This window comes from Schistocerca nitens, chromosome 7 (assembly GCF_023898315.1).
Source record: "Schistocerca nitens isolate TAMUIC-IGC-003100 chromosome 7, iqSchNite1.1, whole genome shotgun sequence".
NCBI classification, from domain to species: domain Eukaryota; kingdom Metazoa; phylum Arthropoda; class Insecta; order Orthoptera; family Acrididae; genus Schistocerca; species Schistocerca nitens.
Genome location: NC_064620.1, coordinates 481837028 through 481909116, shown reverse-complemented (window position 1 = coordinate 481909116; position 72089 = coordinate 481837028).

The following is a 72089-nucleotide window of genomic DNA, read 5'->3' as shown; positions in this document are numbered from 1 at the left end:
ACTGCGTCCGTCGGAAGTCTACACAGGTTGACGACCTTGCTACTGACGGTGCTGTGTCCTCGGATGCCCTGACACTTGACGACGCGACGCGTTTCCCCACCTCATCTCCAGTCAGCGACCACCTCTGGACATCGACCTTCCTCCGCCTCACTTTCTGTGTCTGATGGTACCTGTGGGCGTACCTCTCATAATGTTCCACTGAACCAGCCTGGAAACACGTCTGTCTCCTGGGCGGACAACGTCGATGCTGAAGATGGATATTCTGGAGGTGTACAGAACGATGGACCCCACTTGGTAGGGTCTGCACCCTTCCCACCACAGTGATGTGCCGTCCCGTGGGGGCCTAACAGGGAGTTCCCTGTGATTTCCCCGTGCTTGAATCGCCTGTCTTCCTTTCGGTGGCAGCCTTCCAGACTTATCGCATAGCCACGTTCAATGTTAACAATATTCACGTACACCACAAACTGGATTCACTTCATGACATGCTGTATGCTGTGGACGTTGTCGTAGCCTTCCCTCAACTTTCTGTGCTCCCCATGGTTTTACAGGACAGGTTTCTCATTCCTCCCCTACCGGTAATGGTATCCTCGCTGACGCAGTTACCTATCTCCCTGATGTCAGACGTATGGCTCTCACGTTTAGTGGCTTCAGGATCGTCAGTGTCTATGCACCATCTGGTTCGGGTAGCCGCTGTGAACGTTCCCAGACAGTCACGCCTCTCTTCCTGGGTCGGCAGGATGCATTGATCATGGGTGGCGATTTCAAATGCACCCAGACACCCGAAGACCAACTACCACGCCACCCTTCGTGCGCGGCGCTAGCAGCAATTCCCCAGCACCAAAGACTAGCGTATTCTTGGGAGCATGTTCATGGCGATAGTCTGGGGTGTACGCATTTCACTAGCCATTCCTCCAGCCGACTCTATCGTTTTACTCTCCGCCATATCGTCAGTGGAGCTCAGGCTGCTGAAGTCTGGCCCAGTGCATTCTCTGACCATGATGCATATATCTGCACCTTCAATCTCTGCCGCCAAAGGGTGCGGCGCGGCCGTGGACCATGAAAACTGAATACGATCCACCTTGCTTCACCCGACTGCAGGCAGCTCATCGAGACCACGTGGCCAGTTTGTCGTCGGCGTCGTGATGCCTATCATTCTGCCCTGTCTTTGTGGGTGCTCTGCAAAGCCTGTTCTCTGCTAGGCCTTGATTGGTTACGGAAGGGAGGTTGCGGCATGGCGGCGACAGATTCAGGAATTATATTCAACCATTCTCCGGGAATATACTATGATGCCGTATTCGCCAGAGCGTCAGGCGATGACGAATCGTGACAAGGTAGAGCTCACGGTCCTCTCTCGCTGTCACCTTGAAGGAACCATGGTCAGGCCGGGTACACACGACAGGTCAGTGCAAAAGTTTGCATCTATGTATCATCTCATAGCAGAACGACACCACCATCGGAGGAATTTTATCAATATTTTTTATGACTGATGATGGGCAGCGTTTTGATACCCAATGGGATATCGGGTCTGCCCTCTACACACATTATGTTACACTGTACTCTGAACAACGTCTCCGCCCTGCCAAAATTACGGTGGTCTCCAGACTCTGCTTTGACTCGGTACCTGGCGGTGCGATGATGGATCTGATTGCTAACGTCACGAAGTTTATGACGCTCTCCAAGCGGGTTCTGTGAACAGGACGCCTTGGCCCTGATGGCCTCCCACTGGAGTTTTATCGGACATTTCGTCCCCTTCGCTAGTGTGGACAGAAATTTGTCAAGACCTTATGTCACCTTTCGTGCCGATTCCAGACGGTTTTCTCGATGGTTTCCTCATTTTCATCCACAAGCCTCGGGGTACATCACGGATATGCGATTACCGCTCCTTGACGTTACTCTACAGCTGCTCGGCTCAAACTTCTTTGGAAGGTGCCAATAATATCCGCACTACCCTCTGCCACTATCGGGACATAATCGCTCTCGCTCACGCTCGTTGTATGCCTGGACTTCTCGCAGCTCTTGACTTCAGTCAGGCGTTCGGTCGAGTCGATCACGACTTCCTGGAAGGGGTGCTCCACAATATGGGCTACCCTGATACTACCGTCGATGTCGTAATGCATCTCCTACGTGGAGCTACGTCTCGTGTCTTACTCCTCCCATCTCGATCCGTCGATCACTGCGTCAAGGCTGCCCCCTCTCTGCACTGTCGTATACATTCGCCATTGAACCGTTGCTATGCGGACTCCGTCAACGCCTCTCTGTGATGTCTCTCGGTGGCCATGTATTCAGCTGCACTGCTTATGCAGACGATATCGTCATCGTTCTTCGCAGGGGTGCTGAGGTCAGGGAGTCACTGGCATAGTCACCACCTACGGCGAAGCTTCTGGTAGCTGCCTTAACGTCCGCAAATCCAGCGCTACGGCTATAGGTGCGGGACCTCTTGCGGACAGTGCCGCTCCTTTGCGTCTAGGTGATACTCTCCGGATTCGATTGCTCGAGTGATCTGCGACGGACAATTGCCCTCAATTGCCGAAGTCTACTTTCCCAACTAGGAGCTGGGCTCTTAGATCACCGTTTACGAGCACTCGATTTTCTGCAATTGCACACAATATGTAAATGCATATTTAGCGCCACGTATACCCCACGTGGCACAGACACGTCTCATTCCGCCAACTATTGCCCGCCGCATGCTAGTGGCATTGGGTTCGTTTGTTTGCCACGGCTTGCTATTGAAGATAAGTTACGAAACCCCCACTCTCCCGCGGTGCAGGGCTATTTAGGTCTGTATCATGTGCTTGGCAGAGCGGTAGCCCTTTTCATTGGCTCTCACATGACGTTGCGGTGCCGTAGTCCTACGTGCCTTACCAGCCTACTGCTGGAGGCCCTTGCACCACACTCTCTTTTTCAGCACCTATCTAACTTTCTGAAGTCCTGCCGCCATTCTTTTACTTCCGCCGGCTTTCCTTTAACTGTGCTACGTCCGTACTGTCATACTGCCGGCGCTATTGACATCCACGAAGGCGATCTATGGTTTCCTTCAGCAGCAAAGGTCGCCGAATGTGGCTGAAGGGAAGCTTACCCACTTCGACTGGCGTGGCGTTTGGCGATCGGTATGCGCTCCTTACCTTGACACTGACTGTATGGTACCTTACTGTCAATGGGAAGCAAGCATGCCGGTCACGCCTTCACAGTATTCACTTCGCAGACACTACGTTGTGTTATGTTATGGACAAAGACGAGGAACGCCTGGTGTCCAGATCGGCGAGAGTAGTCTGGTTCTTGGTGAGACAGATGTTGTCCCTAATTACCCGTACGGCTGCTCATCAGATACCTACTCAAATGCTCCTCTTTCCGGACGCAAGATACTTCCCACAAGCGAAAACAAACTCTGTGACGTGGATTTGTGGGCACGCAGCACTCTACTTGTTTGCTGATGGCGAGTAAAGTATACTTGACTTTTGGCATTTATTAATGAACGCCATTGTACAATTGTCCGCAATCCAAAATACAGACAATTTTCCTACAGTGTCCTCTGCAGTGTCTTCCTTAACCCACCCCAGAGCTGGGGTGTTCCTGTCGTGAAGAACAGAGCCCCGTCTCTTCCACACTTAGAACCGATTTATTCACTAGTGAAGGAAATGTTCATCTCGGAAAAACTATACGTATGATAGTCTCAATTAGTCTGACGTCTTGCTGCGCCCTCCTCCTCGCGTTGTTTTTTTTTTATTTTTTTATTTTATTATTTTTTTAGTTACGTGTTCCATTGATCAATGGCACGGAATACCGTTATGATGTGGAACGTGTCAAATGCACAAGAAATTCGCACAGGAAACAAGTTTTTTTTTTCTTTTTCTTTTTGTTTACATTATAGTCCTATACCTAAATATTTCTATTATATATCCCATTCCCTTAAATGGCACAAAATACGTATATTATATCTCCAGATTTATTTACTCATATTCAGGAATTCATCTATGGTATAGAAGGGTTTGTCAAGGAGGTATGATTTCAATTTGTTTTTGAAACTATTACTGCTGTCTGTCAGACATTTTATTTCATCTGGTAATTTATCAAAAAGTTTTATACCTGCATATTTTACCCCTTTCTGTGCCAAAGATAGGCGTGATGCCCGTTTCCTGATATTCTCGATGGTATTAATGACAAAAATAAATAAATAAATAAAAAAGAAAGAAAAGAAAAATAAATAAATAAACGATGTTCATTGTATGTCTATTCCACGTTTCCTATGGTTTCCTCGATTCCTGAAGGGTGGGAAAATGGCCAGGCTTCGGGTTGCGACCCCTGCGCACTTTGCCCCCACACCTACCTTTGGGCGCCGAGGAAGTTTCCTCCAAAAAAGTCCTGGCTGTAGCACAAATTTTAATTCATTGCATCATCGACTGTCCTTATCCAAGATAAAGTTGGGAGTCATGTATCTCCAGGATAATGTGATTCCATAGTATCAATTTTAAATTTCTGTTATTTATCGTGTAATCAAAATTTAACGGATTTTATTTATTACTGATGTGGGAGCCGTTACTGAGCCGTGGCGGCTCATATCGATAGTGCCACTCTGGTGGTTTATCTTTCCTGCCACAGTCAGGGCGGTAAGCAGCGCCCTCTGGGGCCTGCGCGAGGAGTAACGAGGCGAGGTCCTGTGGGTGTGTGCTCCGGGACGTGGTGGAAGACGGTTGTTGGGATGACGCAGCGAGTGTGGGACCGGACCTATCGCGTGGAGATATACAAGTTTGCTCTGAACGGAAGGCGCTGTAGCAAGCAGCGGGAAGCGGGTGTCCTGTAATTTGTGTGAAGGAGTAACGATTTTTGCATTGGATGTCCCAGTGGTTCCCGAGAGTTGCGGTGGCTGCTTTCGGAGAGTAGAATTGGTAAGAGCTTGTGTTACGCTCTTTTCCGTACGATGTTGCTGCCTGCCGTTATAAACGGGTGAAAATCAGGCGCTTGTATTGACTATACGGGAACTGGTGATGTAAAATTACATATGTGATTGAGTCTCACTTGTACTGTGACAATTTAGAGGCGAAAACTGTGGTGGTTTCATTTGGTCTGGTTCTTTGCTGTGCAACTAAGGGAGTCAGTTATTTGGTGTAACTGAGGGAGCACCATTATGTTGGTCTAAGTGATACGTTCTCCAAGTTTTGTCTATGGCTTTGCGAATCGAAATCGTGGGGGAGTACACGTGTGAGTGATTTGCTATTGTATTGATGGTTATGTTGTAAAGACTGTTCTCTGGTGTGTTAAATCACGCTCTGATTTGTAGCCAATCTAAGCAGAAGTTACCATTGCTACTCGCTTATGTGTTACTCTCCTTATGATTGGCGTTGTTTGTCTTTTGATTGTGAGTGTGCTCACGTTAAAAAAAATTAAGGCTACTATTCATAAGCGTTGTCTAGTAAGGAAGTTGCTTAAGCTTTTATCATATGCTGGTCTGCTTGCCTATCACATTGGCTTTCTATGCAGTAACTGAAGGAATGTGTATGGTGGTTCAAGATTGTAGGCTGACTAGTATTTGAACTGGTGTTGAGGTTAAGGGTGAGAACAGCATCCCGCAAACCCGCACGCTGCGCGTGGTTAAATGTTCCGCTATTGGGGAGCCAGCTCTATGTTCTTGGATTTTGTAAGGATACGTGATGAGTGCATCGCTGTAGTTTTTCGCGTGCTGAATTGCGGGGTGTCGGTGCCGTCCTAGGGCAAGACTTGTGATGTACGTATGTTATGTTGAAAGGGAATTAACTGTACCAAACTTAAGAGAACTCTTAGTTTGTTTTAGGTGTGTACATGGAATGATGTTGATATTTTGTCGAGTGCGGCAATAACTTTCTGTGTGGGGAGATCCTCTGATGGACTTGTATTGTACTGTTGTAGTACAGTCCATCTGAAACGTGCTGCTTAAAACTTGGGACTGCAGCTCTCTGATGTTATATATTACTGTTTAATCTTAAATGTCTTGGATGTAATATGGTTGTTCAGGATTATGTAATTAATTTTGATCGCTGGTTCCTTAAAGGAAGCATTTCGTTTTAAAATCTGTGCTCGGTCAGAGCCTATTTAAATATGATTTTAACTCATCACTCAAATTTTCTAGTCTTGCTTTCTTAAAAGGCTTTCAGTTAAATGATTGCTATTCGGCTGTTTAAATGTTAGAGTGACTTAAAGGAAAAGAAAATTATTTTGTAATTTGTACTGATTGTTCCTTTTGGGTAATACCTGACATATATGTTCAATAAATGAGTGTCTAGTCAATGGTGATGCACTGTTCTATTGCTAGCCTACCCCTTCCACTCCACTGCCTATTGAGCTGCTTTGTGTCGAAATTGTGTTCAGAACACCCTCTGACCTGACACCTCAGTTACACTTTTCATTGTTTAGGTTGAAATGCCGCTTTTGGAGCCATACAGTCTCCCTAAATAATTATACTATTCGTTTTGATCTACCATCTGAGAGCGGAACAGCTGTCAACATTTTTACCAGTGTCCCAGACTAGCACCACTAATGACTAAGGGGTATTCCTTACGCGAGGTCCTCTCTTCTTGCTGAATCCAGCTACCGCCTGAGAGCGGAACTGGAGATCGGCCGGCAACCGCCGCATCGTCCGGGAATTACTTAATCGCGGCAAAGAATCACTTTTCTCGGAAGGAGCGCGGTAGCGGGCGCCGCATCGTAATACGGCCATTATGCGGCTGCGGGCGCCGTAATAACATCTGTGGAAAAGGGCGCGCGCGGCGGACGGGCGGCCGAAAAAAGGGAAACAACGCGGCGCACCGTAAGTAGCGGTAGCTCGCGTCGGGGCCATTGCCACTGTCGCGGGCGCACTAATTTACATAGGAGCGGGCGGCCGGGCACTGTGCGCCGGCCATTAGGACGGTTTTTAGGGAGCGCGTTAAAAGCCCGCACCGTATCATCAGCTGAGGCAGACGGTCGCCCTCTAATGGCGGACCGCGGGCCTCGGGCAGGTCTTTTTCTGCGGACGGATACCCACTCGCTGCGAGCCGACGCCGGTTCTGCAGAGCTTAACCTCTCCTGGCGGTGTGGACGCCAAGCATCAGCGTACTTGCAGGCTACTTAAATACCGTGAAGGAAGGAACAGCACTGTAGCGATTCTACACTGATGTGACAGAAGTCGCGGCGTACCTCCTGATATCCTGTTGGACTTCCTTTCGCCTTAGTGCAACAGCTACACGTGACATGGACTCGACAATTCTTTGGAATGAAACTTCCTGGCAGATTAAAACTGTGTTCCCGACCGAGACTCGAGCTCGGGACCTTTGCCTTTTGCGGGCAAGTGCTCTACCATCTGAGCTACGGAAGCACGACTCACACCCGGTACTCACAGCTTTACTTCTGCCAGTATCTTGTCTCCTACCTTCCGAACTTTACAGAATCTCTCCTGCGAACCAAGCAGAACTAGCACTCCTGAAAGAAAGGAAACATCCCCCAGGCTGTGGCTAAGCCATGTCTCCGCAATATCCTTTCTTTCAGGAGTGCTAGTTCTGTTTGGTTCGCAGGAGAGCTTCTGTAAAGTTTGGAAGGTAGGAGACAAGATACTGGCAGAAGTAAAGCTGTGAGTACCGGGCGTGAGTCGTGCTTCGGTAGCTCAGATGGTAGAGCACTTGCCCGCGAAAGGCAAAGGTCCCGAGTTCGAGTCTCGGTCGGGCACACAGTTTTAATCTGCCAGGAAGTTTCATATCAGCGCACACTAAGCTGCAGAGTGAAAATCTCACTCTGGAAACATCCCCCAGGCTGTGGCTAAGTCATGTCTCCGCAATATCCTTCCTTTCAGGAGTGTTAGTTCTGCTTGGTTCGCAGGAGAGCTTCTGTAAAGTTTGGAAGGTAGGAGACAAGATACTGGCAGAAGTAATGCTGTGAGTACCGGGCGTGAGTCGTGCTTCGGTAGCTCAGATGGTAGAGCACTTGCCTGCGAAAGGCAAAGGTCCCGAGTTCGAGTCTCGGTCGGGCACACAGTTTTAATCTGCCAGGAAGTTTCACATCAGCGCACACTCCGCTGCAGAGTGAAAACATCATTCTAATTCTTTGGAAGTTCCCTGCAAAAATATTGAGCCATGGTGCCTCTACAGTCGTCCAAAACTGCTGATGTGCTGCTGGTGCAGGATTTTGTGCACGAACTGACCTCTCGATTGTTCGATGGGATTCATTTCGGGCAATTTCGTTGGTCAAATCTGAGCCGTGGTAAAATTTGCTGTTTTGAAGAGCGCGCCGCAGCGCTTAGTGTGAAGCAGTCGCCCTCCGTTTCTTGCGGTGGCGCAGCTGTGGCAATCGCAACTTTGGTGTCTCCCTCTGGTGGAAAAGGGGAAAGGCTACCTGTTCACGTGCATTTAAGGGGCGCTATCAGCTCGCCAGTGGTTGGTCAGTCGGAGTGAGGTTGGGCCAGTCTCGCGTCACCTGTTGCTGGTCTGTCTCTCGGTACTTTGTCTGTCGTCGGAGTGCTAGTACGTCTGTCGTTAGAATCAACCTTTAAAGCCGGCTAAATGGGAGTCTTTCAACTACGCCAGTAAGAGAACTCAGCGAGTGGTCGCCTGGTCGGGGCTGAGGTCCTGCATCTGAGTCTGCGCATTAGGCCTCCAGTCTGCTCGAGTTGCTCGGGCAACCGTCATTGGCGGTTGGATCGGGCGGTTGGTCGGTCGCGCACGGAGACACGAGATGACTTGTCCGTCTTGAGCGTCGGCGCATGTGAGATCCCCACGTGAGTCCAGTAGGCAGCGCCGTGTAGAAAGGGGTAGTGGCTTCGCGGTTCACACGAGAGGAACAGGAGCGAAACCACGATATCGGGCTGGCCGGGGCGAGTTGCGACGCCGTGAGACGAGAGATCGGCGCGCCTTCCTGCGTCCGTTGAAGCGGCTGGCAGCGGACGGTTCGGGAGAGCGTTTGGGGTGCTTATCCAGGTCTTCGCCAGAAATCGCAGTTTATTAGAAGTTAAGTGATTGGAGATGTTTCATTTACTCGTTAAATTCTACTTGTTTTCTTGGTAAGGTCACCAGCCGCTTTGTTTTGGGGTCGTCCCACCATTCTTCTCCGTTTGCCCACCCGCGGGAAGGTGGTTATTTGTGAATTGGGTCGTCCGCTTCTCCGTTGTCGAGTAGGGCGGGTTAGAGCAACCTGCGCTTCGGGTTGTTCAGTAATCCCCCTGTCAATCTGCCATACGTTAATGTCATGTTTGTCGGATTCGGTGTTATCAAATTTATTGCTTAAGGTGTAAAGGCCGAATTCCTGAAATATGTTTTTATCTTGCCTATCATCTTGAGAGGCGGTATGTGGGTAATGTAGAGCATTTTTGTAAATTTTTTGTAAGACTGCATTTCACGGATTTTTATTTAAATGTTCATTTTAGTATAAACTTGCCACCCTTCCACCGCAAGAGTTTTCCTTTAAAAACAAGTTGCACTTTCGGTGGCAAGTAATTTTTTTAAGGTGAGTGTTTTGTACCATTTCCATCCCTCCTACGGGGTGCATAGTTTATGTTTTTGTGTGAACTGTTAAAACTTTTAGTTTAAAGTAATCTGGTGTGTTGCAGATTTGCACCTGTGTAGTCTTTCAGAGGTTGTTGTGAGCAGTCGTGACTACGGCCGTGTTAAAAGGGAGCGGCAAGGTTCTCAGCCCGAAATTTAATATTGTAAGAAAAAAATTGTTATTTCTGCGTGGGAATTAATTGTAACTTTGAAACGTCCCCTTTGAACAATTACACATGACTGTGCTTAAACTGACACACAATATTTTTAGCGCAACGCAATCTGTCTTTCAAAAATCCCTACAAAAGAATGGCCCTGACTAACATTAACCTATACCTTTCACAAATCACTTACCTCACAAAAATCTTCGTTACTCGAACTACTGCACTACTGCGAGCGCCACTACTGCCAGCTAAATAAAAGATTCAAACTACTGAAGGCACTAACTACTGATAGGCATAGTTAGCAAATGAAAGATTTTGATAGAGAACAAACAATGTATTTCCCTTAATAGTGTTCAAAAATCATAATATTTATATCAGTCCAAAATATCCAATATTACAAATTTACTGTCTCTGTCCAGATCATCCGTTCTCAAAACTCCGCCATCTCACTCCCCACATCCACCACTGCTGGCGGCTCGCCTCCAACTGCGCAACGCTACGCGCTGTTAACAGTCAACTGCCCAACACTAAATGGCAGACAACAATGCAGACTAGCCACAGACTGCACACAGCACAGCCAGTGATTTTCATACAGAGCGCTACGTGGCGTAACCAATAAGAAAACCTAAACAGCCTACTTACATAGCCCCCATGCTCCCCACAAAAAGTTTACAAATTGTTTTGGGCACTGGCCAATACATATTTGATAAAATTTTTTTCACAATTACAATAACAGAGAAATCATATGCACACACTTATTGATACAATGTTGGTCAAAATCTAACATTTTCTCACAGTCCATAAAGACAGTCCTGATCATTCATCACAGTAAAATTGCAGTTTTTTTTTCTCAAAGTCTGAGCATTAAAGAAAATGCACACAGAAGTTTGGATTTCCATGCAGTGCTGAAGAAGTAGTGTTGTCCTTCCAACGGAAAGACAGTGCTGACTCTTGACATGCAGACAGGTAATGGGCCACAACAGAGCAAACCCACAGCAGAGTCAGTCGAAGTTTGAAGAATTTTGGTAGGTAGGTCGTCACAGAGTAGACCCACTGTAGTCCTGGTAGAGATTATGGTATTGGTGGGCCACCAGAGGTGCAGACCCACTGCAGTCCTTGTAGAAATAATGGTATTGGTGGGCCATCAAAGATGCAGACCCACTGTAGTCCTTGTAGAGACGACCAGCAGCCATCTGTTGCGACTGTGCAGGGGCACAATCACCATCGAAGAGTCTTGCAGAGAATATAGCAAGTCCATAAACCACCACTTGTGCACTCACAAAGTTTTTGGAATTGTCCTTAGAACAAGCAATGCTGTTAATCAGTCCCTTGCTGAATTATTAACACACGTGCAAACACTGCTTCTCACATATTGTCCATATACTATGACCAACAGAAACGTGTACAGTGAAATGTAACTTACAAGTTACTTAATTTGATGAACTGTTGTCAGTTACAATCTTATAACATAAGAATACAATAACAAAGGTACAAAATACATCATTAAAGAACATAATAGTACAGATAAAATTTGTAGTTACACAGGCTTTACAAAAGAATAGAAATAAACTTATACATCAGTGTTACAGGAATTATGACGTAAGTAAATATATAAAATAATGAGAATAGTTTTCGAAACATTAATTTCCCATATGAGCATTGAAACAAAACAGAATAAATAATGACTAAACATCTTTACAAAGTAAATAACATATTACCAGAAAAATTCTACAACATAACTCTTATTAGATAAACACATAGAGACAGGAAAAACACAAATTCACACAGTGTAATAACACAAAAATGCAGGACAGGGTTTGTTTTCAGTGTGACATTTGGTACTGCAGTCCAACACAAAACTTCATTCTGCAGATCTTTCCTCTTATTTCAACATTTGTTTCAACCAAAAAAATCCTATCCAAGCATGCTTTCTGTATTCTGTTCACATCCTCTTTCAAAAATAGTTTTTCTCCACTGTACACTACTTTTTTGGCCAAACCATTTTCTTATAGCTTCTCAATGCATTTCTTCCAATTCATCATAATTCATTCTCTTATATAGTCTACCCCCTCTTAAGCTAAATTAAATCTACTGAGCTCAGATGCTAAACTAAGGGACGAGGCAATACAGCAGCACAAAATAATTAATAAAAACAGCAATGAAAAAAAATGGAAATTGTCAAAGCAAGCAGCAAAAAAATATAAATTAGCAAAGCAATTGCAATGTTACAACTAATATAAGGCAATGTGCAGCAAACAAGAAAAATAAATCAGTAGTAAAACTGGCTTAACAGAGTAATACAAAGTGAAATTCAGTAGCACTATGCCTAGCAAACAGCAGCAGCAAATGCCATAACTTATACCTAAATATGACAAAGCTCAAGCAGAAAGAATATTACAGAAAAGATGGCCATGTCTAATACCTATGTCACATCTTAACACTAGAGTGATGCATCACCTGGACTTGCTCTAGCAGATAAGTTACCAAACTGTTAAAAAATTATTTTTGCAATTCCTGTGAAGGGAAATGTCTATTTGTGCTCTCTTTTCTACAAAAGTACATCATAAAATTATTCTTTACTAGGTCTGTAGACAGAAAATAGTGATATTAGTAAATGTATTAAATTTTATTTTAACCAATGCTGCTGCAGCTAGAAACTTGATATTAAACAAAATGAGCAAATATACACTCCTGGAAATGGAAAAAAGAACACATTGACACCGGTGTGTCAGACCCACCATACTTGCTCCGGACACTGCGAGAGGGCTGTACAAGCAATGATCACACGCACGGCACAGCGGACACACCAGGAACCGCGGTGTTGGCCGTCGAATGGCGCTAGCTGCGCAGCATTTGTGCACCGCCGCCGTCAGTGTCAGCCAGTTTGCCGTGGCATGCGGAGCTCCATCGCAGTCTTTAACACTGGTAGCATGCCGCGACAGCGTGGACGTGAACCGTATGTGCAGTTGACGGACTTTGAGCAAGGGCGTATAGTGGGCATGCGGGAGGCCGGGTGGACGTACCGCCGAATTGCTCAACACGTGGGGCGTGAGGTCTCCACAGTACATCGATGTTGTCGCCAGTGGTCGGCGGAAGGTGCACGTGCCCGTCGACCTGGGACCGGACCGCAGCGACGCACGGATGCACGCCAAGACCGTAGGATCCTACGCAGTGCCGTAGGGGACCGCACCGCCACTTCCCAGCAAATTAGGGACACTGTCGTCTTCAGCGATGAGAGTCGCTTCTGCCTTGGTGCCAATGGTGGTCGTATGCGTGTTTGGCGCCGTGCAGGTGAGCGCCACCATCAGGACTGCATACGACCGAGGCACACAGGGCCAACACCCGGCATCATGGTGTGGGGAGCGATCTCCTACACTGGCCGTACACCACTGGTGATCGTCGAGGGGACACTGAATAGTGCACGGTACATCCAAACCGACATCGAACCCATCGTTCTACCATTCCTAGACCGGCAAGGGAACTTGCTGTTCCAACAGGACAGTGCACGTCCGCATGTATCCCGTGCCACCCAACGTGCTCTAGAAGGTGTAAGTCAACTACCCTGGCCAGCAAGATCTCCGGATCTGTCCCCCATTGAGCATGTTTGGGACTGGATGAAGCGTCGTCTCACGCGGTCTGCACGTCCGGCACGAACGCTGGTCCAACTGAGGCGCCAGGTGGAAATGGCATGGCAAGCCGTTCCACAGGACTACATCCAGCATCTCTACGATCGTCTCCATGGGAGAATAGCAGCCTGCATTGCTGCGAAAGGTGGATATACACTGTACTAGTGCCGACATTGTGCATGCTCTGTTGCCTGTGTCTATGTGCCTGTGGTTCTGTCAGTGTGATCATGTGATGTATCTGATCCCAGGAATGTGTCAATAAAGTTTCCCCTTCCTGGGACAATGAATTCACGGTGTTCTTATTTCAATTTCCAGGAGTGTATATATAAAGCAACATATGAAACGTCATTCACTTGGCAAATGGCGTCACCAAAGGCAAAAAAATTCTCTCAACTAGAAAGACAATAGATGTAAAATGTTTCTCGTCATTTCATTAGGCATGTTAGTAAATATCATAAATTAAGAGCTCCACAATATAATCATATGTTTACAAGTTTGAGCGTGTCGTATTTGCGATGCTTTCTAGAAAGGAATGTCAATAGTGAGGATAATGGCCTCTTTTTTTTCCACCTGTGCCTCTGAAAGGCGCACACTAATGACTTTTTTTCAGGTGACTGTCGCACAGCTGGGTCACTTAACTTTCTTACCAAAATATTTACGACACCAGTATGCACTACGGTGACAGTCTCATATAAAATTTCGCAGGTAGAGAATTTGCGTTACAAATGTGTAGAAACAAAATCCTTTAAATATAATAGTGTCCAAAAAATTTTCGTCGGCATTGTCATACATTCAGGCATTTACACACATTTCATAACTCTTTAAAGTACGATTCTTGGTTTCCATCATCCTTTCTCACAAGTCAGAGTCCCTAACCACTACCCAATATTCCTTACCTTATTACACATGTACATATTCGTCGACACTTCTTCAGTATTTCATTTATAATAAATACATATCACAATAAACATTCCTCAACAGCATAATACACATCGTCATCGTAATAATAACATCATAACACCTCAGGCAAATCTCAAAAACGTCGTAGCTTTCTGCAATAATTTCAAAACCTAAAAAAATTCTCTGCTAATTTAAATAGTGTCATCTACCTCAATCGTACTTTAAAAATCATGATCCCATATCAAATACATCATTCAAAGCTCTTATAGTATCACAATGGTTCCGAAAAAATATGAACAGTTCACTAAGTACAGACAAAATACAATTCCATAAGTATGAAGTTATCCAACTGTGTAATTGCGTAAACATTTGTCACTGACATAGTAAAAAAAAATGTTTATCTCTCAGTTAAATGATCAGATAGCTGTGTAATTTATGTGTTAGAGAAATATGGTACCGATGTGTAAAGTTGTATAAGCAAATACCATATTAGCTAGGGCCCCTTGTGTTTGCCAGACACATGGTACACAAAGTAGGCGTGTACCCCCTGAGGATTAATGTAATTATACCCTCAGTTGTTACAGATTACAGCAATGGAATGAAATGTATCACGGAAAACCTTTGTATCATTATAATTCAAAAATCTTTAAAAATAAATGTATTAAGTAAAAATTAATCACTCAAATACGTGTACTGTAGCGCTAAACTGCGCGTCTTGTTGTAAGATAATCTCTGTGGAAGTGTCGTAGTTATCGTCCTCCGAAAGCTAAGTTCTGCAGAAGTCAATGTACTTACCTCATGATAAACAAAAGTGAAATGCTTTGCGTATAGATATCTTACTTATTACGCTTATTGCCGTGATGAAGAAAGTACTGTGCTGTAATGTATTGTTGTGCTACGGAAAAGGCTGTCTCATTGTAGCTATACCGCAAAAGTTACTACTAAAACATATTTTACTTTCCAGAATAACACACAAAAACTGTGCAGATGTAAAACAGAAACATCGCAAAAGCAACATTGTAAATTGTCACTCATTAGTAGCGTCGTGATAAAATCGTGTAGCTGTCACATAAACTAACCACTGTGTCATCTGGTACCTCACAGAAAGAACTTTAAATCCAGAATGTATTTTCAAGTAAACCAAAACGTTGCATTAAAATCTCATTAGCAGTACCAGTATATGTTCTAAGTATGTAAGCCTTATAGTCGTTACGTAATCGTGCAACTAACAAGCAAGAATGTACACACACAATAACACTGTGACGTCTGTTCACTATAACAATGCATTCGTAATTTCTGTTTAAATAAGTTCTCTTGGTTCTTGACTTGATATTTAACTTCAAACATTGTTGCATGTTAACAGATTCTAAGTCTGACAAAGCATACTAGTAATGTAAAGTGAAAAGTTTTATGGCAAAGACAAAGTTAAAAAGCAGATTATCGTTCAATAAACGGTTTTACATGTGAAATGTGGTGTAAACCTTTACTCTTCCTAGTACGCAGAGTTTCAACTTCAACGCAATTATCATGTGGCATACGTCGAATTCTGTAAGGTCCATTGTAAACTAGAAAGAATTTGTGACTCATGTGTATCTTCTTATGTGACAATGAGCTTTAATGAGAACTTTCTGACCAATAAATAATTTCTTTGCATTTGCTTTACCGTGTAGTTTTCTCCCTTTGTCTGCAGCGGAATTTATATTTTTAATGGCCAAATCAATTATGTCTTTGTGTCGAAGTTTACGGGTATTCGGAAAAGGTACAAGCTCTCTGATTCTGTTTTGTGGTTCTTCATTCTTCAGTACAAGAGTAGGCGGTAAAGCAGTGGAGTTATGAGGCATTTCATTCAGCACATTTTGAAATAAGTGTAAATATCTGTCCCAATGCTGATGCTTTCCGTGACAATAAAGTCTGCAAAGCTTATTGATTTCTTTCATAATCCGTTCGGAGGGGTTACAATGTGGTGAGTACAATGAAATAAAAACAGGTTTGAGTTTATGGTTCCGAAGCATGCGTGACCAAACAGCAGATCTGAATTGCGGTCCGTTATCTGAAATGACTTTACTAACGTGTCCAACTTCACGTAAGAAATTTTTAACAAAGGCGTTGGATACAGACCGTCCAGTGGCTTTACGTAACGGAGTGAAAGAAACCAATTTTGAAGTAAGTTCAACAGCGACTAGAACGTACGAAAATCCATTAGATGTTCTGACAAGGGGTCCCAAGAGATCAACAGCAGCAAATTCTTTTAATTTAGAAGGAATGATAGGAAACAACGGAGCATGATGTGAGACAGTAGATAGTTTAGCCTTTTGACAAAGTTTCGAATTCTCTTTTCCATATTGTTAAAATAACAAGTCGTCCGAAGAATATGATAACATTTTCGTGGCCCAAAATGTGCATAGCTGAAATGAATGTACCAAATGAGCTTATTAACAAAATCGTCAGGAATGCAAAGTACCCATAGCTTGTCATCAACAGTGCAGCGTTTGAACAGTATGTTGTTTCTAACCAGGTAATAATGCCGAATCTGTGTGTGTGTCTTTTCATGCTATTTACTTTTGATGTCTTTCTGTGGTGTCACCGCCAGACACCACACTTGCTAGGTGGTAGCCTTTAAATCGGCCGCGGTCCGTTAGTATACGTCGGACCCGCGTGTCGCCACTATCAGTGATCGCAGACCGAGCGCCGCCACACGGCAGGTCTAGAGAGACTTCCTAGCACTCGCCCCAGTTGTACAGCCGACTTTGCTAGCGATGGTTCACTGACAAATTACGCTCACCTTTGCCGAGACGATAGTTAGCATAGCCTTCAGCTACGTCATTTGCTTCGACCTAGCAAGGCGCCATTACCAGTTACTATTGATGCTTTAAAACATGTACCGTCAAGAGCGATGTTCACCAATTATGGATTAAAGTTAAGTATTCCAGAAGCTACGTACGTTTTTTAATAGTCTCATTTCCGTGTCCTGTTCCAGACCTCACGCCAGCCTGCGTGAGTTTAAACGCGTGCCTTTCGGTTTCCTTCTAGTGGGTTGGCTGTCTTGCCAATCCACAACACTTTCCAAATCGGATCTTTATCTTGTTCATGAGCAATGTCCTTTAAAGATGTGGTGATAAAGTTTTCAAAGGCGACTTTCTGAATGTAAAGAATACTGAAATTTTACTCGAGGTTGCCTTCTGTGTTACTTTTCTCAAGCCCAGCCGGTGCGCGTGACAGTGCGTCCGCAACAATGTTCTCCTTGCCGGGAATGTAGACTATTGTGAAGTGGAATTCTTGCAGAAACAATGCCCAACGTTTTAACCTGTCATGATTTAATTTTGAAGACATAAGAAATTGTAATGCACGATGATCACTGTATACTTTTACGTGCTTACCAGAAATAAAGAAACGGAATTTGTCAAATGCCCAAACGATAGCTAAAGCTTCTAATTCAGTAACGGAATAATTTTTTTCAGATTTTAGAAGAATCCGTGCTAAGGCAGAAATCTTGTGACAGAACTGGATGAGCTAGTATTGGCGCGTTAAGTAACGCTTCTTTCAAAGAATTGAATTCCAACTGTGCTTGTTCGTCCCAGTTCCAAATAGTATTTTTTCCAGTGAGAGAACAAGTTTTGGTGTAACTAGAATTTGCATATTCAGAAAACGACGGTAAAAATTTACGAGACATAGAAAACTGCGGACTTGTTTTTTGTGAGGATGGAACTGGTATGGCTCTGATTGCTTCTAACTTTTCGGGATCCGGCTGATGCCTTCAGAAGAAATAATATGTCCCAAAAACTTCACCTTTGTCCTACCGAATTCAGACTTTTCCAAGTTAACTGTAATTCCAGATTCTGCAAAAATAGTAACACGCTGTTGACGATGCGATTGTGTTGTTCCCATGAGGCTTCTGCTATCAGAATATCGTCCACATATAAGGTGATGTGACATTTTAAGAACTCAGGTAATAAGGAATTTAGCCCGCGAATGAATGCTGCCGAAGAAATGTTCAAACCAAAAGGAAGTTTCCGAAACTGATAGCAATCGCCGAAAATAAAGGAAAGCTGTGTATTTTCTACATTGTGGATGAAGTTCGATCTGATAAAAGCTGGATCTGAGATCAATAGAAGACAACACTTTTACACCATTAAACTTTTGAAGAAGTTCTTCCAACGTTTGCGGCCTGTCTGTTTCAGGAATGATGATAGTATTGATTTGTCTCGAATCTAAGACAAGCCTGATCGATCCATTTTTCTTCTCAACAACATGTAACGGATGGTTGTATGAGCTTACTGCAGGCTCAATAATGCCCTTGTCAAGCATAGATTGTATTTCTGTTCTAACACGGTCCCTATAATGTGCCGGAATTACGTATGATCTAACACAAAATTTACTATACTCACGAATACGAAATTGGTATTGAAATCCCTTGATTGTTCCTGTTTTGTGAGTAAAAACTGTGGAATGTGCTTGTAAAATCTCAAAAAGGTCTTTCCTATCAGTGTCATTAAAATTCTCAATTGTTTGAATTTTATTCTGAATTAACTCATTAGTATCAAATGCGCCGTCGATATCATCCCTGTCAGTACATGCAGAGTGATTGTTAGTGTCAAGTTCCGTCGAAAATTCCGAACTGTTGTCTAACAGGAGGTAAAGCCGATTAATTTCTTCGTCATGGTTTGAGAGCCAATCTTCAAATTTCAAAGCTATTGACTTACCTTCTTTCTCTAAACTTATTTCAGCATCGTGAAAGTTTAAGATTGCTTTGTATTCATTCAAAAAGTCTACTCCCAATATAATTTCCGTCGATAATAATGGAACAATAAGAAAGTTCATAGAGAAGCTGTGGCTTTGACAAAAGAATTCTAAGTTGGTTTGTTGGCGTACATCTACACTTTTTCCAAAGATTGCACCTTGTAATTTAATCTTACGTAACGGAAGTGTGGGGCAATCGTTCGATTTGTTGCATTTGCTAAAGGCTGTTTCACTAATTACTGAAATTGGACTGCCAGAGTCAAGTACTGCCGTAAATTTTACGTCATTTACTGTAATGTGAATCACAGGATATGCAATGTTGTTATGTTTTACGTCGTGTTCCTGGAGTAAGATATCACTAATGTCTTCCATTTTTACGTAATTACTAGCTACGGCAGCTGCGTCGTCAGTTTCATAAGTACGTTTTGTGGCTGCCAGCGGTATGAGTCACTGCCTATTGTCTGTACAAATCCACCTTGTCGAGAGGGCCCTGCCCTGATTGAATCCCGCCAGTTCTGATGCAATTCAGGTCTGTCGTTACGATCATATCGTCTGTCGTCATGTCGGTAGATTCCATAGTTTCTTTCTTGTCGGTCACGTGGTGGAGAATTTCTCGCTGAATCGTAACTGCGCGCTGCACCGTTGCGTCTATTCTGTCTCCCTTGATAATAATTGTTTTGGTTCCCATAATGTCTGTTTCTATGATTGTCCCTGTGATAGTCACTACCACGGAGAGGTGATCTTTCCCTGTAGTTATTACTACTCTGGCAACGGTTGTCATACGGGTGGTGTCTGTTTTGGTCACGATTTGTGTTGTCAGAATAGCCTTGTCGTGTCCAGTTATTATTTCTTTCATCGCGGAATTGCGACGGATGTGACCTGTAATTGTTGTGTTCCTGTTTTCGCGTTCCGCGATTGTGTCAATTTCTAATTCTTGTAAGAGTCCCTGAAAAGCTTCAATGTCGTCTTTGCAACGTCCTGCCAAAATAATATGTCGTAAATGTTCAGGTAATTTGATTAAGCAAATGCGGATGCGTTCTGAGGGGCTGTATGGGTTTGACAGGTACTGATTCTTGTGCAAAATGTCTTCAAAATATTTCACAAGACTGGAAAATTCAGATTGTTCGAAATATTTCATCATTATGATGCTATGTTTTACTCGGTCTTGTGTGGCTTGAGACCAATATGCCGAGAGGAAGGCATGGTAAAATTCTCCTTCACTGTGGCAATCGTGAATGACCAATCGCATTCTTACAGCTGGTTCATTCTCTAAGTAGCCACACATAAATTCTAGTCTGTGCTCTAATGACCAGTTGGGAGGAAAACAATGAGAGAACTGATGGAGCCATGCTTGTGGATGAATGTCGTTGCCAGAATTCTTAAATGTTTTGAATTTACGTGTAGTAATAAACAGCTTATAGTCAAAATCATCATGTCGGCGAGTCACATGTCGGTCATTGTTACGTCGTGTCGGCGGTTCCATCTCAAAATTCGGTGCACCTTGCCAATTTCTTTCATAATTTCCAAAATGCCCTGTGTTATTATTTTGTGGCTTTTCCGTATTTCTAAATCCCGCTTCCCGTGTTGGAGCGCGAGTGTCCTCTGAAATATGTAATTTTTGTATTACTTGTGCCAACAGATCTTGTACTTCCCGGATTTCTCTTTTCTGTTGCGTATTAATTTGATTCTGATTTTGTTTGAATTTCTTAATTTGTTCATACTCTTCTGTGTCAGTGATGGCTACAGGTCTTGTGTCATTCAGATCATCATCTACCTTTGCAGATAAGATAGTGAACTGATCCGGAAGTTCGGCTACTTTCTCCGATAGTGTACTTATTTCGTCAGTGTGTTTTTCTGAACCAAGTTTCAGAATGTCCATTTGTGTTGAAATCGTATCTACTGTGTCCTTTAAGTTTTCCTGAACTTTTGCAAGTTGCGTAACCGAATCGGTAGATGCAACTGAGTCAGTTGTAGCAGAACAATAATTTGCAGTTCTTTTATGGCTGCTTCGTGATACTGTAATGCATTTTCATGCCGCGAAAAAATAGGTTGAAAATGCTCACAAATTTGTGTTTTTACGTCATTACAGGCTTTTTGACATTTCGATTCGATTTTATGTAACTCAGTAGTTAAATCTTCACGTGTTTGTTCAAGCGTATGTTCCACTGAGTCTAACTTTTGAAGCTTTTGTTCCATTGTGTCTAACTGTTGCTGTGTTTGTCCCTGGTGTTGTTCCATTGTGTCTAACTTTTGAAGATTTTGTTCCATTGTGTCTAACTTTTGAAGATTTTGTTCCATTATGTCTAACTTTTGAAGATTTTGTTCCATTGTGTCTAACTTTTGAAGATTTTGTCCCATTTGTTTCTGATTTTGTTCGAGCGTTGTGTCTAACTTTTGTAGCCTTTGTCCCATTTGTTGCATTAACTGTAATAACAATGCACTGGTGTCTGAAACATGTTCCTCAGTGCTTTTCGGCAGTGAAGTTGCACCGGCAACATTCACATTTTGACAAGCAGAAAATGTGACCTGACGTATTTGAGAAAACGGTGAGGACCCAAAACCTAAATCTACAGTATTTGCAAGATTGTGTTCTGTCATTTCGGATTCCTGAGGCGAGCTGTTGCCGACCGATCAATCGATAATGCTTCCCTGTTCACTAATTGTTTCACTGTCTACATCATTGTTTGCCGCCCGCTCCATTTCTCTATGCACAATTACCAAATTACTATGTTGAACATTAGTTAATTCATTACACGGTGGCGCTAACACACTGCTTTCGTCTTCACTGTCATTTCTCAGTTTACTTTGGAGCCTACTATTACGTTTTTCACACGCCATAATTGTCACAATATTTCACACGATAACACAGAAAAGCACAATTTGAAGAGCAAAAATAAGAAACCACATTAACATAGCACTGAAAATAATATCTAGTTAATCGCAAGTGCAGCTGCGAAATACTTGGTGCAAATCTACATGCATGCCACAACTGTTTTACTGTACAACAATGAAAGACTGCAACTACAAAGGAGATTCTCTCTACAAATACGCGCTAGCAATAAAAAAAAGCTACACACTAATTACACAAACTACAAGAATAATATACAGAAGAATGGAAAAGAAACTTGAGGATGTGTTAGATGGCAATCAGTTTGGCTTTAGGAAAGGTAAAGGCACCAGAGAGGCATTTCTGACGTTGCGGTTGATAATCGAAGCAAGACTAAAGAAAAATGAAGACACTTTCATAGGATTTGTCGACATTGAAAAAGAGTTTGTCAAGGTAAAATGGCGCAAGGTGTTCGAAATTCTAAGAAAGACAGCTAATACACAATATCTTCCAGAGGCAAGAGGAAACAATAAGAATGGAAGACCACGAACAAAGTACTCGGATTAAGAAGTAAGGCAAGAACGTAGTCTTTCACCCTTACGGTTACTGTTCAATCTACACATCGAAGAAGCGATGACAGAAATAAAAGAAAAAGATTCAAGAGTGGCTTTGAAATTCAAGAAGAAATAATGTCAGTGGTAAGGTTCACATATGAGATTGCTGTCCTCAGTGAAAGTGAAGAAGAATTACAGGATATGTTGAATGAATGCAACATTCTGATGGGTAGAGAATATGGACTGAGAGTAAATCGAAGAAAGAAGAAAGTAATGAGAAGTAGCAGAAATGGAACACCGAAAACTTAATATCACTGATGATCACGAAGCAGATGAAGTTAAGAAATTGTGATACCTAGGCAGCAAAATAATCCAAGACGGACGAAGCAAGGATGACATAAAGAGCAGACCAGCACTGGCAAAAATCCCTGGCCAAGAAAAGTATAGTAGTACAAAATATAGATCTTTCTTCGAGGAGGAAATTTCTGAGAATGTACGTTTGGAGCACAGCATTGTATGGTAATGAAACATGGACTGTAGAAAAACCGGAACAGAAGAAAATTGAAGCATTGGGGATGAAGTACTACAGAAGAATTTTTAAAATTAGGTGTACTGATAAGATAATGAATAATGAGATTCTCCGCATAATCGACAAGGGAAGAAAGCTATGGAAAACATTGACAAAAAGAAGTTGCAGGTTGGTAGGACATTTGTTAAGATATCAGGGAACAACTTCAATGGTACTAGAGGGAACTATCGAGTGTACAAACTATAGAAGAAGAGAGAGATTGGAATACATTCTGCAAACAATTGAGGACGTAGGTTGTAAGTGGTACGCGCTGAGATGAAGAGGTTGTCACAGGAGACGAATTTGAAGAGGGCTCTATCAGAAGAGTCAGAAAACATGATTCAAGAAAAAAACTGAATTTAAGTGGTAAAAATACTTATCATTAGGGAGAATCTTAACCCACGCACATTTTATGTCCGTTATGAAGCACATAATCTTAGTTTGCGAATGATCGACGTAGAAATAAATAGATTTTTTCCGCAGTTCAAGTAATTTATGTATTTTTTGTTGCACCCTCCATGCGTTTGCAAATACATATAGGCAAGTGCTTACTCTGACTTTAAAGCTACTGTTCAAGCGTTTAAAGTGCTTCGCTTCAACTTATGCGAGATTTATGATACTTTACATAACTTTTACTATGTTGAGAATAGAGACACTACTTTTGCTGTTACAGAATTAGCCATGATTTTTCTTTAAGTCGTTCAAATTGATAAACTCCCTTGCTATTTGGTAAGAAATACTGTCCGAAATTAATATTCTTAGGAATACTTTTTAGAAATCCACTGTTGTTCAGACACGGTCTCTCAAGTGAAGACCTGTGAGGAGATAGAACTGAATCGTAATTAGAAATGGTAAGAAATGCAAAAGAAATGTGTGGAGAGGTTGATCCCAAGAAAGAGTCTGCTGCTGTGAGCTGTCTCGCGGTAAAAACCCACAAAGCTACAGACGATTCGATAACAAACCCAGAATCACCTTAAAAAATACTATTACTTGACAGTCAGCACTACAATAAAATCTGACAAACGTTTATAACTTTTAGATGAAAAGCACAAAGCTTTCTTATTTCATCGGAACTTATATAAACAGAAGAAAATTAGATTGAGAAGGCTCTATTCAAACCGACAATACAAAGCGAGCAACAACTTAAGCTCTGATATTGATATGAATAATTTCTTTAATCATAGAGAACTTTTACCAGACTTCCATGATAATCACACAGTCCTCCTAGACACATGTAGATTTATTATCAATGTAATTTCCGTATTTTGGGACCGACAGCATCGGTCCGTGGACAGCCCTTGGCACAGCGACCGTTAGTTATACACATCGGAAGAACAGGTTTAATGTAGCTGTCCTACACTAGAGGGTCATAATTTAAACATTTCGCACTACTTCTAGCCAATGCAAATTGTTCAATTTTGTTGGTGCTTTTTGTGAAGTGTGGTCTAGAATGGGTCTTAAGTGGCTTGTTGGTCCTTTTTTATGTGTGGTATAGGACGGGCCTTAAGTGGAGAATAAAACCACAGTTTGTTCAAGGGTGGTACCTGAGAAAACGGTGAAAATCGGTTTTCAGCCGATTTTTCACCGAGGCTTCAATAATCTAAACAATTAACCGTTGAAAGTTATCTGTTCCGACTTGTTTTAGCGAATTGTATCTCACGGTGAATCTAAATCTGTAGGTAACATAACGGTAATTGTTGATGGCAAAATTCAGCTGCGAGAATGCAGTAATGAATCTAACTGCGTGAGTCGTAAGAAAATCGTATCTGAAGCAGATCCACGAATTTTCTGTAAATGTAACGTCACAAAAACGACAGAAAGCACAAAAATGTTCACTAATCAATGTTTTTACTGTAAATGACTTCATATCCAAATAACTTATGTGCATTAATTTTGTTGAATGTGTATATAATTTCATAAACAACCTTTCAAAGATATTACGGCAGTAAGCCTGTGGCTGATTGCAATCGATTATTATACGTTTTTCTTTTATTTTAGAAAGTTAGTGAAGAGCGTTACTTCTCGTATCTCTCTCTTTATCTCGTCTGTTAGCCTTTATACTGATAGGACGCACTTGCGTATCAGTAACTTTTTTTCTGTAGACATATCTGATGTGTCACGTATTAGCTTTAGAATCATTTGTAATTAAATTAATGTAAATTACTTAAGTCTCACGAGTCCTATTTTAACAGTTCTCCTAATAGATATTGGTACACGAAATGCTATACTGATACAGCCAACGACCGATACGCGCTTAAGGGATAATAGGGTGGAGGCGCAGTAGCCGAATACAATTAGTATCCTGCCAATTTATTCATTTGTAACTTGCTACAGTGTCCCAAAGATTAACTGCCGATGGTCACGAAACGTTTTGCAAACTTGAATGCAAGCACTGAACCTTAAATGATCTGACCACAGTCCCGAAGCTGCGATTCCATTTCGCCCGTAAAAAACAGACGCTGGCACCGCAAATTGATGGTTGTATTAAAAGATGTTATCTTCTCTAAATTTTACAGTATTTTTCCAGACGCCAGTTTGGCCACTAACAAAAATTACATCCACCACCAACAACGGCCGTCTTCTCCAGTTAATTTCAACTGTTTTCTTTCCAGTGATTAATTTCAATTTCTACTTCAAACCAAATTTATGAAACTTGCGTGAATAGACGCGTCATTTTGGCGCCAACGGAAAAATCCTCATACATGAATTTCATGTATCCAATCTGTGGGAGAACGTACTAATCTACAAATCTTGAGATCCTGCGTACGGATGGAAATTGAATGTTAACCGGCACATATCTGAGAAACTAGAAAATAATTCCAGTTCTCACAAGCCGTGCTGTAAAAAGGTAAGAGACGGCAGCATTGCCTGCTCACCTTTGCATTTCTGCTTCTTCTTTCATAATTCGTGTATTTAATGTCATGTCATTAACGTCCCCCCATGAACCATAGACCATGCCGTTGGTGGGGAAGCTTTCGTGCCTCAGCGATACCGATAGCCGTACCGTAGGTGCAACCACAACGGAGGAGTATCTGTTGAGAGGCCAGACAAACGTGTGGCTCCTGAAGAGGGGCAGCAGCCTTTTCAGTAGTTGCAGGGGCAACAGTCTGGATGATTGACTGATCTGGCCTTGTGACACTAACCAAAACGGCCTTGCTGTGCTGGTACTGCAAACGGTTGAAAGCAAGGTGAAATTACAGCCGTAATTTTTCCCGAGGGCATTCAGCTTTACTGTATTGTTAATGATGATGGCTTCCTCTTGGGTAAATTATTCCGGAGGAAAAATAGTCCCTCATTCGGATCTCCGGGCGGGGACTGCTCAAGAGGACGTCGTTATCAGGAGAAAGAAAACTGGCGTTCTACGGATCGGAGCGTGGAATGTCAGATCCCTTAATCGGGCAGGTAGGTTAGAAAATTTAAAAAGGGAAATGGATAGGTTAAAGTTGGATATAGTGGCAATTAGTGAAATTCGGTGGCAGGAAGAACAAGACTTTTGATCAGGTGAATACAGGGTTATAAATACAAAATCAAATAGGGGTAATGCAGGAGTAGGTTTAATAATGAATAAAACAATAGGAATGCGGGTAAGCTACTACCAACAGCACAGCGAACGCATTGTTGTGGCCAAGATAGACACGAAGCCCACGCCTACGACAGTAGTACAAGTCTATATGCCAACTAGCTCTGCAGATGATGAAGAAATTGAACAAATGTATGATGAAATAAAAGAAATTATTCAGATAATGAAAGGAGACGAAAATTTAATAGTCATGGGTGACTGGAATTCGGTAGAAGGAAAAGGGAGAGAAGGAAACGTAGTAGGTGAATAAGGATTGTGGGTAAGAAATGAAAGAGGAAGCCGCCTAGTGGAATTTTCAGAGGGCACAACTTAATCATAGCTAACACTTGGTTCAAGAATCATAAAAGAAGGTTGTATACATGGAAGAAGCCTGGAGATACTGACAGGTTTCAGATAGATTATATAATGGTAAGACAGAGATTTAGGAACCAGGTTTTAAATTGTAAGACATTTCCAGGGGCAGATGTGGACTCTGACCACAATCTAGGAAATGAGACACTTAAAGTAGTAAAGGAGTTTTGCTATTTGGGGAGCAAAATAACTGATTATGGTCGAAGTAGAGAGGATATAAAATGTAGACTGGCAATGGCAAGGAAAGCTTGTCTGAAAAGAGAAATTTGTTGACATCGAGTACAGATTTAAGTGTCAGGAGGTCGTTTCTGAAAGTATTTGTATGGAGTGTAGCCATGTATGGAAGTGCAACATGGACGCTAACTAGTTTGGACAAGAAGAGAATAGAAGCTTTCGAAATGTGGTGCTACAGAAGAATGTTGAAGATTAGATGGGTAGATCACATAACTAATGAGGAGGTACTGAATAGGATTGGGGAGAAGAGGAGTTTGTGGCACAACTTGACTAGAAGAAGGGATCGGTTGGTAGGACATGTTCTGAGGCATTAAGGGATCACCAATTTAGTATTGGAGGGCAGCGTGAAGGATAAAAATCGTTAGGGGGAGACCAAGAGATGAATACACTAAGCAGATTCAGAAGGATGTAGGCTGCAGTAGGTACTGGGAGATGAAGAAGCTTGCACAGGATAGAGTAGCGTGGAGAGCTTCATCAAACCAGTATCAGGACTGAAGACCACAACAACAATGTCATTAAATACCAGATTTGTAAAGAATTACTTTCATTGTCGGTTTTGTACAACATTATCTTATAAAGCATTGTTGTAATAAAAGTTGCGAAAATTGCTTCTCTTGCACAGCGTGTCGCAAAAATATACAGTTAGCCATTCTGCTTTCTCTGCAATTAGGCATCCATGTTGTGTTTTGCAACTGTAAATCATTTTTTCTGCAGTGTATGTATTTCTTTATTGCAATTATTTGGATTTGAGCAAATAATTTAAACGTCTGTAGTTTATTGTGAGATTATTACAAAAATGAGAAAGCATAAAAGCATGGATGCAAATCAGCAAAAACAAAAACAAACTCCAGTAGATTGGGACAATGCTGTCAAGCTGAACAGATGGAAGATTCTGGTAGAGAAGTATCAGAAAATGTAAACGCCTTGTTTGAGAAGTGGATGTACAAACGCAAATCTGCCGCCAGCGCAGTCAGCTTCGCCATTAGACGATTTGATTACGCGAAATACTGCGAGTTTCACCCAAGCTGCCGAAGAACAGTCGGACTGATTCAAAAATAAACTTCAACAACATTTCCAAAGCATTGAAATAAATTCAGACAACAGTCATCCAATGTCACAAAAATAAATCACAAACAATCTGAAATTGAGACTCACAAGTTGTCTTTTGAGTAGGGTCAGAAGGTGACACAAGAGCTAACTGCTCAGGGAGAAAAAAAGTGATAAAGTATTACGGAATGGGTTTGGAAAAAAACAGAATAATGAAAAATATCGAACAAGAAATAAGTGATGCGGTGCAAGCTGAAAGCGCAGAAGTTGTGTCCAACCCAGGAACTGGAGGTGAAACTATTGGCACAGATCTTGACGAAATGTGGAAAATTTTAGCTGAAGATTTACCCCAACGACGCGCTCAAGTAACCGACCTCAAACAACAAGCCGAAAGAGTTGTTAACACGCCCATGCACCTGCCACAAACGTACTGAAATGTACCGATATACTGAAAGGGTACAGTACCGCCCGACATTGAAAACAGGTACAACATACTTCATTATTTTTGTCAGAACAACACATTTTTTTCTAATAACAACTCAATTTCAATTAATACAGCGAAGCCGGATACCAGTGTGGGAAAGAATGACAATTTATTTATTTAATTGATCACATGTGCACTCCCACAAAATAAATCCCTACATCCAGTTTGGTGAGATCTGTGAAATGAATGAATGTGTGGTCGTCTGCTAACCGCAGATAGTGAATGTGAATATATGATAATCTTTGAGACGATCCTTTGGCCACCTTTGGTGGGACCAAAGAGATGAAATTTACCTGAGCTTTGAGCGCCTGAAATGTGGCTGACCAATACGGTAGCAAGGTGCTCCCCCACTTCGACAGAGGTGCGAGAGGACCTGAAGAATGGCCATGTTTTCAGCACTCTGCCGCTGGATCCTGTGCTGTTAAGACCTGTCTTAGTTGTGCTCCGTAAAGACAAAAGAGTGGAGACATGGTATGCATGTGGAATATTTAAGAGTAGTTTGAAATAATAATTTCTCTATTTCAGGAACTTTTGTGGGGAGAATTAAATGTCAGGCAGGTAATATTAATGGGATCGTAGAAATCTTCGGAAGTGACCAACGGTCACAATGAAACCACTTGTAGCAATAAGTTGAAATACTTCCGTGTGCTTAAGGTTAGCTGAATTACTAGTGTGTGTACTATAAGTTGAAATATTTAAGAAATAGCGTGTGCAGGACTTGAAATTAGAGGCGAGTACTTCCACGTGGTGAGTACTGTGTGAGTCTCAATCTGTGTATGAGACAAAGGATAAAGAGAAGTACTCGTCCATGGTATCAGTTGAGGACTCGTGTGTGTGATGAATATGTTCTTAATATTACTTTGCGTGACATGTTTCCGTGTGACCCTTGATTCAAACTATAACACTCTGAGAGAGAAACAAGGTGAGTCATCCGTCTATCCAGCAACGCCACTTGGCTTGCATTGCACAGGAAGACGTGCATATATCTCCACAGTTCATAGTAGGAAAGTAGAATTACGAAGTGGGGCAGTGTCGTGTGAAACTGGGATAAATATTAATTGAAGTGGGAAAGCTGAAAGTGATAATGTTGTGACTAATCCCTGTGTTGTATTTCATGTTGTAGTGTTGTGTATGTCATGTAATTTAAGTATGTGTGGTTTGCATGAGAGAGTAGCAATGTAGTTACAGAGGTAGTGAGTTATGCGTGTTCCTTTTGTACTGCTCGGTCTGGAGGAAAGTTTCGTGATGATGATTGTGAGAGTCGAAGTGTGAGAAATAATAAAAGATCCACCATCCTATCCAGAAAGTGCACTGTAGCGTTAAATAATTACGAGACTATAATATAGAGATTCACCAATGTAAAGCCATGCCCACTGGGCGGAATTTCTCATGTGTTATTGTTGTAGGTTATAGAATTTGTGTCTTTAGGTTATAGAATTTATTGGAATAAATAAGATAGTGAAAAGAAAAAGATTGGTGGCCTTTTTCTTCGAATTGTATGTTGTCATGATATCCAGAATTTATAATGTGTGTGCCACTCATATTCAGTGCGATGGCCACGTGTTGATAAAAGCCGTTAAATAAAAAAAAAAAAAAAAAGGAAAATGTGGTATTGCCAGTGCGTAGTGAACAGTCAGAGTTCTGTAAATTGCTGATAGTCGGATGTGCGTTTCCGTTGCGTATTATTCATACAGGAGGATAGTTTGTAACTTAATTGTGAGTACGAGAGCTCATGTTACTCGATAAATAAGAATGAATCCACTCGCTTGGCAGACCACTCATCTTGCAGGCCTGACTGCTTGATGCCACAATATGAGCAAGGCATGTGGGTGCCTCTCAATACAACCCGCAAGTGCAAAATAAAACAGGATCTCATGACACTGGTGCATGACGCAGTTCCGATTTTGCGGGCGCAGAACCGACACTGGCAGTCGTGCTTTTGGGTTCAAATGGCTCTGAGCACTATGGAACTTAACATCTGAGGTCAGCAGTCCCCTAGAACTTAGAATTACTTAAACCTAACTAACCTAAGGACATCACATACATCCATGCCCGAAGAAGGACTCGAACCTGCGGCCGTAGCGGTCGCGCGGTTCCAGACTGAATCGCCTAGAACCGCTCGGCCACTCCGGTCGGCGTGCTTTTGAGAGAAAGCCTTCTTAAGCACAGGCAGTTTATAGGTGTTTACAGGTGTTTATTCCACAAAAGATGTTTCCACATACGGTGATATTTATACGCAGTTTTAAGGGCATATTGCGAAAGACGTGTAACGAACGACAGATACTTCAGTCTGCCGCCTAATACATGCAAGGCGAATCCGCGTTATGAGCTGCGGCAACGGCAAAATCCTGTTCAGCGTATGAACAGTTGGAACAGGTATTCTTAAACAAATATTGGTTACGACATATTCAAGCACGTCTAGACGTAAAGTATTCAACCCAGACACTTACAATGCCAAGCAAGGAAGTCTTCGGAAATATTTTGAATAGTACCGTACACTAGAAAGACAATGTACTCGGACAATCGCATCTCAGACAAAGGTGTGATAGGAAATTTCAAAGGTAAATTTCCAATCAATATTCGGGAAAAGCTAATACACGCATCCGAAGACACTTTCGAAAACTATTTTTCTGTGATTAATTCGCTTATTATTATTCAAGGAGACTGCAGTGACGGCCAGCGAGATAACGCGAATCACAAAAATGGTAACAATGACGTTGTAAACGGCAACGGTGCCACACCTACTGGCAAGCACAGGAGTAACAGTGTGCACGCACAAACCAGCAAGGTTTCGGATTTGTGCGTGGAAATAAAAATAATAACCACAGATATCACTCCGGGTATCATAATAACAGACACTCGCAAACTCAGAGATACTGGGGGCAAAACCAAAACCTAAACTGGAGTCAGTGGCAGCCTAATTTTTGGGAGCCTCCGCCGGCGAATTTTTCACAGGCGTCTCCCGGCAGGTAAGATCAGCAACATCAAGCCAGGTATAATAACCAACCAAGACGAATAGTTGAAGTTACCAGTCAGCAACCTCAACAGCAAAATCAGGCGTCAAGCTAACAGCAGTCATATCCTACTCCCGGATATCGGCCGCGAAATGGAAAAGGGTGCGAAATGAATTATTTGATGATCAGCATGATTCATTGTAACGAAGGAACTGACATAAGGGATATAACGATCCATTGTCGATTACAGAACAGTGCCGTGCATCAGCGTTTAATTTCGCTTAATTCCCGCGGATTTGGACACCTTCTGGCCGCGAGAGTGCATGGAGCGTTACTGTCGCCGGTAGAGGGCAGGTAGGAGGAGAACGTATTTAAGTGCTGCAGTGACCTGGAGGAAACTCCATTTATCCCTCGTATCAACTCTGATCCTCCCCCTCCCGGATGATGCCCTCTCTCCCTCCATTTATCCCTCCTATCAACTCTGATCCTCACTCCCCCTCCTTTCCTCTGTCCTTTTCCCGGGCTCCTTCTCCTCCCCCTTCCATCCTCTTTTTTCCCCACCTCCCCTCTCTCTGCCCCCTTCTCTCCCGTGAGTCCTTTTACATTTCCCTCCTCTGCCTCCTCTCATTCCCTGTCGCATCTGCCCTTCTCCCCCTTTATTAGTCCTCTGCCTCCTTAGTTCCCCCCCCCTTTTTCGTTTTTTTTCCTTCCTCCCTCCTTGTTCTTCCCCCTTCTCCAGGTTCCCCCCCCCCCCCCCCACCCATCTGCCTTTGGCTCGGGAGTGTCATCTTTGTGCCGCCACTCGTGCAGTGTTCTACAGTGAGTGTTCTACAGTGCGTGTTTTACAGTGAGTGTTCCGTGTTGTGTTTTTTGGGAAGTGTTGCGAACGGCCATCATACTGTCGCTGGGTGTGCCTTTTATCTCTTGTGAACAGAAACCAGACTGTCGCCGTGTTTTTTAATTGTGTGTCTTCTGTATTACTTGTCTGATTCCTGTGTCTTTTATTAACGTTGCCAACCCCTTTTTCTTTCTGTTTTAACTTTCCGCATTTTTCCGCCATTTTACACTTGACGTCACCGTTATCGCCTGTTTTTCTTGTTTCTGTTCTTCTTCCGTTCTTTAAAATGAAAGTCTGTAGGCTGTAGAGCAGCGTACTAAGCTGCTGCCAGCCCGCCCCCTTCGGGGGGGAATTGAAAATCAATAAAGGATAAAAAAAAATCTGATTGTCATCCCCCCCTCCTTTCCTCTGTCCTTTCCCAGGGCTCCCTCTTCCCCCCCCCTTTCCATCCTCCTCCCTACCTCCCATCTCCCCCACCTAGTCCTTTTATATTCCCCTCCTCTGCCTTTCCCCACCCTCTGTCACGTCTGCCCAGCACCCTCTTATGGGTCCTCGTCCTCCATCGGCTCCTTTGACCCCTTCCCCACCCCTTTGTTTTTCCTCTCGTTCCCCCCCTTTTTATATTCCCCCCACCTGCCCTCGGCTGTGGTATATTTGCCAACTTTTTAGTGCAGTGTTCAAGTGAATGTTCAGTGTTGTTCGTCTTTCCAAAGTGTTGCGAACAGAAATCATGCTGTCGCTGGGTGTGAATTTTATCTCTCTTACTAACAGAAACCAGACTGTCGCCGTCTTTTTTTAATTGTCTATTATTTTACCTGTCTGCTTCATATGTATTTTATTACAATCATCATCCCTTTGTTTCTATGTTTTAAGTTCCACGTTTTTTCCGCCATATTACCATTTAAGTCTCCAATTTTATCTCCTGTTTTTATTGTTTATTATCTTCATCTTTTTAAAACAAATTCTGTAGGATGAAGAGCGGCATACTAAGCCGCTGCCAGCCCGCCCCCTTCGGGGGAAATCGAACCGCAATAAAAAAAATTTAAAAAAAATTAAAAAGCTGGATAAAAGGGGAGTGTGACACGGGCGGCGAAGACCGTAAGGGAGGCGGCGTTTTATTGTGGCTAAGCGTCTGCCGCGGCCCGCTGGCAAGAGTTGTGCCTTTGCTCACTGCGGGTTTGGCGGGGCCGAGTGTAGGTCGCTGCCGTGTACATGGCTCGTTAAAAGCTACTTCGGCAGGACGCACCGTATTCGGCGTGTCCTCTGCTATTGAAGTTGCAAGTAGGGTGTGTCCATTGTGGTACCGGGTTGGAGTCCGGTCGGACCTTTGCAAGTGCTGGATGTGGTGGCGTCTGCCGGACGATACCCGTAGGTTTCCGAGTACGAGTAATCTTCGTTACACCCTTCTCTTGGAGCTCTCTAAGCAAGCGTTTGACAATGGGCGCTGCATTTTACGAGTAATCGCGGTGAGCATCCGATTAGTGTGCACGTCGCTTGGTGTCGCGTGGTGGCTAATTTGACTCCTTATCCTGGTTGGCCGTTGATATATATATATATATATATATATATATATATATATATATATATATATATATATATATATATATATATGTGTGTGTGTGTGTGTGTGTGTGTGTTATTTACGAAGGTTTTGTCTGCTACTATTTGAGTTCAGTTCTGTCAATGTGTGTGGGCTTGTGGCTGTCACTGTTCCAAAGTGACTTTAGAATCTAAGGGTATAGAATGCAGATGTCATTCTTCTGATTTACGAACTGTACTTCATACTCAGTGAAAATTGTTTAATCTATCTACGTTATTTCTGAGGCATGTCTATAGTTACCTGTTTGTTAGTATCGAGAGCTCGAGCTGTTTACTAAATTGTTTGCCTCAGTAGTCAAGTCAAAGTTTTCTGTGTAACGTTCGCACTTTTCTGCATTTCTAGTACGTTTAATTTTTAGTATATAATTAAAGAGTTGTCTCTGTGTTAGAGGATAGGTGATTGTGTTTCTTGTTACCTGTGATCTAGTTAAAGATACCTGTGTACCATGATTGAAATTTTTTAATGAAGGCTTCTAGTACTGTGGTAGCGGCAACCGCCGTCCTGTGTTATCATAAATTTGAACCACATTTGTCAGTCATTTTGGCTACTTCGAAGGAAACGGCGTTTTCATCATCACTGGCAATAGTCGATGGTTGATATTTGAGACATATTCATTTGGTCATATGTTTTGCTGTTTGTAATGTAAATGTATTTTTACTTCATTTAATATTCTGTACTAAAAGGAAGTGATTTTATACTGTGGCCGTTTTGAGGTGTTTGCTATCAGTTGTGTTATTGAAATTTAGTCTTTTCAGTTCTGGAGGCAATTTGTTAATATTATTCTTGGATTTTTGCTTTTTAGAAATAAATTCATTAGTGTTTTTATAAACGTTAATAAATACATTATGGCTCACTACCTTTCAACTCAACATCAACTCCCTACCGCATTTCAAGAATGTTATGAAGAGCAAATTCAAGCAGCAGTAAACATTGTACGAGCAGTTAGTGGAACTAATCACCGTCTTTATAGATACTGCTTTGATTTTTTTTTAGTAAGATGTGTGAGACCAGAAATATTTCGACCTTGCCTGTGCAGAATTTTGTTGTCTGGTGAGCCGTTGGTACACGGACACAAAGTATTGAAAGCCAGGCACAGATTGAAGTAGCGGACCTACAGGATGCACGTTTTTTATCGTTACGCTCTCGTCTGTGTTCTGCCTGTTAGGTATGGGATTTCTATGAAGGAGGGAAGCAAAGTGAGATGTTATATTTTCACACCGCCACTTCTCGTCACATAAAACACTGATTTGAATAATGAAAGAGACCAGGAGCCATTTATTTGCCAATCCATAATATTTAACTACGCGTTGTAATGACGTTTCTTGGCGATTTACTAGGAGAAATGAATCCAGCGCCACTGACGCGCCTAAGAAACTATAGATTAATTCAGCAAGCATGTAAAAATATCAATATTAAAGACAGGCTCTGAAGACATTTGAATATTTAGAAAAAAGAAAAAAACAAGCGCGCAACCCATCGTCCACTGCCGGACGATATCACTCTCTTTTTTTCCTCCTGTATAATACGGACGCACCATTACATAGGCGTCATTATAAGATTTGTAATTTGTTTAAACCTACAGAGATATACTGTTACACTGTTACTTTGTTGCTTGTGAGACTAGTACGTGAGAAAAACGCAGAGTGGTTAATGAATGAACATTTCTACGCGATTTCTACACTTTTAAAACCATTCAGGCTCTGTCATTGTTATTGACGTAGTGATAACATGTTATACCTGTTTTAAATGCAAGCTCGTAATTATAGTGTCAATTACTCTAAATTTGTGTTTGCTTTACCTTAAGCATTTACTTTCTATGTGCCGAGGTTTTTTCACAGAGCCAACCGTGTCCTTATTTCCCCCCCCCCCGCTTGTAATATTCTTCAAACTCTGTTGTAAACTGGCCCCTTAGGTACAGTTTCAGTGCGAATGACGTCTGGGAATTTCTTCACTTCTCAAATCGTACATCGCTTGCACAAAGCCTCGCAGTTCCACAATAGTAAGCGGTACTTTCTACACGGGAAAGGGAGCCACGCAAGTATATGTTGCTTCCCCTTCGCAATCTGATGCTTAATAATAACAGTATTTCCTTACATCAGATAAGGTCGATTTCCGGTGTGCATCGTACCAAATAAAAGTTGGAAGTAAAGAGTTTATTTTGTTTTCGTTTCCCACCAAGGCACGTCAAGGCAACTTTTGCCATAACCTTAAATTGAAGATTGCAGGCAGCAAGGTGTTGTGGGCGGACAATCATCTTGTTGTCTATGAACATGACAGGCTCGTATCTAATCAATTGAATGATGATTTACCTGATCCTGACAACATCGTCGCTAAGGCAAGAGAATCAGACTCCTTAGCGAAGCAGAAAGCCGAGTTGCTTTGTTATTATCTTTTGTAAATGTGTTTTCTTGTAAACCTGGTGTCATAAAAGAATATGTTAACAAGATGAATATTCACAGCGTGTAGGCTTTCACGGCAGGCGTCTTCAGTAATTAAAACTTCCGGGCTAAGAGGCCGTGGTCCAATAGTAGAAATACTTCTCTCTGACGTTTCGTTGCCAGCTGCGGGCAACATCATCTGAGGTGAGTCTACATAGACTCACCTCAGATGATGTTGCCCGCAGCTGGCAACGAAACGTCAGGGAGAGGTATTTCTACTATTGGACCACGGCCTCTTAGCCCGGAAGTTTTAATTACTGAAGATGAATATTGTTCCATATAAGACATTTTTACGTCTAACTTATTCCATTCCGTGGTCAAAAAGGAAGGCAGTTTAGCGGGAAGTACAACAGATGCCTGCATGGAATCTTATAGAAGCATCCATGTCACCTTACAGCAGTCCATTGTTAGCAGTGAGTAAAGCGGGTTGAGGCGTGCGTCTTGTACTGGACGCTCGAAACAGATAAAAAAAAAATTTACTCGTGAGAACCCGGCTATAAGTTTTGGGAGAACGACTTCAGAAGTTTCAGTGCGTCAGAAGATATGTATCCACGATCGATTTGAAATCATCGTTTACGCAGGTGGCATTGCCTGAGGAATCTCGAAAGTACACGGCGTTTATTCTTTCCGGATGCTCGTACCAATTTAAAGTATTGCCTAGACGTTTGGGTTGTAGTTTGTAGTTGAGGTGTTTTTATCACAGCACTTGATACTGTGCTACGCCCTGATTTATTACACGAGGTAACTGTAAGTGTCGACGATTTGTTATTTGCTGCATCCACATACGGTGAATATGTTTGTTTATTAAAGATGGAACTAGCGAATTTTTCAGAGTCAGGTGTTACTGCAAATATTGACACGTCCAAATTTGCCAAGACTGAAATTAATTCCTGGGACACATCATGTCTTCTTCTGGTACTGTCCCAGATCCAGACAAGATATCTGCATTCGCGAACTTTCCACCTACTACTATAAAAAGGCAACTAAAAGACTTCTATGGTCTCCCCTCATTCTTTAGAAAGTTCGTTCCTAACCAGCTGGTCAACAACCAGGCTCTCTTGAATTTGTTACAGAAAAATGCTCATTGGATCTGGGCAGTAAAGTGCCAGGAAACTTTTAACAGTATTAAAAGAGCGTTGATGTCCGCTAACATTCTTCACCATCCAGATATGACTACAGATTTTTTTATTGCGTTTGACGCGTCGAATTCAGGACTTAGTGTGTGTCTACTTCACATGATTGAAAACCATGGAAAAACAGAGATTCACAATATTAGTTTTGCTAGTAGAGTGTTACCTGAGTGCGAAAGAGCTTATTCAACAACATAATTAGAATTATTACAAATTCAGTTATGACATTTATTTTCATCATGTAAAGGTATTTTGTCACCACAAGGTATTGAGTTTTTCTCATATCATACAATTTGGTTGACCAAAGATTTAACAGGTGGTGTCTCATATTGCAAGAATATGATTTTCAGATTGTTTACATTCAGAGTAGTGAAAATATCATAGCAAATGCACTCTCCAGGTTGCTACAAGGGCTTCCTGAATTCACCGAGTGAGTAGAACAGGCGAACGATTTCAAGATCTATTTAGTGGAAGACGCTGCTCATCCCAAGTACTATCTCGAGATGTGTAAAAACATAAGCATGTGGTAGATTGCTGATCCCAGATGGAATAAAGTGAAGCAAATTATTCAAAATCAGCGTACAAATGAGATTGCAAATTTTTTTAGATTACATGATAAGGTTTTATTCTATATAATTAGTCCCAAGTCCGATGCATAGCATGCTTGTATAGCTCAGACACATGAACAAAACCTAAGTATAAACTCTGTTTAAACCAAATTCCAAAATTTATTTCTTAAATCCATGTCTCTCTCAATGATCGATAAATCCTTAAATTAAAAAAAGCGAAATAGTTTCTCATTTGGATGTCTTCTCTTCTCTATTCGACATCAACAGATAAATCTGGCGCCCATTATCACTGAGCAAAGATCACCTGTGACTTATTTCTGTGCGGCGCAGCATCTCTGTCGAGGCTGCACGCGCATCTCTAAGCAATTCAGACCTTACGAGAGCTGTTTCAGCCATTCAAAACAAGAAAAATTCCTAAAAAAATTAACACACACACACTTTCCATGAAGGCAAATAGCTAAAATTTAAATTTATGTTCCTTAGACGTTTATCTAGACGCGCAATTTCGTTTTCGAAAACATTTATCCGTTATTAAGATACTTCCGTAAAATCATGATTCTTGGTTATCAACTGTGCAGATGGAAGGGTCCATAATTTATATTCATGGAAAATGGTCGAAATTTTAACGATGTGTTGTTAAGATAATGTTCTAGGGGAACGTGAAAATGTTTTCGATATTGTTATCTGTTCCCGAGATCCAGAAGTTAAAAGTTACAGTACGTAAGCTGGTAAAATATGTACGTAATATCTTATCTGTGGAGTAAATGTAGTTTTAACTGGTGTAAAACCTTATTTTGCCCAATATTTTTTCGTGCCAACATATTCGCACATTTTTACGCTGAAATAGAGTTGCAGAGAGACAGTTACGATGGAAGAGAGAACAGTGTCATTGAGAGAGAAAGAATGAGGAGGAAGTGAAAGAGATGAAGACAGTAGCAGTAGGAGCCAAAGGGACAGGAGGTACTGAAAGTCAACTTTCCCCTTCGCCCTATACCCACGTGTTAACAAATGCAAAATTTGCCCCATCCCCGACCCCACGTGTTAAAGTTTCCCGGTCTAGGGTCATATCACTGAGTGAACCGTCGTCAAGAACATGCGTGGGAAGTAGGCAGTGGGCTGAAGAGAATGACAGCAGAATGTAAGCGAGAAAGAAGGAGACAGTGGCAGTGGGAGAGAAAAAAAGCGACGAAGATAATGGCACTGGGATAAAGAGATGCTGGAAGCGGCAGAGAATCAAACAGTGGTAAGGAAGAGCGAGAGAAAGGGAAAAGGACATCTAGTGACATAGGGAGAGGCAGACAGCAGAAATGCCAATGGGAGAAAAGGTTACTGTGAGAAAGAGTCATATGTAGACAGTGGCAGTGAGAGGGAGATGCTGAGTACAATGGCGTAACAACAAAGAGCGACTGACTAGCTAAAAGGATTTACCAGGTGTACCGGTATGAAATGAGCGTTAAGATACAAATGTGTCCATAGGGAACCTTTGTTGTGAATGAGCCTTTTTTTTTGTATGGTTGGTATGACATCTGTCAAAGATATTTAGTATACATCAAGTCATGGAACAAAGATCATCATATGCTTTCATAGTGTTAACAATGTCGAATTTTGTACCAGAAAGTGATGATTTGTGGAAAGAATTAATTTTTTGTCTTCATTTGAAAAAAAGTGCTGCAGAGTCGTATCGAATGCTTGTCGAGGCATATGGTGAACATGCTCTATCAGATGCAACGTGCAAAAGATGGTTTCAACGGTTCAGAAATAATGATTTTGATGTAAGAAATGAACAACGTGGAAGACCACCAAAAAAGTTCGAAGACGCCGAATTGCAAGCAATATTGGATGAAGATGATACTTTGAGTCAGAAGTAAATGGCAGAAATGCTAAATGTTGCACAACAAACAGTTTCTGACCGTTTGAAAGCTATGGAAAAGATCCAAAAGTGTAATAAATGGGTGCCACATGAATTGAATGAAAGACAGATGGAAAACCGATAAACCATTTGTCAAATTTTGCTTCAAAGACATGAAAGAAAATCAATTTTGTATCGAATTTTTACTGGCGATAAAAAATGGATTTATTTTAAGTATCCTAAACGCTAAAAAACATGGGTTAATCCGGGACAACCATCAACATCGACTGCAAAACCAGGTCGATTCAGCAACAAGACAATGCTCTGTGTTTGGTGGGATCAGAAAGGTGTGATGTATCATGAGCTTCTAAAACCCGGTGAAACTGTGAATACTAATCGCTACAGGCAACAAATGATCAATTTGAACTAGGCATTGATCGAAAAAAGACCAGAATGGGCCAGAAGACATGGAAGAGTAATTTTTTACACGACAATGCACCTGCACAAAAAGCAAAACTAGTTCAGGATACAATCAAAACAATTGGCTGGGAGCTGCTACCCCACCCGCCGTATTCACCAGACTTGGCTCCTTCCGACTACCATTTGTTTTCATCAATGGGACACGCATTCGCTGAGGAACACTTCGATTCCTACGAAGAAGTCGAAAATTAGGTGTCTGGTTGGTTTGCTTCAAAAGACGTGTCCACAAATTGCCAGAAAGGTGGTCAAAATGTATAGAAAGCAATGGTCAGTACTTTGAATAAAATGTTTTTACTTTTCAATTCAAAATTAATGTTTCATTTTCACCAAAAAACGCTCATTTCATACCGGTACACCTGGTACAAAGTTCTGTGTTAAAAGAGCGCGAATACGTACGCATGCCCAAATTTTCGGCTAGGAAACGGAATAGCGCCTGAGGCAGCTGGTACCCCATTTTCTGTCAGAGTATTTTAAAGAGAAATATGTTTACCTGTTTTGTACTCCGACAGGAGCTTTTTTTCACTGGTTTAGAATTTACCCAGCACTGTCAGACACATTAGCTTTCAATGAAGGAGCTGATTTTCTTGTCAACACGGTTTTTGTGAATGTGAGCAACGATGACTTATCTCTGTGTATTAGATCCCGTTCAGTTCATTAGAGAAGTGAACTTCGTTACATCCGCAGCGAAATTCATGAAGCTTGTTTAGGACTATCACTGTAAAGTTTTTAAACGACCCCTCTGAGATGGTGAACGGTAAAAGTCGATATCATTAGACGACTGTTAGGAGGCACAGTGGCATAACATGATTCATTTTAATGTTTCCAACAGTCTACGAACACTGAGAACAGATTTGCTTCAACAAATCCTTTCGAACGAAAACGTTAAAGGATTGCACATTGTCACAATCTGTGGGCGGTCGCCCTGTACGTGTGGTATTAGTGGTGAGACAGATCCTGTAAGAGCGGAGGTTATCAAACTTTTTCCACAGCATGCCGGATAACAGAAAAATGGAGAGCACAGGTCATATCATTATTCCGTACAATACTTGCGAGCCACAACGAAAGCTCTGAGACATTAAGGCGACAAACTAAGTTCGTCGTACCGCCGTAAGTGTGCACATATCTGTTTCTTACAATCTAAGCAGGAAAGAAACTAGTATGTATGTGTAACTGACGTTTCGCTTTCAAGATATTATTAACGGTTCGGTATTGCTGCATCCAGTCAACAGAATAGTTTTCAAATATTCATCAATCAATCTCGTTTGATGTGCTGACTTAGTTTGGAAAATGTGTTCTTACAGACATAAGTGGTTCCAAATGCTGATACCATGTCAGTGGTAAATTTCTTCACTTTTAAAACCTCAAAGTCAGGTAAGCAGCGGTAAAATTCAATAAGTTTTCCTTCACTGTACTACTCATTCAGTAAGTCATTTGTCTCTGGCACATCATCAAGGTTAGTTATTCTAGATCTGAAAATCTCCCCAGAAAACGTTTCTTGAAGTCACGATGGACGTTATTCCGGACATCAAGGCTGACATGTTCTGGAATTGTTGCACAGACCTCTTTAAAACAATGGAAATGAGAAAAATTTAGTTCTCCCAGTCGTGCTTCAAACGTCAAATTTCTCCGAAATCCTGGATGATTGGTTATAGACCGCAGACGACGTTCTTCTTTCCCTTAAGTTTCAAGTTCAGTTCATATATGTGGCACGCGCGTGGACCAAAAATGACGTCCTCGCCAGTCAGGTAAGATCTGACAGCTGTGAAGCCATCGTCTTCTTCAGCGACAAAAAAAATCGATTTTGATTCGAAGCCTGAAAAAAACGAAACGGGGCCTTTCCGCAGCCGAGCGACCTCACTGCAATTCATTGCTGTGTGACAAGGCAAGTCACGAAAGTCAGATTCAATTCCTTTAAGGAGAGCCTGGGAGTGATGGTGATTGAGTGAATGCCCGCAAATGAATTTTACAGCAGATAGTTTGAGAACACAACAAATGTGTAACTAATTCATACAGAATGCTTGTTGACGTACGTACTATGCAGTATCAGAACAGGGCGCCCGGATTTTGAAAATCTTTCAGCTGAGCCCTGATCACTGAACGTAGTCAATTTAAAGCACATAACAGACGCACATGAAAAGATCTTCTACTATTCTAAAAATAATATTTAATTTAAATCGCATCGAAGATGAGACACAAATTCAAGCTTATCAGTACACAATTCTACGATGATTCTACGCTCATAACGACAGAGACATAAATGGAACAGAAACATAGAATCTGTAAATTCCTATACAGGGTGGTCCATCGATAGTGACCTGGCAGATATCCCACGATATTAGCATCAGACGAAAAAGTAAGGAGAACAAATCTGTTAGAGTACGGCGAGGGAAAACAGATGGAGCTATGGATGGCCCAATAATGGCGCTGCCATACGTCAAATTGATAAAAACTACATTTTTAAATAGGTGCCCCCATATTTTTATTACATATTCGTATAGTACGTACATAAATACGAATGTTTGACTTGTAACATTTATTTCCCTTTGTGATGGATGGTGCTGTAATATTCCAACAGTTATAACATGCCTCACCCATTTAGAAGAACAGTTGGTAACAATGTGGTTTTTTAAATTAAAACGCAAGAAGTAGTTACGTTTGGACTTTATTTCTGTTGCTCCAATGTAATACATTTACTTTTGTGACCTTATCATAAACTATGGGAACGCATGCTGTTACTGCGTGAGCAACCGTAATAACCTCATTAATGTAATAAATGCTCAATATGATGTCCTTCAACTTCAATGCTTTTGGCAATACGCGTAAAGAAATTCCTCTCAACAGTGAGTAGATCGCCGTCAGTAATTGTCGCACGTGCACTGACAATGCGCTGACGCAGGTCTTCAGGCGTTGTCAGTGGATCACGATAGCAAATATCTTTCAAATTTCCCAAAGAAAGAAGTCCGGAGATGTAAGGTCCGGTGAACGTGAGGGCAATGGTATGGTGCTTCTACAACAAATCCACCTGTCATTAAATATTCTATTTAATACCGCTTCAACTACAATCGTGCTATATTCCGGACATCCATCGTGTTGAAAGTACATCGCCATTTGGTCATGAATTGAAACATCTTGTGGTAGAATCGTTAAAACGTTAATTAAGAAATCGGCATACATTGCACCATTTAGATTGCCCTGGATAAAATAATGTCCAGTTGGATGTCCTCCCATAATTCCACACCGTACATTAACCCGCCAGGGTCGCTGATGTTCCACCCATTTGTCTCAGCCGTTGTGGTTTTTCCGTTGTCCAGTAGTGTATATTATAGCGGTTGACGTTACGCTTCGTCACTAAATAGAACTCTTGAGAAAAACTTGTTATCGTCTCGTAATTTATTTTCTGTCTAGTGGCACTAATTTACACAATGTTCAAAGTCATCGCCATGCAATTCTCGGTGCATAGGAATATGGTAAAAGTGAAATGTATGATGATGTAGAATTCTCAAAACCGACGTTTTTTTAAATTCCTGAATCCCGCTCACTGTGTCTGCTACTGATGTGTGGATTAGTCTCAACTGCAGCTGCAACACTTATTTGGGCATCTTCATTTGCTGCATTTCTTGGTTGCATCTACTTCTTTGACTGAACACTTCTGATTTCTTTGAATACACTAATTATCCGAGAAAAGGTCCCAACACTTGGATGCTGTCTGTCAGGGTAACTATCAACATACATACCACAAGCTTGTTGGGCATTTTAATCATAATAACCATCAATAGACACCATATCTACCTTTTCTTTGACTGTTAAACGTTCCATCTTAACAAGACTATGTCTCCCGCGTAATTATTGTGACTGGACAAGCTTTTTTTCGTTTTATTGCACTTGAATTCCCCATCTGGGGTGGGCTGGCAGGAGCATAGGCGCTGCTCTTCAGCCGAAAGACATTAATTATACAATAGAAGACATTTAAAATAACATAAAAAATATGGCGGTACATAGATATAATTAGGGAGAACATGACCGAAGAGAACAGACAAAAATGGGGCGACTGTGAACTGGAGGTAAAAATCTTAAAAAAGTAGAGCACACAAAAAACCATACACTGGGTCAATTACAAGAAAACAAAGGGAAGTACAGCCGGGGCATAAAAGTTGTGACTGGCGGAATATCACAGAAAAATCATGGACAGCAACACTGTGTGCAAGTCCAGCATACGATTAAAATCACAGCTTTTGACAGCACTGGACAACGGAAAAACCACAATGGCTGCAACAAGTGGCTGGAACATCAGCGACCCTGGCGGATTATTGTACGGTGTGGGATTATGGGAGCACATCTACTTGGGCATTATTTTATCCAGGGCAAGCTAAATGGTGCAATGTATGCCGATTTCTTAATTAATGTTTTAACGATTCTACTACAAGGTGTTTCAATTCATGACCAAATGGCGATGTACTTTCAACACGATGGATGTCCGGGATATAGCACGATTGTAGTTGAAGCGGTATTAAATAGAATATTTAATGACAGGTAGATTTGTTGTAGAAGCACCATACCATGGCCTGTACCTCCAACGGACCTTACATCTCCGGAGTTCTTTGTCTGGGAAATTTGAAAGATATTTGCTATCGTGATCCACCGACAACGCCTAAAAACATGCATCAGCACATTGTCAATGCACGTGCGACAATTACTGACGGCGATCTACTCACTGTTGAGAGGAATTTCTTTACGCGTATTGCCAAAAGCATTGAAGTTGAAGGACATCATTTTGAGCATTTATTACATTAATGAGGTTATTACGGTTGCTCACGCAGTAACAGCATGCGTTCCCATAGTTTATGATAAGGTCACAAAAGTAAATGTATTACATTGGAGCAACAGAAATAAAGTCCAAACGTAACTACTTCTTGCGTTTTAATTTAAAAAACCACATTGTTACCAACTGTTCTTCTAAATGGGTGAGGCATGTTACAAGTGTAGGAATATTACAGCACCATCCATCACAAAGGGAAATAAATGTTACAAGTCAAACATTCGTATTTATGTACGTACTATACGAATGTGTAATGAAAATATGGAAGTACCTATTTAAAAAAATGTAGTTTTTATCAATTTGACGTATGGCAGCGCCATATAGTGGGCCATCTTTAGCTCCATCTGTTTTCCCTCGTCAAGCTCGAACATATTTGTTCGTCTTATCTTTTCGTTTGATGCTAATTTCTTGAGATATTTGGCCTGGTCACTATCAATGGACCACCTTGTATAATGTAGAACTTATAACTTTCGGTTGCCATACACAACCTAATGTTATCTCTGGGAGGATTTTGAGTTTTGACCGCGCGTTTGGCTTACAGATAAGGGTATCGGTCAGTAGTTTTGGATATCTTGTAATTAATAGAAAAACTAAACAGGCTTTTACTTTGGGGATAATGTATGTAGTTAAGTTCATATACGAATGAAAAATCGAACGGCCGCCAGTCCAATTAGACACATTAAATTGAAATATTATGTTCAAGAAAATTGAATATTAGCTGTTGTAGTGACTTTCATTGAGACTATCTTTGAATAGCATTCTGGATACACACAAATACATGGCAATCTAAGTTGTGGATAGCAGTAGTTACCATTAATGCACAAACTAGTAATCATAGAAAGCAAAATTGTACCTATCTCATGATCCTAACAGTCACAATTACTACCATTACGTGACTCAGTATTGAGATGTTATTTCAGGAAGCACCGAAATAAAGTTAGACATGGAGGAGCTTCTAACTGACATATAAATACCACAAAATTAAATAATACAACACTTACACAGTTTATACTCCTATTTATAAGAATGTATCAGATTTCTTTAGTAGCAATAATATTCCAATTATCATTCTAATATGAAAAGAATATGGTGGGGACCCATAAACTGATACTGTATCAATAGTCAAACTCTATGACTATTTCAGTAGTAAGATTGAATTCAACTAAATTTAATTCTTAGCCTCACTTGGAACAACTTATGTTTTTAAATTTTCAAAGCAAATTATTCAACACTGAGCTCTATTAACTTCAAATGAATCGTTCATGATAGTAATCAAGGCTAAATTATGTTTCAAATAAGTTTATGTCATGTGCCTTTTTCATCACCTGTAAAGCAGGTATTTTACACAGCAACACTTACACAGTCTGGTACTGAATTTTGGCATATTTAATACACAGAAATAAATCACTAATGCGTTAGAAGCAGGATACTCGATTTTCTGAACACTTCGGAGGGGATCCTGCATAGGTTCATAATTAGGATAAAATTTATGGTTCTAAAGACAGGTTTACAGCATTTAGACTATTATTGCGAACACTCACACAAATAAAGTGGTCCATGCTCTGATATATACGTATCTGTATGCATGAAGTTGGTGGATCAGTGCCGAAGTAGGGTGGCAAGCGATGTGGTGGCTAACAGTACTCAGGCTCTTGGTGTTTGAATGCTTTTACAGTTTCTTCTTGGCGACGGATTTTTGATGTGTTAGAGCCATTCCTGATTGCCGAGAGTGCCATGCAACAGCCAAATTCACATCCGAGGCAAAATTCCTGACAAAACGGCTTGCAATTGCCTCCCTCGGCATCCTCGATGTGTACTGTGCAACGGCTAGCCACTGACTGCTTACCGTTCCCACCAAGGAGCCGCCCAGTTCGACCACCGAAACTATCTTTTACATCGCTCCAAGCCACTTCCGTTGCGGAGGGACTTCCCTCCATCTTTTACGTTATACAGGGTGTTACAAAAAGGTACGGCCAAACTTTCAGGAAACATTCCTCACACACAAATAAAGAAAAGATGTTATGTGGACATGTGTCCGGAAACGCTTAATTTCAATGTTAGAGCTCATTTTAGTTTCGCCAGTATTGGTAGAGGCGGACCAATTCCATGGCCTCCACGCTCTCCTGACCTCAACCCTCTTGACTTTCATTTATGGGGGCATTTGAAAGCTCTTGTCTACGCAACCCCGGTACCAAACGTAGAGACTCTTCGTGCTCGTATTGTGGACGGCTGTGATACAATACGCCATGCTCCAGGGCTGCATCAGCGCATCAGGGATTCCATGCGACGGAGGGTGGATGCATGTACGGAGGACATTTTGAACATTTCCTTTAAGAAAGTGTTTGAAGTCACGCTGGTACGTTCTGTTGCTGTGTGTTTCCATTCCATGATTAATGTGATTTGAAGAGAAGTAATCAAATCTGCTCTAACATGGAAAGTAAGCGTTTCCCAACACATGTCCACAAAACATATTTTCTTTCTTTGTGTGTGAGGAATGTTTCCTTAAAGTTTGGCCGTACCTTTTTGTAACAGCCTGTATAATACAAGTGTCCTAGGCATGAATCAGCTTCCTATATACAACGTTTTTTTTATAAACGTACGTATATTATAAAATTTCATTATTTACATTTTTCCATGCATACATTAAAAACCTTAAATTTCGTGTCAGAAATCAATGATCTTAAGTAACAAAGAACACACACTTCGTAACACAGATACACAGGTACATACACTACTGGCCATTGAAATTGGTACACCACGAAGATGACGTGCTACAGAGGCGAAATTTAACCGACAGGAAGAAGATGCTGTGATATGCAAATGATTAGCTTTTCAGAGCATTCACACGAGGTTGGCGCCGGTGGTGACACCTACAACGTGCTGACATGAGGAAACTTTCCAACAGATTTCTCATACACAAACAACAGCTGACCGGCGTTCCCTGATGAAACGTTGTTGTGATGCCTCGTGTAAGGAGGAGAAATGCGTACCATCAGGTTTCCGACTTTGATAAAGGTCAGATTGTAGCTTATCGCGATTGCGGTTTATCGTACCGCGACATTGCTGCTCGCGTTGGTCGAGATCCGGAGACTTTTAGCAGAATATGGAACCGTAACGGATCGTGCAGCCACGTCTCGATCCCTGAGTCAACAGATGGGGACGTTTGCAAGACAACAACCATCTTCACGAACAGTTCGACGACGTTTTCAGCAGCATGGACTATAAGCTCGGAGACCATGGCTGTGGTTACCCTCGACGCTGCATCACAGACAGGAGCGCCTGCGTTGGTGTACTCAACGACGAACCTGAGTGCACGAATGGCAAAACGTCATTTTTCCGGATGAATCCAGGTTCTGTTTACAGTATCATGACGGTCGCATCCGTGTTTGGCGACATCGCGGTGAACGCACATTGGAAGCGTGTATTCGTCATCGCCATACTGGCGTATCACCAGGCGTGATTGTATGGGGTGCCATTGGTTACACGTCTCCGTCACCTCTTGTTTCCATTTATGGCACTTTGAACAGTGGACGTTACATTTCAGATGTGTACGACCCGTGGCTCAACCCCTCATTCGACCCCTGCGAAACCCTACATTTCAGCAGGATAATGCACGACCGCATTTTGCAGGTCCTGTACGGACCTTTCTAGATACAGAAAATATTCGACTGCTGCCCTGGCCAGCACATTTTCCTGATGTCTCACCAATTGAAAACGTCTGGTCAATGGTGGCCGAGCAGCTGGCTCGTCACAATACGCCAGTCACTACTCTTGATGAACTGTAGTATCGTGTTGAAGCTGCATGGGCAGCTGTACCTGTACACGCCATCCAAGCTCTGTTTGACTCAATGCCCAGGTGCATCGAGGCCTTTATTACGGCCAGAGGTGGTTGTTATGGGTACTGATTTCTCAGGACCTATGCACCCATATTGCGTGAAAATGTCATCACATGTCAGTTCAAGTATAATATATTTGTCCAATGAATACCAATCTTTTGACCAACTTTGTTGTATGGGAGCGAAAGCTGGGTGGATTCAGGTTACCTTATCAATAAGGTTGAGGTTACGGATAGGAGCTAGGATGATTGCAGGTACTAGTAGATGGGAACAATGGCAGGAGGGTGTCCACAATGAGGAAATCAAAGAAAAACTGGGAATGAACTCTATAGATGTAGCATTCAGGATGAACAGGCTTAGATGGTGGCGTCGTGTTATACGTATGGGAGAAGCAAGGTTACCCAAGAGTCTCATGGGTTCAGCAGTAGAGGGTAGGAGGAGTCAGGGTAGACCAAGGAGAAGGTACCTGGATTCGGTTAAGAATGATTTTGAAGTAATAGGCTTAACATTAGAAGAGGCACCAATGTTAGCACTGCCGGCCGTGGTGGCCAAGCGGTTAAAGGCGCTACAGTCTGGAACCGCGCGACCGCTACGGTCGCAGGTTCGAATCCTGCCGCGGGCATGGATGTGTGTGATGTCCTTAGGTTAGTTAGGTTTAAGTAGTTTTAAGTTCTAGGGGACTGATGACCTTAGAAGTTAAGTCCCATAGTGCTCAGAGCCAATGTTAGCACTGAATAGGGGATCATGGAGGAATTTTATGCTCCAGACAGAACGCTGAAAGGCATAATGAGTCTTAAATGATGATGATGATGAATACCCGTTTATCATCTGCATTTCTTCTTGGTGTAACAATTTTAATGGCCAGTAGGGCCAGTAGTGTAGTATAAACCTATTTCCAATCGATATAGGTGTTACAAACTGACCTCTAAATGTCACGAGAGGCGTACCGGCCGATATGAAAGAGGCAAGGATTATTCTTTTTTTTTTTTTTCAGTAGACAAGTGGTCGGTCAGGATAGCTCAGCGAGTTTAAACGTGGACGTCATTGAATGTCACTGTTCCCCGATGAACGTCCCCCTGTTAGTGTACATTTCAACCTGAGTCATCTCCATTGACTGTGTTTTTATATCCCCCTATTTTTCTCCTTTATATTTTTGTAAATGTCTTCTATTATATACTTCATGTCTTTCGGCTGAAGAACAGCGCCTATGCTGCTGCCAGCCCGCCAAAGTTGGGGAAAATTGAATGTCGCCTGGCTAACAAATCCATCAAGGACATTTCAGACCTCATATGGTTTGCCATGATAAGTTGACGATTTGCGCGGTGGTTATCAGGAACGGCTGTGGCCCCCTCATAACGGTTGCCGAAGGTTGAGGAGGGGTGAGGGAAAGGCGGCGTCGGCTGGTTGCAGCAGTGCTGGCACCGCTACCCGTGCTTTGCGCGTAACACGGAATCGCAGGGAGCACTCGCGGAAGCATTGCCCGCTTAAGTGACACTTTCGTTGGGTACAAAATCACATAAATTGTTCATACTCGAGAGTTTTACCTGTAACTTATGCATTATTTACATATCGGAAACAATGAAAAATAAATGTAGATAAATGTATGACTTACGACACTATCACTCGAAAGTAAAAAAACTGATTTTTGGAATCTGTATGTACATGGCGTGTATTAAACGCAGAGAGCCGTAATGTTTACAGTGTTATTAACTGTGCCTGAAAGAACTGTCAAAATGATGTTCACTAAAGATCACTGTCATTTGTGTTTGTTTCAAGATCATCAACATCATCATCATCATAGCTTCAGAGCTTGGTATTGATGATAACTTCATCGATTGCCATTTCCATTATTCCATCTCCTGTCCAGTACTCTTGTCACTCTGCTGCACATTCCTGCAGTAGCCCTGCCAGTTCTGTGCAGTCACTGAAAGGAAGCAGCATTAAAAATATTCTGCAGTCTTTCGTTCTACATGTCACCGTCGACATTGTTCTCCCTGAAGTCGCGTTTCATTTTCGCCTATGCCAGTTCTATCAGGTTTAGATAGAAGTTGTAGGGTGGTAAACGCACTAATTTTGTGGCCTTTGCTCTAAGCCATTTTATCCACGACGTACAATTTCACGGCTTGTCTGTTTTCCTTTATTGAAGGTAACAGTTCAGTCTTTCCTACCGAGTGATTGCAGTTTATTTGCTCATTTTGCAACCACTCTAACATCGTAATTCTGAAACCGCACGTATTAGGCATTCTATCGAACGTCTTGTTGTGGTGTTGCGCATTATCCATGAAATCACAGAATTGGATGGAATATTACAACCATATCTGCGACCATATCTGCGACCATGCCACCTCCCCCTCCCATCAACGTCCGCTAGTTTCATCAAATTCAAGAATTTTGCAAGTTAGTCGAAACAGTTTCCCGCATGAGACTTCCTGACAAATTAAACTATATACCAAATCGATTTCCTAGATTCGCGTCTCATACCGGCACACCGTTTTAATTTGTTACTCCGCTGTGGAGTGAAAATTTGTCCTAGTTTCTTGCATCTTGCTGCAACTATTTGCCGAATTTGTCTTTTCGTCGAAGTTCTTCTCAAACTTACAGAAGTTTTGTGTGTTAAGGACAGGTGCGAAAGTATCATTGTCGAAAAGGAGAATGTCACAAAGACAAATGGATCGAAACAAATGTACCGTTGGAACATTTAACCATTCATAATTGGCACCATCAGTCAAGGATCTGCGGAGTGAGTTTGCAAATCAACTTGTTTCACCGGAAGGTAAAGAAGAACAGCAGCACAGAGGTCTTTAAGTTTTACCTGATATTTTTAACGTTACTGGAAACAAAAATGCATTTCTTTTTGATAAAAGTAGTACATACTGCCTGCAAAAATCGAAGAGTAATTAAGATGCAGTCTCTTGGTGAGATACCGCACCGAATTTTCTTTTCCTGTTATCGAATACGTGATCACACAACAGACAAGAGATTTTCGTAATTTTCATAGGACATCCTCAATGTTTTTAACCTAAGTCAAGTCCTCCGACTGAATAGTGTTTGTTTGGTAATATCAATATGTTCTCCACTAATATTTTCTAATGTATTTTTTTAATTTTTGTGTTTCGTCACTATTTTTACACATCAATAATAATGCAACAACAGAGCGACTGCTCTGACTTTTAAGAATAGCTGCACTTCAGTGACATGTACTTGCGGCGAGTTCCTCAAATAAACTTCCTCCAGTTACCTCTAGTAAACTTAAGTAAGCTTTTGTTCCAATGTAAAAATCTCAGCAAGTGCTTACAGAACGTATTCGTTAGTGGACCCAAGGCTTTTCTGATGTCTCACCTCTAGGGGTGGCCTGACGTTGGCAGCGCTCGGAGACAAATGAATATCTTGCAAGTAGTGCAGATTTTCTCCGCTTCTGGCAGCACTGGCGAAATCGTCAGATCTTGGCCAAACAGTACAGCTGTCAAAATCGCTTGTTTGTGATGTGACAGTGACGTGGAAGCTTGAAGGAACAATCAAAGATAAGTCCAGGCATACCTCATGCACTGACGGATAGGAACAGTCAAGCACTGCGGAGAGTAGTTGTAACAATCAAAATAAATCATAGGACGGAATCGAGCGTGAGTTCCAAAGTTCTGCCTGCAGTCCAGCTAGCACAACGACTGTGCATGGTGAGTTAAAATAATTGGTTACGATGGTCGAGCAGCTCTTCATAAGTCACACATTTCTGTAGTTAAAGCTAAGCGACGACTGGTGTGGCGTTAAGAGAGACGCCACTGGATGACTGGAAACGAGTGATTTAGTGTGGTGGATCATGCTATATCCTCTCGCAATCCGAAATAAGCGTTTGGTTCAAACGGCTCTGAGCACTGTGGGACTTAACATCTGAGGTCATCAGGCCCCTAGAACTTAGAACTACTTAAATCTAACTAACATAATGACATCACACACATCCATGCCTGAGGCAGGATTCGAACCTACGACCGTAGCAGTCGCGTCGTTCCGGACTGAAGCGCCTAGGACCGCTCGGCCACCGTGGCAGGCTAAGCGTTTGGGTTCCGTGATGCTTAGTACTATCACTGAAGTACGGAGGAGGTGCTGATACGGTAGGGGACTGTTTTTCGTGATTGGGGTGTGGTCTCCTTATTGGCGCTTAAAGAAACGCTGAGAAAAGCATTGTGTACTGTGTACAGTAGAGGAAAAGTTCGTAGACTATGACTGTTTGTATCAGCACAACAATGCGTGTTGTCATAAAGCAGCATCTGTGAGGCAGTGACATTTCTGAAATGGAATGGCTTAACCAGAGTCCTGACTGGAAGCTGATGGAACTCCTTCCAGTTTAGCCGTAGGCTGCTACCCAGACCCGACCTTCTATTAACGCTATTTGCTCTGGTTTCAGCTGTTGAGGAAGAAAAGGCTGTCATTCCTCGACAGACTTTTAGAGACCTCACTGTCCGCTATAGAATTCATGCCATCATAACGACTAAGGGTGGACACAGCACATATTAATCCTCCAATAGGCATCCGGTTACTGTACTGTACTGTACTTCGCAAACACGGCGTACAAACTATTTATAAACCGACAAAGAAGATCAGAGAGTGTCCCACATCTCCAAAGCAGACAACGGAAGTTACTTACATAGCAGGTGGAGAAACCGTCCGTGGTAGAGCACGCACTGTGTGAGGCCGATCACATAGTAAAATTCGCCGACACCGAAGTTCTGACTGTAGAGAAGAGCTATCCACCCGCTTGTTCAGAGAAGCTATAGAAATACGCAAAGAAAGACGATAGCCATAAGGTGAACGGGTGCTGCATTCCCGTGCTGCAGCAAACGACCGTTGCAGGTAGCAAGAGGAGAACCGCGTTGGAAATGACCACGGAGAAGGCCTTGGACGTTGGCGCATCAGTTATACATAGTCTGCGGCCGCGTTCTCAACTACAGTCCACCAGCAGCAATGGAGGGTGAAGCTTTGACAATGCCACCCACTCGTGCTAGCGAAACGATAGAAAAATCATCAAACAAACGTCGACCGAAGAACTCGAGGCAGAAGCCAACAGGTAGTTTGTCATTCCTCGATTTTTTAGGTGTAGAAGATCTAATTAACAATGAGTGGTCTCAGTTCGATATGACATACCAGGTGAAATTCGTGGTTTCTCTTTTTCGCACAACCGACGGCATTACGAAAACTAGAGGCGGTTACAATGTATTATCGTGATGTCCCTGGGATGTGACTGAAGTTTTATGCGCTGTGCTAGTCCTCAAATGTTTCTTTTTCCAATTTGTATCGAAGTCGATTTTGCAGCTGCCAGTGTTGATCAAGTAGTATTTGTAGTCCTCTATATCTAACCCACGCACTGACTGTATTTGATAAAAAGGGCCAGAACGTCCATATGCTGAACTTATTTTCAGATGCTGGGTATAAATCTGGATATAATCCTATCGCTCATCACACTGACCTAGTTTTGGAAGCGAGCATTTCCAGGGTTCAGTTTTTATTGCGCATCTACTGACTATGGTGATGGTAGGTGCAAGTGTGAGAAGCACCAGTACATTCACAGAAACGCACTAAGCAAGTCAACATATATCAGTTTCAAAATTCGGTACACCGTAACGAACATGAATTATATACAACATAATGATACAGATAAACAACCGGATGAATTTACAGAGGAGGAACTACAGCAATTGAACATTACATGGTCTCGTATAACGGAAGCCACATCACTTCAGCTCCAAAGTCATTAATTCAAAAACCTGATAAAGTTACAACGTATGACCTACTTAATCAACAATAATAAAGTGATATGAGAGGAAATAATTACACTTTGCCGCTAAATTAACCATTATAATACCTTTTACTCCATGGCTGCACACGGACGTTGGCAATGAACGTCAATCACTGACCGTCTTTTGGAACAATGCCAAGATATTAGACCCAGAAAACGTCTTCCTGTCCAGTACAAGTGGTGGGGGAAACTGAACCAATGCCTATGACCAACCTCTGCACACCAAACTCTTAGCTTTCAGCTCATCTTTGAATTGACCACCCTGTTTCTGTTCCTTGTCGTACCCAGATAGAAGTTGAGTTGAAACAAGACTTATTCCGTCTACAATTTCGGTTCGTCTGCTACAGCATTCGAAACCATTCATGCTTGAGCACACTCTATAGAAAAAGATAGGGAGAGGAAGATAGGACACAGGATGTGCACAATAGGAAATAAAAGAAGCATATTGATCCGTATGTATTCCACAGTTATGTTGGTGTAACTTTCACAATGGCCTGACGTGATCGAAATGACATCAGTTCAGTTCCAAAGTCATTAATTCAAAAACCTGATAAAGTTACAACGTATGACCTACTTCATCAACAATAATAAAGTGATATGAGAGGAAATAATTAGAGTGCAAGCAAATAACCACCCTCAAAGCTGAATTAACAGCAACAACAGGAATAAAACCTGTGCTTACAGCATAAACAGACACTAGAATACCGTTCTCAACTATGGAATGACACAGATTGTGCCGTTCCAATCTGTGAAGTTAATCAGTTTCACCTGTGTAGATAAACGTTACCGAGAACCTGTAATGTAATAAAGGGAACTCACATTTAGACCATATTCGTACTGATTATTCGGACATTTTTCAAATTATTATATTTGATTTCCTTAAGTAATTTAAAAGCATAGTTCACATTTCACTCTGTTGCTTCGCAAAGCCATTTTGTTGATTTCACTTGCGATCTATTTCGTTGGTACACGTTTAGTGCAGATATTTTACGGAATAATCTTCTGTTCTGATATCCAGCTGCTTAGTGCACAGAGTTTGTCTAGTTAGACTAGCAATATCATTTAGAAATAACTTCATCGACTTGGTATGTTGTTGCTCAAAATTTTCGTGCCACTTGTCGTTGTCTTTGTTGTGAGTAGTTTGCACCATTTTATAACGATTACCGAAAATTTACATAAGAAGAAAATTAAGTAAGTTATTTGTAGGAACCATCGTGCCTAATCTTAAACGATTTACAGAAACTACTGAAAACCTAATTCTTAATGATGCAATGAGAGTCTAGTTACTTAACCGATATTCTAACTTCGATAAGGAAACAATTCCAGTTTCTCCTACAAAAACAAATTTCCATTTTATGATATTTGTGATGTCACCGCCAGACACCACACTTGCTAGGTGGTAGCCTTTAAATCGGCCGCGGTCCACTAGTATACGTCGGACCCGCGTGTCGCCACTGTCAGTGATTGCAGACCGAGCGCCACCACACGGCAGGTCTAGAGAGACGTCCTGGCACTCGCCCCAGTTGTACAGCCGACTTTGCTAGCGAAGCTACACTGACCAGTACGCTCTCATTTGCCGAGACGATAGTTAGCTTAGCCTTCAGCTACGTCATTTGCTACGACCTAGCAAGGCGCCATTACCAGTTTATATTCAGTGTAATAATGTCTAAACAAGAGCGATGGTCTCCAATTGTGGATTAAAGTTAAGTATTCCAAGAACTACGTTCTTTTCTTTATAGGATAATTACTTTACCTTGTTCCAGACCTCACACCAATCTGCGTGAGCTTAACGCGTGCCTTTCGGCTACCTCCGAGTGGCTTGGCTGTCTTGCCACGCCACTACAATATTTTTCATAGTAAAATCCAGTTCTGCTATGAACAGAAATAATCTCTGCCTCGAGTACTGAAACTCGAAGTTTAAAAGACAGGATGGATAGATATCAGGGGCCGAAAGGCAGAATACATTTTGCAGAAGTTTGAAAATGAAAATACAAATCCATCTTTTCCACAACACTTCCTTGCTGCCAAGTGTCTATATTTCATAAATGTATATACTCTACACTCAATATACCTTCTACAAGAAATTTACATATCTTACAGTAAAATTATATACCCGAATTATGTCTCAACAAAGTACTTTTACTAATCACTATAGGTCTATATTAATTTTTTTTAAAATTCACGATACATAATCATGTTGTCGTGTTGTGACCGTGCTTGCTACGAAATGGGAAGAGGAATTCCGCCTTATGCAAGACACCTTTTTTTTCTGTTTTGTTTCACCCAGACATGCTTCAGCACATTTCGTGCTATCTTCAGTAGATTATTTTTTTATTTACTAACTTACATGATGCTATTGATCATTTATTTTGGTAGCTATTCTGCTACACAATCTACAGCTTATCATGGTTTTGATATTGTTGTGCTTTCTCATGTTGTTGGCGGAGTGAATAAGCAGGTTTCGTGACCTGTGCTTCACACTGCACTTTCTCCGATTTTTCAAAACATAGGCAGAGTTTTCGCCACCATGACTTGTTGTTCGGGTGGGTACAACAACACATAATGACGGCGAAAACACTGCCTATGTTTTGAAAAATCTGAGAAAGTGCAGTGTCAAGCGACCATAGGTCACGAAATCTGCCAATTCACTTCGCCAAAAACATATGACAATGCACCACAATATCAAAACCATGAGAAGTTGTAGATTGTGTAGCATAATAGCTACCAAAATAAATGTCCAATAGCATCATCTAAGTTAGTAAATAAAAAAAACACAGAAGATAGTACAAAATGTGTCTGAGTGAAACAAAACAGAAAAAATGGTGTTTTTCATAAGGCGGAATTCCTCTTCCCAGTTTACAATACATGCTTAAGTTTTATTATACAGTACATTTGTACGAACGCCTGAACATTAAGTACCGACCTCGATTTTGTTTTTTGCACTGGTTTGTTTTATTAAACGATCATAAAGTTTGGCTTCAGCATAGGACTCACTCACTTTGATTTTAGGCTTGCCATAGTGCTCTAACAACGTTTCTGATCCCTCTGCATAACTGAAGAGTGACTCATAAACGTGAACCTAGATCGAATGGCAATAATACGTTTTGACCAAATATACACTACGTCAGAGAGCATTTCAGTTTCAATAGTGACATATTTCACCAAATATACGAAGTAAAATTACTTGAAATGGAAGCAAGGAAAAAAATCGAAAGCCTATCCAATTTCATTACCGTAATTAAATTTCTTATACAGTAGATACAAAACATCAGGCCATTATTCCGAGAAACAGCCTACGTTTTAGATTTTTCAGTGCGTAAAAACTGTATGACAAGCACTGTAAAACGAAATTCCAGCTTCTAGCTTCCTGCAAATATAAGATAGAAATTTTTCTTTTCCTTAGTATATAGATTACTGCATATTACAGAAACAAAGACAAGAATTTACTGGAGGAATAAAAATTGTGTGACACAAAATCTGTTGTCTTATATCAGCACTGAACTTTTAGTGATACAGGATTGTTTTTTTTTTTTTTTTCATTGAACTTCTGTTGTTGTCCTTGTTATGTTTTTGTTTTTCGGGAAAGCAGAAATGAAACGAAATGGTTGAACTGATGTTAGGGTTCTAGATCTCACGTAGCATTGGGTGCTTTATTTGTCCATAACTCAGTTCAAACAAAAAAGAATAAACAAAGTTATAATAGTAATTTACGTCCTTGCTTATTGCCTTCCTGAAGTTGATAGCAAGTAATTAGTAAACTGGGTAGAGGAATAGCATATTGTCCTTGCCGTCACTCCCTCGTTACGTGCAACGCACTACTTTCACTCCGTATACAATGGCCTTGAGAAGACACGTCCCTGATCTGAACCTTTTGCTGGGTACCATGTGCCGATGAAAGACACTAGTCACGCAGCTAATGCCAAAATGCGTTCTGGGAATCATTTGTGTTGCGCCTTACATGGAGTCACCATTAAATCCTGCTGAAGGCACTCACGTGTGTTTTGGAGCGTCAGTCCACCGACCACTAACCCATCGCACAACGAAATCACTTGTGCCGTACGATCAACTCAGAGGAAATACCTATACAGGATTTTATAAAGAATATTGCATATTTTGAGAGGCATTGTTATGGACCAAAACAATACAAAAATGTAAATTTAACATGGTCTCCAAAATATATACTGTAAGAGTTATGAGCGCTTATTCATATTCGCTACAGTGAAATAAATACCTTCTACTGCAAGGTTTTTGCTATGGACGGTCAAATAGGTTGCCTGGTGTAAGTTATTTTCAGGTCCTGATAAACGACTTGCTAGAGGAGGTTCCATTCCAACAACAGCTGGAGTATTTCATGCATGATGGAGAGCCAGCCTATATTCTCCGAAATGTCCGACAACACCCGACACGGGCATTTAATGAGCATTGGATTAACAGCTGGAGTATTTCATGCATGATGGAGAGCCAGCCTATATTCTCCGAAATGTCCGACAACACCCGACACGGGCATTTAATGAGCATTGGATTGGTCGGTGAAGTACATTGGCCAGCTTCTTCCCCAGATCTAAATCCATTGAATTGACTCTGGAGACATTTAAAACCTTTGATGTAAGCAAGCCTTGTTAGTGATGTACAAACTTTACAGAAAAGCGCTGTCAATGCTTGCCAACGCGTCCGTGACCAATCTGGATTTTTTCACGGAGTACATGATTCCCTAAGCCATCAGACAGAAGTATCCCTTACTATGAATGGACACCATATTCAGTACCTGCTTTAGCGATGGGTCACAAAGGCTGCTCTTATGTGATATTAAGCAGGTTACATTAGAAGCTATGTACTTTCACAGTAACAGAATCATACACTATGTGATCAAAAGTATCAGGACACCCCGAAAACATGCGTTTTTCGTAATACGTGCATTGTGCTGCCACCTACTGCCAGGTACTCCATATCAACGACCTAAGTAGTCGTTAGACATCGTGAGAGAGCAGAATGGGGCGCTCCGCGGAACTCACGGACTTCAAACGTGGTCAGGTGATTCGGTGTCACTTGTGTCATACGTCTGTAAGCGAGAATTCCACACTCCTAAAGATCCCTAGGTCCATCGTTGCCGATGTAATAGTGAATTGAAAACGTGAAGGGACACGTACAGCACAAAAATGTACAGGCCGACCTCGTCTGATGACTGACAAAGACCACCAACTGGTTCAAGAGGGTCGTAATGTGTAATAAGCAGACATCTATCCAGACCATCACACAGGAAATCCAAATTGCGTCAGGATCCACTTCAAGTACTATGACAGTTAGGCGGGAGGTAAGAAAACTTGGATTTCATGGTCGAGCGACTGCTCATAAGCCACACATCACGCTGGTAAATGCCAAACGACGCCTCACTTGATATAAGGAGCGTAAACATTTAACGATTGAACAGTGGAAAACGCTGTGTGGAGTGACGAATCACGGTACACAATGTGGCGATCCGATGGCAGGGAGTGGGTATGGCGAATGCCCGGTGAATGTCATCTGCCAGCGTGTGTAGTGCCAACAGAGTAAAATTCGAAGGCGGTGGTATTATGGTGTTGTCGTGCTGTTCATGGAGGGGGCTTGCACCCCTTGTTGTTTTGCGTGGCGCTATCACAGCGCAAGCCATCATTGATGTTTTAAGCACCTTCTTGCTTCCCACTTGAAGAGCAATTCGGGAATGGCGATCACATCTTTCAACATGATCGAGCACCTGCTCATAATGCACGGTCTGTGGCGGAGTAGTACACGACTATAACATCCATGTAATGGACTGGCCTGCACAGAGTCCTGACCTCAATCCTTCAGAACACCTTTGGGATGTTCTAGAACGCCGACTTGGTGCCAGGCCTTACCGACGACATCGATACCTCTCCTCAGTGCAGCATTTCGTGAAAAACGGGCTCCCATTCCCCAAGAAACCTTCTAGCGCCTGATTGAACGTGTGCCTGCGAGGGTGGAAGCTGTCATCAGGGCTAAGGGTGGGCCAACGCCATACTGAATTCCAGCATTACCGATGGAGGGCGCCACGAAATTGTAAGTCATTTTCAGCCATGTGTTCGGATACTTTTGATCACATAGTGCATGTTATCATTTGTGCACTCATTTCTAGGTCATTCGTAATAGCAAAGAGCTCGCAGTAGAAGCGATTTGTTTGACAGTGGCCGAGATGACCAAGTGCTCATAACACATAAGGCACACATTTTAGAGCCCATGGTTACTGGACTTTGGTCCATAATAACACCTCTCAAAACAAGGAGTACCTTTTTCTGAACACTTTGCTTGATACTGCCAACTGCCTGACAAAAAGTGAAGCAATCAGAAAAGATAGAGAATATGAAATGAAACATCAGGGGTCGATAGAGTGTGGGATGTTATTTTAGCGACTGCAGAACTGAGTGAGACAAAGAATGTGCCAATATGACCACACTTACCAGTATGACGTTGCACTCCCTTTGGCCTGGGTGCATGCAGTGATTTGTTTGCGAAGGGTTTCATAAGGCCAATTTTTCATCTGCTGAGGCAAATTGGCACATGACTACTGTACCTAGTACTTGATATCCTAGATACAGGGAGACGGCGTTGATGTCTGAGTTGGTGCCAAAACGTTTTTTATTGGGAACGTATCTGGGGATGTTGCTGGTTACAGCATCACCTCACTACCATGCAGACAGTTCGTAGAGACACGTGCCACACGTGGACAAGCGTTATTGCGTAAATTGAAGGTGGACGGGTGGGGGGAGCAAAGGAAGGAAAGCATTCAAAACTGGCTAAAGCCGGAGATAAGCTCAGCCGAAATTTTTGCGAAGAACCTAACTGCAAATTTCCTTTAATTTACGTCTATGGTAACTAAGTTTTTGTTCACATATTACCGGTTTCGGTCTATAATGACCATCTTCATATGTGTGTTTTACGAAAACAGTGTCAGATCTGAAGATGGTCATTATAGGTAATCTGTGAACAAAAAGTTTGTGACCATAGACGTAAATTAAAGGAAATATATTCTATATCGGGTCACTGTTTTATTAGCGACAATGTCGCAGCTTGTGGAACTTAACGGTGTTCCGAAAGGACAGCCTAAACACGGTTGGCGGTGGAGTGTTTCTTGCTGTTAGAAATAGTTTATCTTGTCGCGAAATCGAAGTAGATAGTTCCTGTGAGTTAGTATGGGCATAGGTCCTTGTTGGCAACTGGAATAAAATAATAATTGGATCCTTTTACTGACCTCCCAATTCAGATGATACAATTGCTGAAAGGTTCGAAGAAGACTTAAGTTTGATTTCAAACACGTACCCCACTTATACGATTATAGTTGGTGGTGACTTTAAGTTACCCTCTATATATTGGCGAAAATACATGTTTAATTCCAAATGTATTCATAAAACACCATCCAGAATTGTGCTAAATGCATCCTCTGAAAATTACTTCGAGCAGTTAGTTCATGATCCCTCTTAAAAAAATAGTAAACGGTTGTGAAAACACACTTGACCTCTTAGCAACAAATAATCCTGAGTTAATAGCTAGCATCAAAACGGATACAGGGATTAGTGAACACAAGGTTGTCGTAGCGAAATTGAATATTGTAACCCCCAAATCCTCTGAAAATAAACGAATAATATACCTATTCAGAAAAGCAGATAAAAAATCACTTGACACCTTCCTGAGAGACAATCTATAATCCTTTCAAATTTAAAATATAAGTGTAGACAAGATTTGGCTTGAATTCAAAGAAATAGCATCTGCAGCAATTGAGAGATTTACATCAAATAAATGAACAAACGACGGAAATGACCTTCCTTGGTATACAAAATAGGTCAAAACACTATCGCAGAAACAACGAAACAAACATGCCAAATTTAAACAGGCGCAAAATCCCCAAGATTGGCTATCTTTTACAGAAGCTTGAATTTTAGCGCAGACTTCAATGCGAGATGCTTATAATAGTTTCATCAGCCAAACTGTGTATCGAAACCTGGCATAAAATGCAGAGAGATTCTGGTCATATGTCAAGTATGCTAGTAGAAAGACACAAGGTCGATGCATTCTCTCCGCGATAGCAATGGAAATACTATCGATGACGGTGCTGTTAAAGCAGAGTTACTAAACACAGTCTTCCGAATATCGTTCTCCAAAGAAGACGAAATACATATTCTAGATTTATAATCAAGAACAGCTCCGAACAAGAATAGCTTAAAAGTAGACATCCTCTGAGTAATGAGGCAACTTAAATCACTTAATAAAAGCAAGTCTTCTGGTCCAGACTGTATACCAGTTAGGTTCCTTTCAGACTATGCTGATACAATAGCTCCATACATAACAATCATATACAACCGTTCGCTCGACGAAAGATCCGTACCCAAGGACTGGAAAGTTGCATAAGTCATACCAATATTCAAGAAAGATAGTATGAGAATTCCACTTAATTACAGGCTCATATCATTAACGTCGATATGTAGCAGCATTTTGGAACATACATTGTTCAGGGATTCGAACATTACGCAATGTGTCGAAGAAAACCGTCTAGTGACACACAGTCAACATGGATTTAGATAGCATCGTTCTTGTGAAACGTAACTAGCTATTTACTCGAATGAAGTTCTGAGTGCTATTGACAAGGGATTTCAGATTGATTCCGTGTTTTTGGGTTTCCGGAAGGCTTTTGACACTTTACTACACGAGCGGTATGTAGTGAAATTGCGTGCTTATGGAATATCGTCTCAGTTATGTGACCGGATTCGTGATTTCCTGTCAGAGGGCTCACAGTACGTAGTAACTGACGGAAAGCCGTCGAGTAAAACAGAAGTGTTTTCTGGCTTTCCCCAAGGTAGTGTTATAGGCCCTTTGCTGTTCCGTATCTATATAAACGATTTGGGAGACAATCTGAGCAGCCGTCTTAGGTTGTTTGCAGGTGACGCTGTCGTTTATCGACTAGTAAAGTCGTCAGAAGATCAAAACAAATTGCAGAACGATTTAGAAAAATATCTCTATGGTCACAAAATTGGCAGTTGACCCTAAATAATGGAAAGTGTGAGGTCACCCACGTGAGTGCTAAAAGGAATCCGCTGAACAGGATAAGCCAGTCGAATCCAAAGGCCGTAAATTCAGCTAAATACCTAGGAATTGCAATTACGAACAACTTAAATTGGAATTAACACATAGACAATCTTGTGCGGAAGGCCAACCGAAGACTGCGTTTTATTGATAGGACACTTAGCAAATGTAACAATTCTACTAAAGAGACTGTCTACACTATGCTTGTCCGTCCTCTTTTAGAATACTGCTGCTTAGTGTGGGATCCTTACCATATAGGATTGACGGAGTACATCGAAAAAGTTCAAAGAAGGGCAGCACGTTTCGTACGTATTATCGCGAAATAGAGCAGAGAGTTTCACTGAAACAATACAGGATTTGGGGTGGACCATTCAAACAAAGGCGTTTTTCGTTGTGGCGGAATCGTCTCACGAAATGTGGTGCTACGTACGAATGTTGGAAATTAGGTGGACTGGTAAGGTAAGGAATGAGAAGGCTGTGTGCAGAATCGGAGAGGAAATGAATGAATGGAAAACACCAACAAGATGAAGCGACAGGATGATAGGAAATCTATTAAGATACTATTGCAGAATCAATGAAAAAAGCATGCTAAATTTCAAAGAACACAAAACCACAAGACTGGCGAAGTTTGACTGAGCATCGAATTTTAATGCGAACGTCAATGCGAGACGCTTTTAACAATTCCCGCAACGAAACTCTGTCTCGAAATATGGCAGAAAATCCGAAGAGTTTCTGGTCTTATGCAATGTACGCCACTGAAAAGACACAATAAATATCGTCATTGCATTATAACAATGGTGATGTAAGAGATGAGAGTGCCATTGAAACAGATTTACTAAATACAGTTTTCCGAAATTCACCATCAAAGAAATAAATATTCCAGAATTCGAACAACTGACAACATGAGTAATTTAGACGGAGATATCCTCGATGTATTGAAGCAGCTTAAATCATCTAATAAGGACAAGGCGTCCAGTCCAGGTTGTATACCAGTCAGGTTTCTTCCAGAGTGTACTGGTGGAATAGCTCCATAGTCAGCAATCATATACAACCGATCACTCGCTGAAAGATCTTCGCCTAAGGTCTGGAAAGTAGCACAAGCTACACCAACACCCAATAAATGAAATAGGGTTAATTCACTGAATTACAGACCTACAACGCTAAAGCAGATTTGTAGTAGAATTTTGGAACACAACGGATATTCAAACATTTTCGGTTACCTCGAAGAAAACGATTTATTGACGAACAGCCAATGCGGATTCAATAAATTTCGTTCTTGTGAAACGCAACAAGACCTTTATACTCACGAATTGCGGTTCTAGGCGCTTCAGTCTGGAACCGCGCGACCGCTGCGGTCGCAGGTTCGAATCCTGCCTCGGGCATGGATGTGTGTGATGTCCTTAGGTTAGTTAGGTTTACGTACTTCTAAGTTCTAGAGGACTGATTACCTCATATGTGAAGTCCCATAGTGCTCAGAGCCACACTCACGAAGTAATGAGTTCTCTCGATAGGGGATGTCAAACTGATTCTGTATTTTTAGATTTCCAGAAAGTTTTGACAAGCGACTTCTACTCAAATACACGAATACGGAGTATTGTCTCAGTTGCGCGACTGGGTTCGTGATTTCATGTCAGAAAGATCGCAGCCCGTAGTCACTGACACAAAATTATCAGCCGGCCGAAGTGGCCGTGCGGTTAAAGGCGCTGCAGTCTGGAACCGCAAGACCGCTACGGTCGCAGGTTCGAATCCTGCCTCGGGCATGGATGTTTGTGATGTCCTTAGGTTAGTTAGGTTTAACTAGTTCTAAGTTCTAGGGGACTAATGACCTCAGCAGTTGAGTCCCATAGTGCTCAGAGCCATTTGAACCAACAACATTATCGAGTAAAACAGAAGTGATATCCGGCGTTCCTCAAGTTTGTGTTATAGGCTCTCTGTTGTTTCTGATCTACATAAACGATTTAGGAGGCTATCTGAGGAGCCGGCTTAGATTGTTTTGTATATGATGCTGTCATTTGCCGCCTTATGAAGTCATCAGATGATCAAAACAAACTGCAAAATGACTTAGACACGGTATCTGTAGGATACAAAATGTGGCTGTCGACCCTTACAAGATAGAACACACAAATATAAAAGACATAAATTCAACTAAATACTTAGGGCCTACAATTAAGAATAACTTAAATTGGACCGATCATATAAATGATGTTGTGGGGAAAGCAAACTAAAGGCTGAGATTATTGGCAGAACACTTAGAAAAAGTAATAGGTTTACTAAACAGACTGCTTCCAGTACGCGTTCCGACCTCTTCTGGAATATTGCTGTGCGATATGTGGCATTCGCGTCACGTGGTGTTGACGGAGGACACCGAAAAAGATCAAAGAAGAGCAGCACGTTTTGTATTATCTCTAAATAGGAAGTGAGTGAATGCCACCAATATGATACGTGAACCGTGGTGGCAGCCACTATAACAAAAGTCTTTTTAGTTGCAGCAGGATATTCTCATGACATTTCAATCACTAACTTTCTCCTCAGAGTGTGAAAATATTTTGCTGGCGCGCATTTACATAGGAAGGAACAATCATCATAATAGAATAAAATCAGAGTTTTTTTTTCCTTTATTGTATTTCAATTCCCCATCGGGGCGGGCTGGCAGCAGCATAGGCGCTGCTCTTCAGCTGAAAGACATAGAACAAAACAATAGAAGACATTTAAAAACAGCAAAGGAGAGAATAACATAGACATAAAAAAGGGTAACATCATGGAAGGCAATAGACAAAAAACGGGGTGACTAAAATGGAGATAAAAAACTGTTTAAAAGTAGCACACACAAAAAGCCACACACTGCGATGGTTAAAAGAACACAAGGCACAGTGTGACCGGAGCAGAAAGGTAGCGACGGATGGCATAGCACATAACGTATCACTGACGGCGAACCTCAAGGCTGGACACAATTAAAAGCACACCTCTTGATGCACACGAGAAACAGCACTAAACAACACTGATGTGGCACACTGATGAAGAGCAATTCAGAGGATCTGCCAGGCGCTAGGAGATGAGGGAGACCTGAAGAAGGGAGGGAGGGGAAGAGATGGGGGAGGTGAGCGGGGGCGCGCGGAAGAGGGCCAGGTAGGGAGGGATGTGGGAAGGAGAGAGGCAAGTATGGGGTGCAGGGTCGCAGGGGAGGGGGGGATGGAGGAAAATCCGCTCTGGGAGGAGGAGGAAAGAGGAAAAGGGGGCCCTGGGGTGAGGGGGGGGGGGAACAAGGCCAGGTTATAGTTGGAAGGAAGGGTAGATGTCATGGCGAAGTTCGTCATCCGGGAGGGGGAGGCGTTGGAAATTGCCCTGATGAAGGAGATGGAGGGTGTGGAGGTGGAGAGAGGGAGGGATACAGCGATAGAGGCGCGGCAATGGGCGGGGGGGTGGAGAGGAAGGAGGAAACCAGAGGGTGGGGAGGATCAAGCCTGCGAACAATGTAAAGGAGGCGGAGATGTTGGAGGAACAGGAGGAGGTGGGGGAAGGGGATCAGTTCATACAGGAGCCGTGTGGGGGAAGGAAGGCGGATACGGAAGGCAAGGCGGAGCGCATGGCGTTCAAGGATTTGGAGGGCCTTGTAAAAGTGGGTGGGGGCGGAGATCCAGGCAACGCTGGCATAACAGAGGATAGGACGGATGAGGGAGGATGGTAGAAGGATGCAATCCCCATGTCCGGCCAGACAGGAGTTTCAGAAGGCGGAGGTGGGAATGGACTTTCTGCTGGATGGTCAGGAGATGAGGGGTCCAGGTGAGGTGTCGGTCAAGGGTGAGGCCAAGGTATTTCAGGGTGGGGGTGAGTTGGATAGGACGACCGTAAAGGGTGAGGTAGAAATCATGGAGGCGAAAGGAGCGAGTGGTGCGGCCTATGATGATTGCCTGGGTTTTGGAGGGGTTGAGATGGAGGAACCACTGATTACACCAAGTGGTGAACTGGTTAAGGTGGGTTTGGAGGGTACGTTGAGACCGGTGAAGGGTAGGATAGAGAGCCAGGAAGGCGGTGTCATCAGCATACTGGAGAAGGTGGACTGGTGGGGGTGGCTTGGGCATATCAGCTGTATACAAGAGATAAAGGAGAGGGGAGAGGACAGAACCCTGGGGGACGCCAGCCGTGGGATAAAAGATACGGGAGTTAGTGTTGTGGAGGGTGACATAGGAAGGACGGTGCGAGAGGAAGGAAGCGACCAGACGGACAAAATTGATAGGCAGGGCGTAGGTTTGGAGTTTAAAGAGGAGACCGGGATGCCATACACGGTCATAGGCATTTTGGAGGTCAAGGGAAACAAAAATGGCGGAGTGACGGGAGTTGAGCTGGAGGGACAGAAGGTGAACAAGGTTGAGGAGTTGGTCGTCAGCAGAGAAGGAGGGTCGGAAGGCACACTGGGTAAGGGGGAGGAGGTTAAAATCAGAGCTCACATGGAAGGATTTAAATGTCAGTTTTCCCGCAGACTGTTCGAGAGTGAAACAGTAGAAAAATTACTTGAAAGTCACTGATAAACCCTCTGCTAGCCCCTTAATTGTGTATTGCAGAATAATCATATAGATGTAGATTCAGACTTAGAAAGCTCTGAACAGCAGCACAGAATACCCTAGCACATTTCCCTCTTCAATAAAAATTACCGTTCACGCCTCAACCTACTTTGCATTCCTCCACAAACTCAAAAAGTATTGTAGAGGCTCTCCATCTGTATTGGTATAACATTCCACCTTCGAAGTCAAGTAAGCAGTGAGGGTTTCGACTCCTGGCCTTGGCACAAATTTACGTTCCTCGCTTCAGTCTTCATATATACAGCATAGATGCTTGAGACTTCAAAAGTTCTCTGGGACCTTATAGTTTCAATTGCGTAAAGCACCTGTACTGGAGTTTCAAGCAGGATCCACCATTTCATTCGATACTGAGGTGCTGTTTGAAACACCCCCGTTTAATTCCTTTATTGGATTTTGTGCAATTTATCGAAGGCTGCCAAACAGTTAATTATTGTGATTATATGACCGTGTGCTTAATGATTATATGACCGCGTGCATAATGGATGAAAGGCTATCGGTTTTTCTGCCATGGTTTCGGGGATATTTCAACCGTGTGCGGCTGTTCTGAAATTGAATAGTGGAAATGATAGAAGCTTTGTCTATTATTAAGGACCACAAAGGTATATTTTCTACTAACACACAAATTCTGAGGCAGTTGCTACCTTCGCCTTATACGTCTAATTGCGGTTATCTCTTTTTATTGATTGCTGATTTTCAGTACTTCGTCACACGCAATGCTGATGGTTAACATTCACAACAATCCTCACTGCAATCCATGGTTGTTGCTGGCCGACGCGGTTGACGCGAAACACGTAATTCGGCACTTGTCACTTTCTGTTTCATATCACTCGCGAATCGGTATCGATGAGGGTCCACCCCACGACGATCAGGGGGACGCGCTCACCCGTCATACTCCGGTGAATTTTACTCGACCGCCATTCCTGCCCGTCTTTCCCGCACCACAGCTCACTCGACACTCTCCAGTACTACTACCTCACTGCCTCCTGCAGCTCTCGACAATCGACTCCTGTCTACTATCGACCTAGGCGTCGGATACTAGCATCTATGTTCGTGGGATCATGGATCCCTTACATGTTCCAGGACTGTAGGAGAGCCTCTGTACTGCTGCTCAAGTTTAGAGGGACTGCGAAGTTGGCAGAGGTTGAACAGCAATTTGGATTGAGGAGGGAGGCGTGCCAGGGTAGTCCGTGATGTGTTGCAAAGTCACTGTATCAGGGTGGCGTAATGGTGAGAGCATAGGTCTAGTGAGCAGAAGTTCTGGGTTCTAATCCCGGCATTTGGCGCTTCAGCCTGCGTATATTCATACTAGATGCTTGAGATTTGAAAAAGTTCTCTGGAACAATACTGTTTCATGCCAACCTTGTACAAGAAAGAGCTCAATTAAAATTTTCTAAGTTCCGGAGCGAAGCGACCTCAGTTGCACTATGGCGTGCACGAAGAATTACATTTCACCTCCAGAGTGAGTCAAGAGGAAACACAGCCTCGGTACTCCTGGCGAGGTTGAGAGCGGAACTCAACAGAAATGCAGTAGGCAGAGTAACAGACAGGACCACATTCGATACGTGTTGAAGGAAACGCTACTGCTAATGCAACGACGCGTGCCAAGAGCTTTTACGAACCAGTCCTATATTCAATCATGACACACTATTTCCCTCCATAAATATTCCACTCTTAAGACAGTCGGTGAAGTAGATCGATGGCGTACATAGCGTTCGCGCTTGATTCCGTGGTTAAAGTAAAGTGACGTCTGGCACACGTCTGTTGTAGGTTACCTGCACGCTGCTAAGGAACGACAGCCGCTACGGGGAGAGATGGCTACCTCACCATAATCACCAGTCGCAGAGTAGTCTGCCTCTGTCGTAGATGTGAGGATCCTGGGGTCTTCCTTATCATGCCGGTTCAGGACACCAGCTTTCTGATACTTCGGCGGATGGGCTACGGCGTACCTAATCGGTAGGTCAGCATCGTCGTACTACATGTCTACACGACAACCGCCATAGCGGTTCAAGAGATGAAGAAAAATGGCGGTGAGCGGGAGAGGACAGAGCACCTCCCAAATCGGCAGGTATAGGTTCAACATGCCCCGCCGCCACTCACTGCCGCGGCGTCGCGGTACGGCGGGAGACAAAGCCACAGACGGCGGCAACTGACGTTAACTGCAGCCGGCGAGAAAAGGGCGTAAGGTGTCAGCTACAGTGAGCTGGCTGAAGCCCGCCTACGATGTGATACCTCGAAGTACATCGAAAGCCGAAGTCAACAGCGAGTCAATGCAGTGCTTGTAGGTTATATAAATAAATAACTAATTCTCAGTCTTCTTCCACTGCGCTTACTGGTCGCAAGAGATCACCACCAACCTCACAACTGACAAGGAGCGAAATGGTAGAGTCCTTCTTGACACAGAACCGTCTTTACTTCCGCCCTCCCAAGAGCCGCCTCTTGCAATATAGTTTCATTTGATTAAAGCACTTTTTCCTTAGAGTCAAGCAGGATCCTCCATTTCGTTCGATGCTGACGTGATATTCCAATACAGTGGTAGAGCCTCTGCAATGCGTTCGAGCTTAGGGCGAATACCAAATGGGCTGCGGCGTGGATGGGAATTCGGATGAGGTAGGGAGGTGTGTTACGGTTGTTTGTGAAGTTTTGCAAAACGAATGATTGTGCTTAATAATCACATAACCACGCATGAAATTAAACAAAAACTGAGCAATTGTGGCACAGCTGTTAGCGCATCTGCCTATTTAGTAGGAGACCGGGTTCGAACCCTGGCCTTGGTACAAATTTCCGTTCGTCGTTTCAGTCCGCATATATGCGTAAAAAGTGAGCAATTGTAGACTCGAATGATTTACTGAAGCGGCCAAAAATTTGTAACAAACTAGCATTAAAATTGCTTTTATAGAAATGAGAACAATGAACAGAACGTTTTCCTTTTGTTTTTATGTAAACATGTCAGTCAACGTATCGCCGTCATCTTTGATGTCACAGTGTGTGAAGTCCATCTGATTTGCGCACCCATGGCCAGCGCAGTAGCCGCAGATATTCGTACAACTTCATGCACAACCCATCCCCATTCTTTCTGCAGAAGGTGACTTCCGGTCCGTTGTTGAACCTGAAGGTAAAGGTGGAAATCATTTAGAGGTCCGAGGGCTTACATTAGAAGAAGTTAGTGAAGATATTGCCCTGTATTGCATGTTATTGCATGTTAACCGGGAGCCTAGAAACGACGGAGACGCTCCGTCCCCGCCGCAGCGGCAGTGGTCCACAACCCCACGACGACTACCACTTCACCCCCCTCCGCCGCGCCACACCGAAACACTCTTTCAGGGTCATTGTGCAGTTCGGCCCCTGGTGGATCCCACCAGGGAACGTCTCACACCAGACGAGTGTAACCCCTATGTTTGTATGGTAGAGTAATGGTCGTGTAAGCGTACGTGGAGAACTTGTTTGCACAGCAATCGCCGACATAGTGTAGTAGAGGTGGAATAAGGGGAACCAGCCCACATTCGCCGAGGCAGGTGGAAAACCGCCTAAAAACCATCGACAGACTGGCCGGCTCACCGAACCTCGACACAAGTCGGATTCGTGCCGGGGACCAGG